This window comes from Sinocyclocheilus grahami, unplaced genomic scaffold, assembly GCF_001515645.1.
Source record: "Sinocyclocheilus grahami isolate Dianchi unplaced genomic scaffold, SAMN03320097.WGS_v1.1 scaffold615.1, whole genome shotgun sequence".
NCBI lineage: Eukaryota > Metazoa > Chordata > Actinopteri > Cypriniformes > Cyprinidae > Sinocyclocheilus > Sinocyclocheilus grahami.
In genome coordinates this window covers 87,072-159,160 of record NW_015505794.1, presented here as the reverse complement: position 1 = coordinate 159,160, position 72,089 = coordinate 87,072, and positions in this window count along the sequence as shown.

The window sequence follows — 72,089 nt, the reverse complement described above, 5'->3', positions numbered from 1 at the left end:
AGAAGGTAAAAGTATTGATCATCAGTAGGTCTTGCTACCTACTGCATAAACTATTGTTAACATATGAACATATTGGTGGTTACATTGATGATTACAAAACATGACACTGAACAAGAAGTAATGACTTGTTGAAGCTTTTATTGAAAATGTTTTTTAAGAATCATATTAAACCAATAATACAAGAGTGCATTTTGCCACGTGTTTTAAACTAGATTTTTAATTTTTTTTTTTTTACATCATGGATATTTTTATTTGTCATTTACCCATGTGCCAGATTTTCATGAAATGCACTCTAAATTTGATGGAATCTGTCAGATGATTGTAATATTATTAGGCATTCAGAATGAAAGGGGGCATCCAAATTGTGCTTCTGGATGTGAATGATCCCGCACTGGGCCTGTGGCCCGTGTCAGGGACTGATGGTCCTGCTGGAAAGAGTGAGTTTGTGTTGTGGGAGCCCAGAGTGACACAATCACTGGGGACAGAACTCACTGATCCAGAGCTGGAATTCAGCCTCATTTAGCCAAGAGTATGCCAACAGTATAAACACTTAATCCAGCGTGAGATTTCCAGGCCCCGATGGGTCAACAGTTTAGCTCTTTATTCCCCCCCACCAACTTGTTATAAACAAAGTCGGCTTTCAGTTACTCCTGTGAAATTGTTTTATAGGGTGCATGCATGATTGAATATTCATTATGTTAAACTAGGCACTTTCTTTGTATATAAATCCATATAAGATTTCTCTGGCAGGTTGCCTAAACCACATGAGATGGATTATTTTCGTAAAAAAGCCTGAACTCCTTAGCAGCTCTTTTCTTCACGCTTTATTTGTTTTTGTTCTGATGTAAATGACGACTTGTTGATATTTTCCTGCCCAACCTCTCGGCCTCCCCCTGTTTTCTTCCTCCTCTCTCTCTTTTTCTTGGCCTAGGAACACATGGATCCTTTCAGAGAGGGGAAATGTCAGAATTTGTGGTAGGCATGGGAAAAACAAACAATCGTGTCGGTCCGTTCGGCAGCAGAGGACCCGTGCTTCATGTATGAGGGTGGTGCCAACACATTTTTTTCAACCAGGGGCCAGCTTCCTTCAAAATATTTATACATTATTTTTCCTTGTCGGCAAGCAGAATTTACCTCGGGATCGAGGAGCTCACCTCTAATACCACAGGGAAATTAAACCCCCTCTGCCTGAGGTGCAGTTTATTTGATGAGAAACAGCAGCGTATTCAGGCCTGTTTTCCTTCAAAAGACACATGCAAAAAGCGTGTTAAGAATCATACAGATGCGTCCCAAAACACACAACGATTCCTAAAGAAGGTGGATATCACATCTTACATTCAAAACCACAACAACCTTGTTGTACTGTCAGGTTCAAGTATTCTACACCTGTTTTCTATTCAAACAGGCTGCAAGCACGTTCGGCAGTGTGCCGTTCCAGCACAGCATCCTAACATCTGTGTCTCGGCAGATCTGCAAGGTCAAACCTGCTGTAGTGTGAGGAACACATTGGATTCCTCTCTGGACAGAACGTATCAAAGAAGAAACACATTATGTTGGAAATTTGAGATTGAAAGCAGTTCAGTACCCCTGCAGGACTCATTTCAGTGCTTTTGTGGTTTAATTGTGTTCTGCACAATAGTTATCAGACACCAAAAAATACATTCTTAAAAAAAACAACTGTAGGTCAGATATGAGTCTATTTCACAAGCTCTGAGTGAGGCTGTACTTCTCAAGCAGGTCCTAGTGAAGCCCCTCTCAGAATCCAGTTATTCACATCACTGGTTTTGAGCTGGCAGTTAAGCAGACCACACACTATGTGGGAGAGAGAGAGATCACATGACTCGTGGACCAACCGCAGTTACCGAAACTAACAAACATGTGGATGTGAGGCAGAGAGAGAAAGAAGAAAGGTAAGGCCAGTCATCAAAAAATATGAAAATCTCTGTGGGTTTCTCTTCTCGTTTTGTATGTAAAGCATCAAATTCATGGTGAATATTTAACTCTTTTTTTACAGAAAACATTAATACTTTAAGTCATTTGGCCACATAAATTAAAACAAAGGAAAAGTGTCATATGTTTTCTTGTTTTAGTATTTTGAAATGCTCTTTTCTGGTGAAAGTGGCCTTACCTGTATTTGTCTTTGAGCCACTTTCCCACACCTTGCACATATAATAGATTGTGTAAGATCGATCTGACAGATTGTCATACAAAAAGAAATTGCAATCAGTCGGTGTGTTAAATATCCGCTGATAAGCCTCTTTTTTCTCTGTGTTTGCGTGAGCTCTAAAACCTATGAAGACTGACTAATATTATGGTCTTATCTATAAGGTCATGGTCTTAGACGTGACCTTTAATATACTTTTAAGTTACAGGTTTTCTGACTTTCTCACTACAGAGAAGTGTAAGGAAGCACATTCACCCCTCATATCATATATAACTTAAAATGTCAGTTTAAATAGATACTGTGACACATGACATGACTCATGACTGGAAAATTACTGATGTTTGGATATTTCTCTTAAACATCCTGAAAGTTTGAGCACGAATTTGATCCTTCTATCCCTCGTTTTTAACCATTGGCACATTTTCATTGGCCCAAGTAATAACGTCCATTGTTTCATAATTGGATGTTTATCAAAAAAGTCACCAAATGAAACACTTTCAAGCCCTCTTTGTCTCTCTTGTGCTTTTGTCTGTTTTCTTGCTAACTAGATGAATGTCTTTAATTGCATTTATTCCTCGTGATCTTCATTTGATGTGTCCCTGCATGCTGAAGTGTGCATGTGACTGCAGGTAAAATTCATTTGGCTCATTAAGTTCTCAAATCACTGCGCACAAATCTGTAGAACAAGGTCACACGACTGTAGGTTACATACATTTATTTTGCTTCATGAATACAGCATTTTTAAATGTTGTTAAACACACAATCAACCTCCTGATGTAGCTGGTAATCTCAGTCAATCAATGTTTTAATTTTGACATTTCAAAAAGTAATAGATATTTGATCCAGCAGTCCATTATGGAAATATGTATTGCAAACATTTTGTTTTGTCAGAATAAGCAGTTACTTTTGAATGGTCTTCAATTGAAAAATACACTTTTTGCTTGCATAGTAGTATAGTTATAGCAGTAGGGTCTATGCTAACCAGTCTGACCCCTGGGGTGTGACACAATTTAGGTCCCTTAAATCGGACAAATGCAGACATTTTGACAGTTTGAACAGTAAGCAATCATCACATAAGATAATTGCCTTCTGTGCAGCATAATTAGCCTTGGGAGCAAAAGCTATTCAAGCTTATTAAGTGATTAAATGAACTCAGGTAAAGCTCAACTTGTTTCCTCAGAACTAAATACATGAGCACATGTCTTTGAGTAGTAGACCATTTCTGGCAATTATTGGAGTTAAACCACGTTTCATTTGAAGTCATTAAATTATAGTGTGCGCAATACAATTAAACTCGCTGGCAAAACATCACCTTTCTGCTTGAATTCACAATGTTAATTAGCTAGTGCCTGGATTTTTAGAAATGAATTATTGCTCTGCTTTATCTATGATATGGATGAGTGAGTATTATGGGATGGTTCGCACAATATGAGGGGACTGGATTTAGTTCGAGAAAAACTGACACTGGAGTTTCTAATAAAATTGCACGCGATATCCAACCGTTATACATTAAAATAGACTGCAAGTGAAGTGACACAGGTTCAAGAAGTCAACATCCTGCTGTTGTGAACATTTAAAATCCTAACTAAAAGTAAAATTAAAAACAAAATGAAAAATGGCGTTACTTGAAATGAACATTAATTGACAAAATAAAATATAGAAAAAACTGTTAATTTAAATTTTGTAATAACTAATACTGAAATAGAAATGTATTAAAACAATATATATAATATATATATATATATATATATATATATATATATATATACCGTATATATATATATATATGTGTGTGTGTGTGTAACTTATTTCAAAAAGTGAAACTTTAATATATTTTAGATTCATTACATGTAAAGTAAACATTTCAAAAGTTTTTTTTAAATTTAATTTTGATGATTAGAGCTTACAGCTCATGAAAGTCAAAAATCCAGTATCTCAAAATATTAGAATATTTCCTAAGATCAATAAAAAAAAGGATTTGCAAAACAGAAAAGTTCAAGTTCTTTAAAGTATGTTCATTTATGCACTCAATACTTGGCCGGGGCTCATTTAGCACAAACTCCAGCATCAGTGAGGTGTGGCATGGGAGCGATCAGCCTGTGGCTCTGCTGAGGCACTATTGAGCCTTCAGCTCGGATCCACTGTTTCTCATCTTTCACTTGAAAATGTCCCAGATTCCATATGGGGTTCAGGTCAGGCATGTTGGCTGGCCAATCAAGCAGTCATATCATGGTCAGCAAACCACTTGGAAGTGGTTTTGGCATTGTGGGCAGGTGCTAAAGTCCTGCTGGAAAGGAAATCAGCATCTCCATAAAGCTTGTCAGCAGATGGAAGCATAAAGTGCTTCAAAATCTCCTGGTAGATGGCTGCATTCACTTTGGACTTAATAAAACACAATGGACCCACACCAGCAGATGTCACAGCATGCACCCCAAATCATCACTGACTTCGGAAACTTCACACTGGACTTCAAACAGCTTGGATTCTGTGCCTCTCCAGTCTTCTTCCAGACTCCAGACCTTGATTTCCAAATGAAATGCAAAATTAACTTTCATCTGAAAAGAGGACTTTGGACCACTGAGCAACAGTCCAGTTATTTTTCTCCTTAGCCCAGGTAAGATGCTTCTGACGTTGTTTCTGTCTCAGAAGTGGCTAGGTAGCCCTTTTCCTGAAGACGTCTGAGTGTGGTGACTCTTGACTCCAGCTTCAGTCCACTCCTTGTGAAGCTCTCCCAAGTGTTTGAATCGGCTTTGCTTGACAGCATTCTCAAGCTTGCGGTCATCTCTGTTGCTTGTACACCTTATCCTACCCATTTTCTTCGTTCCAGTCAACTTTGCATTTAATATGCTTTGATACAGCATTTTTCTCCTTAGCCCAGGTAAGATGCTTCTGACGTTGTTTCTGTCTCAGAAGTGGCTAGGTAGCCCTTTTCCTGAAGACGTCTGAGTGTGGTGACTCCTGACTCCAGCTTCAGTCCACTCCTTGTGAAGCTCTCCCAAGTGTTTGAATCGGCTTTGCTTGACAGCATTCTCAAGCTTGCGGTCATCTCTGTTGCTTGTACACCTTATCCTACCCATTTTCTTCGTTCCAGTCAACTTTGCATTTAATATGCTTTGATACAGCACTCTGTGAACAGCCACCCCTTTCAGTAATGACCTTCTGTGGCTTACCCTCTTTGTGGAGGGTGTCAATGATTGTCTTCTGGACCATTGCCAAGTCAGCAGTCTTCTCCATTACTGTGGTTTCAAAGAACAAGAGATACCCAGAATTGATACTACAGGGATTGTCATTTAATGAAACTCAAATGTAAATATTCTAATATTCTGAGATACTGGATTTTTGACTTTCATGAGCTGTAAGCTCTAATCATCAAAATTAAAACAAACAAAAAAAACTTTTGAAATGTTTTTCTCTATATGTAATGAATCTGGAATATATGAAAGTTTCACTTTTTGAAATAAGTAAAAAGAAAAAAAATGAACCTTTTCACGATATTCTAATTTTTTTTAGACGCACCTGTATATATGGAAAAAATTAAATATAGAAAAAATTAATTACTTGTTGTCAGACAAAGAGCTGTATTTTTCTGTTAGTGTTGACTGACTTGACATTTTAAATGTCTTATTTTAAACATACAGTATTCATATATGACAAACGTATGGCATTTGTAGAGACCTGTGTGCAGAAGTGTGGCTGTATATCTGAGGTTGAGTGAGAGTGTGTGGGTTTATGTGCATCAGAGAGGTTCGCAGCAGGTCACCCGCTGTCAGGTCTGACCTTTTGAGCGACCAGCTATCATCTATTGGGATCTTAACTTTCACTGTGGAGTAAAACACTCACAGGAGAGCAGTCGCTGATATTTAAACTCAATTAGGGTCCCAAGCACTAAATAATGCAGCAGGAAAGTGCATTACCCACATGCTCAGTGCCCACAGTCTTACATCGCAATATGTCAAAAGCTTTCCCAAAGCCAGTGCATTTGCATATGTGTGAGTGAGTATATGAGCGTTTGTAAAGAAAGGACAGAGGATGTAGGTACTGAGACACCAGTGAGCTCTCTCAATTAGATGATTGTCAAGAGCGAACACTCCCTCTCATCAGTCTACTCAGGAGAAACTAAACAAATCAACACACTCTCAGGCTCATGCTTTTGGCCTTGTAATCTTATATCATGTGCATCATTACATTAACATTAACACAAGTTTTAATCAACATCACCCAGATTAGCCTAAGCATGGGTTTGTATAAACTGTTTGCACACTTTACTTTTGAGGTAACATTTCTTCTTATTTTTGCCGATGTCTTTATTTGAATGTATCTGAAGAGAACCGACTGTCCTCAGAAACGTGTCGTTGACATTTTCATTTCATTTGACCTATAATTCCCGATAAAGCAGCGTTTATGAGCGTGGAGCTGCTTTGTGTATTTCACATAATATTTCAGAGAGAGAATGAATTTGCATTTCCAGTTAGCCTTTCTTGCTGTTTATGGTCAGATCAATGCAAATATCAACTCATGTTTTTACGCAGCAAACACATAGAGTTGTAAATGAGAAAGAAGTTAATGTGCCTTCTAAAAATCTAAACAATTAAGTAATATTTATACATTTTAAATTGACAATAATTTATGTGCTTGATTTATCCCTTTTCATAAAAATGGTCTAAAGGCTGAAATGCTGTTGTATAAGATTTTTGTTTTTGTGAAAACCTGTATCTGAACTGTAAATCATGTAATTTTATGGCTCAGTACTGTATGTTACTACAGACATTGTCCAACCCACTCATTCATTTTACTTGTGCAGCTCTTAAAATGGGTCATAAATTGGCTTAAATAAATTTTTTTAAATTATGTAGATACCCCGTAAATAGTGAAATAAAATTCCTTCCTTCGTATTTGTTGATATTTGTGTATTGAAAATATTTTTGATTGACATTTAAACTCATATCTGATTTTCTATATAAAAAAAAAACAAGTTAGTTAAATTAATTTTCGGGCTACCAATATCTGAAGAGTACCTGCCCGAAGGGCTATCAGGGATTTGGAAATTTTGCGAGCTCTGTAGTGTTATGTTGTATCTTATGATACAACATATGGCATCAAGTGGTCTCTTCACATATGAAAGTACAGTATATAAACATCACAAAAAGAAATACAAGAGTGTTTAAATGGTACTAAGGTGTTTGCATGCATGATTTGACAATGACACTCTGGCTGGTTTAGCAGACATCCACGTTAGTGGTGTTACCTGTCTTTTGCCAGCATTAGATGTTTGGTGTGGTAGTCCTGGGAATCGCATTAACCTGTTTTCAGTGGCAGACTGAGAACAACAATTCACAGCAAATAGATTAGAGCTGCTATCCGTCTTTCGCACAAAGCGCTGCCCATGTACAGCTTCAAAATGTGTTAATCTGTCTTTGTTTGCTAAGCTGTCCCGCCGTGCACCCCACTCTATGCCAAAGAGTGTTCAGCTTACTTTAATACCCACACAGCCATGAAACAAACGATTGTGTTTTTTCTGGCATCAAGCTTTAGCTGATTTCAGTGGATAAACAATCCTATAGTTGAGGGCTTGTAGTTATTCCCTGCACTTCAGACAAATGACGTCAGACTTCCTGACACAAAGAGTGAGGTAACTCCATTGTTGTAATGAATTGTGAAAGATAAAAGACATTTAGGCATTTTTTTTTTGCGAGTTTGTCGAGGATGGCAGAGCTGCCAAAAACAATACAAATGAAGGGTAGTTTTCACTGCATAATGTTGAAAGGATAATCATTACAGTGCACTCTCTTTTTTTCTCTTTCATATTCCCATCATATAACAGTGATTGCCCCCTATTTTTCTTTCCCTTTTTCTCCCCATATCATACACGCAATTAAATCACACACAGTAAAATCCTTTCTGGAATGATAAAAGACAGTTCAGGAAACACATGGTCAAGTTTTCCATGTCCCTTTTCTCATTTAAGCTGTTTTGGATTCTAGTTTAGCACCTAATCGAGCTTTAAGAACTGCTGTGGCCTCTCCTAGCCTATGAGAGGTTATCAAAGAGATAGTTTACCCAAAACTGACAGTTCTGCAGTCTTTTAAAAGTAGTCTTCAATCATTGGTTTTGATTTTCTCTGTACAGACACAAAACGTCTGTTATGTTCCACAGAAGAGCAAGTCACACATGTTTAGAATGAAACGAGGGTACGTAAATGGCAGAATGATCATTTTGGGTGAACTTACCTTTTAACATGAGGGTTTGTTGCAGTTGTGCACTGCTAGGCTTTATTTTGTCAAATCCTGTTATTGGCCCTTCTAGCATTTCACAAATAACTATTATAGTCTAGCAGAAAATTTAGGCAGTGTAACTCAAGCGGTCTTGGAGTATGTGGGGAATGTGTTTGGCTCAAGCACCTGCGGTGGGATCTTACAGAGCAGCCTAGAAATCCCCTGCTGATTGTGTTTGGAGTATGTTTAGACTTTAATAACTGAATAGGTGACTCATTTATCTGTGAAAAGAGCAAATCATCACAATTCCGTAGTTGCTGTGGTATGAAAGGAAGATAAAAAGCTTTTGCAAACAAAGAAACTTAAGTCAGCTTAAAAATGACTCATTTTACAGCTGCTGTGCAACTGGACTGATTGAGTGTGTAAGTGAGATAAGAATGTGTGTGTGTGAGATGGGGAGGAAGAGAGAGAGTGAACATGCACATGACACAGATAGCAGTTCAATCCAAGTGAGCTTTAGTTCCTGCTAAACTTTCCTCGGAATGATAAGTTTAATAGCCGATACAGAGCTTGTACAAGATATGTTTATTGCTCGTCATATAATAAATGTTTATGGCTTATCGTGCGATTAAAAAAACATTCAGAACAAATGTGTAGTTGTGTTCTTCTCATTACATTACTTCATGTATGTATATAGAGGCTTGCAAATAACTGGAGGAAAAACACCCTGTTCAAGACAACATATTGGACCTTCTTGCAACAGTGATGTTTATTCTAAATAATATCACAGATAAACAGCATCCAAACTGGATGAAACCATTTCCTGGTAGTATATTTTTACAAACATTAATGTTTAACCAACAGTATTCAAACCTCATCATAAACCTCAGCTTGTACTTAATATCCTAGCTTTTGCAATTAATGTGTGTGTGCATATGTGTGTGTATTAATGTAATAACTTATACAAGAATGTGTTGTCTTTACTGTCATTTTCGATAAAGTTATTTCTAACATTACAAAAATATGTATAATGGTGCTCTTGGTACCCTTTCAGAAGAGGAACTTCAAGAGCTCATGCTCCGTCATACCGTCAACAACAAAACACTACAGGACAATCTCACGCACTGAAAATGTCAGACACTCTCAAGCGGTCGACTTCACATTGCTTTCATATGCAATTTTTAATTACCACATTCACAATCATTCTGGTAGCACTTGAAGGCAGCATCAGTGAAAACAGACAGAGACGATGGTAGCTTTAGCAACATTAGCCTTACAGAGTGCCAAGAAGCTCTTTCAGAAAGGCAATTTGGAAAACAAAATATGACATGCGATACTTACTTTGACTGAGACGGTCCAAAGCGTTGGTACCCTGCATATATGTCCTTGCGGGACCCATGCTGGCTTTTTGCGGGCACAGTGGGCTAGGGCCAGCCCACACCAAACCTAAACAGGCCTGGTGCGGGCTTGCCCAGGTGAGGCCAGCAGCTTTGGGCTCACCGCAGGCTCCCTGTGAGCAGCCCAGAGGACTGCTTACATTAAAGGGGTCATATAAAGCGAGACTACTTTGTTTGGCCTTCCAAAAGAGGACGATATCTCCTTCGTCGAATCCGCCGGCCGCCACTCACTCAAGGGATGCAACGCGTAAAAAGACAGTATAAGTCATTATAATCCGTAATTATGTACCCACTGGATGCATCAAATGCCTAGTTTATAATGGGTTTTATTATTTTTGTCTCGTCGCGCCGGGACACGACATCACAGTATGGTAAGGGGCGTAATATTTCCATCACACGCTTGAGGTATTCGGCCAATCACAACACACTGGATAGCTGGCCAATCACAGCACACTTCGCTTTTCAGACCGATGAGCTTTGTAAAAATCGACACGTTTCAGAAAGGCGGGGCATAGAGGAGAAACAATAATGTACAGTATGTGGAAAACAATGTGTTTTTTGAACCTTAAACCGCATAAACATTTCATTACACCAAATACACAAAATAATGTTCTTTTTAGCAACATCATATGACCCCTTTATTATTAGTCATTTGCCAATGATTTTGAAACGATTCGTTCCAAGCAAGTTCGGAGCAAACCCCTCCCTTCCATAAGCCTACTCTGCTCTGATTGGTCAGCTGGCCAAGCCTGTTGTGATTGGCACAGAGAGGAGTCCTTGAGCAAGTTAGCAAGCGATACCATTGACAAAGCACCTTTACATAAAACAATAATATAGTGCTCCAATCCATTCTTATAATAATGAAATAAAATACAAAAACCCGTATGCAAGCGAATCGTGCTCACAGCTAAAGTTTAGCTGCTAAACTGTGAACACTTAAAACAATAATGGTGGATACATTAGCCGAGTGCTAACGTGACTAACTGATGAAACAATACAGTTTGTAAACCAAAATATGTCTACTGTAATGTTTGAAGAACGACAGACAAAAGACACTCTGTGTCTTAACTTTGAATCAGAACACAGAACAGCTGTATCACAGGCGCACCAGCCTAACTCGCTCGTCTCTCCTGCATTAACACTATAGCTGGCGGTGCAGCAAAATAAACCGCAATTTCACAATGATTATAAAGTATGTGTGCTACACTACATTCTCTATTATTAAACGAAGTAATTAAAACAACATCGGTCTACATTAATCAACACATTCTTAGAAAATAGTAGGTTCACAGCGAATTATCTGAACTACTTCAGTGAGACAGTAATATCGTGCTTTACCTGGAAACCTAAAGCTGCACTAGGTATACATCACATATTGGCACAAAAACTTGATATTTTGAGCACTCAATTGAAAATGTACACTTAACGTATCAATCGTACTTACAGGTTGTGGTTCCGATAGCTTGTTAGTCCAAATTATTAAGATTAGAAGCCAACGAAGATAAAAGCCCAGATTAGAGAAGCAGTCCTTGGTAAAATGATGAGCACACAACAAAAGGTTGGAATTGTATTTCTGTGGTATCCTTGAACATAGCGTCTTCTCAACATGATGTAAACACACTAACTAGCGGAAGTGTTTGTGGGCAGGTCAGATTCTGTTCGTATTTCGCTGGCAGGCGGGGATTATGCAAATGTGTTACCCAGTGACGTATACCGGTAACGGGCAAAAGATTCGAAAGTATGACGACTCGTTAAGGCGATTCAGAATCGACTCTCTCTTTTGAGAGACAATATCTTTATTTATCATGCACTTCTTTGATTAACAACTTTGCAGATTGTTTTCATTGAAGGATAGCTACGTTATAAACTGCAAAAGAGATATTTTTCAAAAACCCATATGACCTGCTCTTTAAAGGGGTCCTATTATGCCCTTTTACAAAGTCTTGATTTTGTTTTGGGGGTGTACTAGAACAGGCTCTCATACTAGGTTGTTCTAAAAACACATTATTTTTTCACATATTTTACATTATTACAACACCTCTCTCCCCAGTTTGGCACAAATGACTCGAATAGTTCCTGTATCAAATGAAGGCCCACCTTCTGAAATACGAAATGTGCTGTGATTGGTTAGCTGGGCCAGTGTGTGTTGTGATTGGCAGCACTCTGCGCCTGGTCGGGAAATGTCAAGCCCCTTACCATAGCCACCTGCGAGCTTCAATGTAAATACTGCGTCAAAATCAAATAAGTTTGAGCAATAGCAAGCAGCAGTAGCCAGCATGGCTCACCTGCTGAACACATTGTGCTGTGTCCTGGTTGGGAAATGTGTCATTTCAAGCCCAGTCTAAACAAGTTTTTTCTTTTTCTATTTGAAAGTGTACATTGCTGATGATTTTTGCAGAGATGGTACATGTATGTATGGTCTATGTTTGGATTGATGCTAAGAGTTTAAGACAGTGTATTTGTATGCATTTTAGAAGGACTCTTTATTGGTGAGGACACCACATCATGGTCCAGTTTGAATATGGATTTAAAGTTATTTTTGATGTGAGACCATAGTCTGGACTATTTTTGATTGTTCCTGGTTAGGAAGAGTTTGGTGTTTGTGAGCTGTGGTGTGTTTTCATTACAAGAGTTTGGATTATTAATTTGCTTTCAGCCAACTTCAGCTACGGACAGTGTTTGGACATTGTTGTACTACAGATAAGACTTTCACACGACGAAATCCTACAATCTTACATTGCTTTGTTTGCTTTTTTTTGTACTTTTGTGTATTTACATTTTTGGCTATATGTAGCTGTATTAATCTGAATTAAATGTTTTCTATTTTGTATTTAATAAATCCATTGATTTGAAATCCCTTTGACTACTGTACATTTTTGACAATATAGACATTAGGTATGTTTTGACTGCATCCATTTCAGATGTATAATAACTGTTTTCCCCAAAGACAAGCTATAGTAGCTGAAAAGTATTTAAAGTGAAACAGATGTATTGTTATAGATCAGGGGTGCATCCTGTTCCTGGAGATCTACCTTCCTACAGAGTTCAGTTCCAACCCTGATTAAACAAACCTGTCTGTAATTATCAAGTGCTCCTTCAGATCCTAATTAGTTGGTTCAGTTGTGTTGACCAGGACCAGGTTGGGCACCCCTGTTGTAGATTAATAGTGTGGGCTAAGTGAGGGCTGCCCGTGCAGGGCCAGCACTAAGGGGTTAACGTTTTGCCAATGAGCAAAATCTCAGAGGCCCTGCACTGGCAGCCCACTAGGGGCCCTTAGGCTAGCCCTAAGCAGGGTACTGATCCCTCTTTCAGAATTAAACTTTAATCCAATGAAAATCCAGCGTTGAACTGACCCTGCTTTATGAGGCAGTCCGACGTAAAATGATTGGCACAAACATATAGGAGACTTTATCAATTGTTTCCATGACATTTCCTTCAAAAATAAAACGTAACCGCTGTGTCCTCAGCAGGCTCAGACGGAGGGAGTCTATAGAGACTCCTATGTTCATTGGTGCATCCCAAAACACAACACTTGTAATACCTCTTTGGTACTGACATTGTATGTCTACAGCAGCTACAGCATAAAACAGTAATGGCGGACTGCTGCTTCTCACTCAGGGCTGTGTTTATGCTAATAGGGCAGAGAGCGTCACAAATGGGCGGTGATTTCTCTCTACGATGACATCAAGGTAGGGAGAAATCTGGTAACCCTTGTTCTGAGAGACTGTTTATGATTTATTGCCATTATAAAAAAATGAGAGGGTGGATTTTTATCATTATAGGCTGGTTGTTTTCACCCACTGCGGGCCACACAACTGTGTTCAAACACCATACAAAAGTGATTTTTGCATAATAGGTCCCCTTTAAAATGATTTCTGAAGGATCGTGTGACACTAACAACTGGAGTAATGATGCTAAAAATTCAGCTTTGCCGTCAAAGGAATAAATTACATTTTAGAATATATTAAAATAGAAAACAGTTTTTAAAATTAATATTTCATAATATTTTTACCATACTGTACTGTACTGTTCAGTGAGAATAACTGACTACTTTAAAAACCTAGCAACTACAAGCTTTTCAAAATTTCTTCAATTAACTATTCAAATTCTTGTTAGAATTATTTGTTTCTATGCCAGCACTTATAACAGAAAATATATTTTTTTTATTATACTGAAGTCATCTCTTTTTTTTCTGGTTTTTATGTTTATTGATAGGACAGTACTCAAGACAGGAAGCGAAGTGGGCGAGAGAGAGAGGAGTGGGATTGGGAAAGGTCCACAGGTTGGGACTCGAACTCGGGATGCCCGAAGCGCTACAGCACTATATGTAACACATTCAATTTTCAGAAAAAATGTGGCTACAGAACTGCCTTCAACAGTTTGGGCTTTTATAAAATTCTCAGCTTTCCAACACGCTACTATGAGTTTAGAAAAACTTTACCAGCAACATGCCCTACATAGTGCTAAACAGATGAGCGGTGTGTGTGTGTGTGTGTGTTTGAGGATGGGGTGCATTTGGCAGAGGAAGCTCAGGGTCTGTTTGATCACCAGCCGTACAGCCAGCTGCTGTTTCCAGTGGAGAAGGGAAGACCCTCAGAGTCTCTCTCTCCTGTTCTCCCATATTCTACTACCTGCCTCACCTCAATCAATACCTACATCAAAGGGCCAGGAGGAGGTGGCCACATTCTTTGAAGTTGTTTGCACAGCACTGGGTTTGCAGAGCTAACGGCGGGCTGAGAAGACTCCTCCAATAATTCTGTTTGCACAGAGCTCCTCATGTTTGCCAAAACACCTAGTGGATTCTAATGGAAAGCAGACTTCACTTTTAGTTCTCTGTTTTCCTCTCCATCATTCCTTTCCTTTCCCCCCAAGAATCCATAAACCAATCAATGAGGCCTCTTATTGTGCCAACCTGATGTGTTCTGTGTATGCTGCATCCTGCCAACTCTAATATTTATCCAACATTTTATTGGCAAAAGCTTGTTGGAAACACTGAAAAGACATGCTGAGTTTTTCAATAAGGACACAACGAAGACTGTCCATTTGTTCCTGCCGTGCCAACTGCGGACGAATTGGATAATTACTGTAGTGGACTTGGAGAAAAGTGCTGGTGCATAATGGTTTACTGCATATATTATTCTTTCAGTTTTTCATATACTCTTGTAGGGATGGCAAGAGAAGACTTTGACCTGGATGACTGACCGGTTGTATCTCACAATTGGTTCATTCAGAAAATAAATGTGCTTCTGTGAACGATTCTGAAATAACAAGGTGAAAGGAAAGAATCATGATTTTTGTTATACAATCAATTAAGATTAAGGCCATTAAATTCACTCTCACCAGGAGATGGCAGTACTGTCTATCAGAGATGAGTCTCTCTCTCTCTCACACACACACACACACACACCATCTACTGGTCTCAATCCCAGTATTCATCCTGACTAGATAAAGCAGTTATATCTTTATTAACACTAAGAAGCATCTCAGCTAGTGCACACTATCCTGGCCAGTAGCTGACAAGAGACTGATTACAGTGTTTGTGCAAATTTATGGCAGTTTCAATAAAGAACGATACCGGGCTGTACAGTTCCTCTTGTTAAGCATTAAGGCCATAAACTGTTATCAAGTCTGTAGAAAATCATATCCAAACACTCACAAGGTTATTCCCCATCCCCCTTCAAGGCATTCACAATATAGTGACAACCTAAGATTTTCTAGGTCATTTACACTAACATATCAGTTCCGATAGCAGCCATAAATATATATATAACTCAAAGTGTCACAAAATCAGTTTCGGAATCAGTTAAGATTCAAATGCTAGCGTCATACAGCAACACCTGTCCACTGTGACATCACTTCCTGTTCTGTTCAGCCCCAGGCAGGGCTGTTATTCCACTGTAGCTCTAATGCTCATCAAATAGTATTTTAAATGGCCAAACTCAATAGTGGCAGTGTTTGGAAGCAGAGTAAATATTGGCTGAGCATACAGACAGAGAGTTGCTATGTGTGTTACTGTGTGTTAAGTGTACTCTCCTCACAAACCCAGCAACAACAACAAAGACGGGCATAAAAAAAGGGAAGGAGCTCAAATATTCTGCTTGCTTGCTTCATGATGTTATTCCTTGTTTGACAAAGAACAAAGAAAGACATTCCCTCTTTTCCACAACTATCATTTGTGTGCATTGGATATTGTTAGCTTTACATTCCTGCCATTATCTTTGTTGTGTCAACATGTCCCAGCTCATGTTCAGGCAAACTTCAATAGAGATTCCTGGCTTTTTGGGTCTTTGGCTTTGTGCAGTAAGTGTGTTTTATTTATACACAAACATATTTGGAGAAGACAATGCACAACTAAGGACATGTCATTGTGCGTCCGTCCGTACATTAACCTAAAATTCTAAGTATTGTCTTTTCTTTGTAACTGTTTGATTAGAAAGACAACAAGAGCCATGGAGAAACTGAAAAAAAATATATATATATACATATATATATATATATATATATATATTTGGACTAAACTAGACTTTGGTCCAGTCTGAGTAATAAAAAGAACGAACGTAAGAAAAGATAGCAGTTGTGAAATGTTTGTGGAGATGTTAATCTCCTCTTGTCTAAGGCGTAAAAAACAAAGAGAAGACAGAGAGTGTGTTTAACCCTTTGGTTAACTGACTCTTCAGTGACAGTGTTTATCTAAGCCTCAGCTGCAGCTGTTGTGAATTTGTTCAGACTTTTAGAAAAAGATGGAGTGTGAGAGAGAGAAGGAGAGAGGGAGGGAATCGATGTATTTCAATAATAATGTGAAGGATGTTTGTGCTTAGCAAGAAGAGTCATGGCCGAGAGTTTTTACCTTGCTGTGAATTGACAGCACATAAATAAACACACCACAACAGACACATTGTGTTCTCACTGCTGTGTGGTACACTGTAGCCTCGAAAAGGATTCATACAACCTTAAATCAATGACATAGATACTATATTAGCAATTGAAAAAAATGTATAACAAAAGATGTTTATTAAACATGTTGGAATTTGAAAGCTAAGCCTGAACTACAGGCCTACAGAATTAAATTGTAATCCAGCTAACCCATTAGCCCTTTTGCTAATTGTGGAACACAAAAGATGTTTTATGAACAATATTTTCAATATGATAAAAGTGAATGAGGACAAAATGCATCATAAAGTTATCATAAAAGTGGTCCATATGACACTACTATATTCTCAGTATTCTTCTGAAGCAATATAGTAGTGTTTTGTGTGGTACTGGACATATTTTAAGCCCTTATTCACTGAAATTCAACATGAGAAGTACTGACGTCCCATTCATAAATTAATCTTTGTTTTGAGTCAGATCAGTTGATTTGGTTCAAAAGAACAAAAAATGATTTGAGTTCAATTCACTGACTCAATCATTTGGTCACAGTGGTTTAAAAAGAATGTTCAGTCTATTTTGTCATACAAAGCAATTATATGACTTCAAAAGACAGCACAGGAGCTATATGGATCACTTTTATGATCATTCAATAGGGTTTTCGATCGTTTTTATTTTTTACATTTGATAGCCCCAGTCCCCAGATATCAGTAGAAACATGAGGTTTTGTATGTGAGTGGCACCTTTCAGACCAACGAGCACAGTTCTAAAAGAAGCCACTGTTTTTGTTGGCCTCATTCAGGATCGCTCTGCATTTATACACCAGCTATCCACATTTCCTCCTCCAGTGAGCAGAGGAAGTCATGAAAATGTCAGTGGTTTTGCTTGATTAATGAAGACCCAACCAGATTTTTGAGATGCCGTTGACAGCATCAGCAGCCTAGCGAAGATCTCTTCATCGGACCATATAATGATACTCTAGCTTCCATTGGCCTGTTCGTTTAATTCCCTTCTGGAACATTTGGACCAGTTCTGGCATTTTTCATGCCACCAAGCTCTAATAGTAATGCTTAAAGTCAGGTGCGAGGGAACATGCCTGTCAGCTTGGTAAGAGTTGGCTAGCACTGATCAGTTCTGATGATGAAGCATAGGGGAATTGATATAATTTGAGGGGGAAATTGAAGCTCTGAGCGTGAAATTACCCCTCATTAATCATGGACGGGTTTTTAAGGAAGAAAATTGTAAATTAATTCCCATTCCCCCTAATAACTCTCAGTCCACAGACACAAACTGCCAAAGGAAACTGCTCTGTAAATTTTCCATGTTCTTGCTGGTCGTTTTAAAGTCTCTGGTTGTTTGAAAATACAGTTATCATTTATTGCCCCTCATTTTGTTCAAAACCTGTATGACTTACTTTCTTCTGCAGAACACAAAAAGAGATATTTTGAAGAATGTTGGTAACCAAAGAGTTTTGGTGACCATGCATTGACCCCCACTGAATGGGAGAAAAAACAGAGATATATTTCTCAAAATAACTTTTGACAGGTTTGGAATGACATAAGGGTGGGGAAATGGTTGCAGAATTTCTTGTTTTTGGCTCAACTATCTATCCAGTGTGTCTTTTGGGAATAACAGCAGCAGTTTTGCCCTGAGAGGTCATTTGGGTACACGCCAAAATGTTTGCAAATACACAATATTTGCATGAATAGTCACCTAGTTTATTGTTGAAAATAATTGCATGAAACATTTCCCTGTTCATATAATTATCAGGGGAAGAACAAAAAACATATTCGGTATAGGAACTTATATAAGGGGAATTTGTTACTTCCTGCTACATGCATGGGTAATAAAACCTGGTTCAGGTTTCTGTTTTATGTGTGCATTTGATGACACATATATACACTACTGTTCAAATGTTTGGGGTCTGTAATGTAATTTATATATTATTTATAATATATATTTTTGTTTTGAAAGAAATTACTTTTATTAAAAAAAACACATGTAATTGATAAAAAGTGACAATAAAGTCTTTTTACATTATTACAAACAGAAATCTATTTCAAATAAGTGCTGTTTTATAAAACTTTCTATTTATCAAAAAATCTTGAAAAAAAAGTATCATGGTTTGATAAGCACCAAATCAGCATACTAGAATCATTAATGAAGTATAATGAGACCGAGCATAGGCATAAATGACAAAACAGTTATTGTAAATATATATACACTTAAAAATAAAAGTTCCAAAAGGGGTTTTCACAGCGATGCCATAGAAGAACCAGTTTTGGTTCCCCAAAGAATCTTTCAGTGAACAGTTCTTAAAAGAACCATTTTTTCTTAGTGTGAAGAACATTTCAATCACCTAAAGTACCTTTTTCCACTGTAAAGAAACTTTAGTGAAATCAAAAGGTTCCATGGATGGTAAATGTATATATAAAAATTAACCCCAAATGGACACTGTGACCATTAATTATGTAACACTGACATGCAATGAAAGTACTGTGCAAAGTAGTGCACTGGCAGCCTGACAACACACACAGGATGAGAGAGTGTGTGTGTTTAGTTAAAGCACGCTGCTGGACCAGACCATGCATTAGTGATGAGACCGTAGGCCTCACAGACCTCACATCCCCTCAGCCAAACTGTCAATCAAAGCTACCTGACAGCCTGCAGGAATTACAGGAGCTACATATTCCAGAACTATCTACTGCATCTGCAAAGCTATTACGAATATATATTGACCTTATTATGACAGCATACTAGTGTGTGTGTGTGTACATACAGTTTATATATATATACAGTATGTGTGTGTGTGTGTGTGAGTGTGAGAGAGAGAGAAAGCCTGAGGCAGTGAAGCATACTTTCTACAAATTAATGAGCAACTCTCAGCATATAATTTATGGAATGTTGCACAAGCAGAAAGGACAAAAAGGTGTGAGGCTGAAGAGAGAGAGAGAAAAGTAGTTCGATGAAACATTAATAACATTCGTGTGTGTTTTCAAATGATGGTGTGGGAGTGTGGATGATTGGCATATTTCATCTATTCAATAGGTTTAAATCTGTCACACTCATTTCATTCATATTCATTCATCCACTCATACAAGACAATTACCCCAACCTATATATATAATGTATATATATAATATACACACATATAAAACTAATTTTCTTTGGGACACCCAAGGACATCTCAAAGTGGTCAAACTTCTCAGTGGTTTTCTGAGATGTAGCAAATTTCTGTAGACAATTTTGTCCCTGAACTATAGCTAAGCAAACCCACACACACACAGATCACATCTTGCTCTCCAGATCGACACCTCAGCGGTTGTATTCTTTGTTAAGTTTCAAGGTAAACCTGAGACAGCAATGTGGTGATCATGTGTTCCAGAGCAAACGATAAGAGCACACAAACACTGGAGTGGAGGTGTGTGTGTGTGTGTGTGTGTGTCTGAGGATATGTCTGTCAAGACAACTGAGCCGACACAACCTCAGGAGGTGGATGGTTTCACAGGGTAAGGGTGACAGTTTCTTGTTTCAGCCAAGTTAGACTGGTGTCACACTAAATTAAGTCTGGCAAAGTCCACATGCCACTAAATCAGTACGTAGAATTCCTGAGTTGCCAAATGTCTTTCCAACACCTCTTGAATGACATAATGTGATAGGTGGCTCCTATATCTGCTCCTATGAATTTAGCTGGTGGGAGAATAAATAGCAAAACATACACGTAATTTGACACAGTGATAGTTTAAGGGTATCGAGTTTTATCCTTTGTCGATCTTGTAAACAGCAACTAACACAGTCACGCTGCTCTTAAACTATAGCATTATTAAATCAAGATGATTGTTCTCACTTTTCCAGTTTGTTGTTCCTCTTCCTTTAGGACACACAGCTTTGTTTGTTTTGTGTGGAGGTATGCCTCATCCCACACCTGTTCTTCTCTCTCGACCCCCAAATGACCTTTGCGCTTTCAACCGACTTCCTCTCGGCCAGCGAGAGGCTCAAAAGCTCCTTCTAGCTCTTTAGCAGGTCTGCAGCTGCTCCAAAAACAAACAGCAGTAGGGAAGCAGGAGCAGGTGCTGAAGGTTATGAGGGCTAAAACTCTGAGATGAGTGAGAGGAAGCCCAGCGTCAACAGAAAACGCACCCACACAATGGGAATAAACGGCAGGTTAACAGTCACACAGAAAGGTTCACAGGTCAATGACTACACGGTTCGCAGCATGTGTGTGTGTGTTTTCTCAGAAGTCCTGTGTAAATCACACGTAAAATCTGTCAGAAAGCAGCTCTGTAGTAACTGACAGGAGTTTTGATTTGAAGTGAACCTTTTCAAGACTGTGTACATAGGGGTGTGAGACTGACTGACCTTTATCATGAAAGACGAGATAACCATCTCCAACCCTTTCCTTCCCTTCAGAGTGTTTTGATTACGGTAGTTAAATTAGAGTGTCTTTTGTGTGGGTCGGACACGGCCGCTAAAACACTACAGCTTTATCTGAGCGCCAATCAGAAAGCAGTATGGGCTGGCGAGGGGGTATGTCCCGTACAACAAACATACCACGTTACAGGAGGCGCTTACTAGGAAGTGAGTAATTTTCAGAGAACTGTGTTGACTCGGAATGTTAAGATTACACAGATGCATTGAGGAGTACAAACATGATGTGAATGATGGAGAAATGTGAGAGTGGATTGCTCAAGTTTGTTGGCAACGTTTGTGCTGTTCGCTCAGATCTAATCTTCTCTGATCAGAGAAACACTAGGGACGCTCTGTAAGCACAAAAATGTCTTGACTGCCAGTCTCATTTACCTCCTATTGACAAAGACTGTACGGGCAGCCCGCACCAACCCTCACATTCCACAGACTGTGAGCGTGATTGTTTCTTTTAATCCATGAGCTCTCTTAACCTTGCTCAGATAATGCACCTGCAGTGATGTTGCAAATGCTTGAGTTGAGACAGATATGTTTGTCCTCTGAGAAAGTGAAGAATCTGTTTGGATTCCAGGCAAAAGCAGAGAGCGAGAACAAGAAGCAGACTGATGAAATCAACTGTCAAACTATCGTTCTTTAAAAAAGACTGAAGGTCTAGCCTTTGATATGATGGCTTTCTCCATTTTTACATGATATGCATTCACTCTGTTAGTCTATTACAGAGAGTTATTTAAAAAAATAAAAACAAAGATGAATTGGAATCTGTAGGGAAACTCATTTTGTTTTATAATGACCCAATTAAAGTTCACAATTAAAAACAGGATCACATTGTGAGTGATATGATAACTATGGGAACTATTCAAAATTAGATTGCAGAAAAACAGGAATGATACATGCAGAGTAATACTAATAACACTAAAATAATTTTGGTTACACTTTACAATAAGGTTCATTAGTTAACATTAGTTAACTACATTTGTTAACATCAACTAATAATGAACAATACTTCTACAGCATTTATTATTCTTAGTTAATGTTAATTTCAGCATTTAGTAATGCATTATTAAAATCACAAGTTGTTTTTGTTAACATTAGTTAATGCACTGTGAACTAACATGAACGAATAATGAAAAACTGTATTTTCATTAACTAACATTAACAAAGATTAATAAATAGTGTAATAAATTCATTGTTCGTTCATGTTAGTTACTACATTAACTCGTGTTAACAATTGACACCTTATTGTAAAGTGTTTATATATTTTATTACATAATTACAAACATTATTACATAATTTTTAATAGTAACAAAATACAAACAATACAAATTTATAAAATTAATATAATTAAATGCAAATTCAATTCAATATTATAAATAAAAACCCTATATTTAATACAAATCAGTTTAATATAAAAATTAAAAAGTAAAGGAGTTATAAAATTCTCATGAATAACATACATAAAGCCAATAATATGAATCAAGCTAAAAAATTTATAAAAAATAAACTATAGTATATTTTTAATACTTTTATAAATAATAATAAAAATTTTTAATTCTAAATAAATTATAATAAATTGAAAGAGTAAACAAGCTGTTCTGTGTTCTGACCATAGGGAATGTTTGAAGCTTTATCTTTCAGTCGTTTATCATTACAATCATTCAGAGTATTGTCTCCCCTGACAGACAGAGATGTAAAGCATTTGCCTCATTTTTCATTTCCCATCGGAAACTGGAAACCAAAAGTTCATAAACCCGTTTCCTCCAGCCCCAGAGCAATATGTGTGTGTGAGTAAAATCTGCAGTGTAGTGTACCGCTCTGTAGTGTAAGTGTGAATGTTTTTGAGTGTGTGAGTATTAAACGGCCTGTGTGTTTCTCATTAATATCTGTGTGGGTAGTGCTGACACTTGCTGATTGGAATGGAGAGTCTGTTATTTACAGCAAGCTGCCAAACTACCGTAATAAGAGTAGTAGATATACTGAGACACACAGAGACTTGTTTACATGCAGTACACGTGTTCTGTTTTTCATTAAACATATTACTGTAAAATTCAATGTTAAACCAACCAACCTTCCACTTTCTGGCCCTTAGCTTTAACCACAACGCCAAACACACACACACACACACACACACACACACACACACACACACACACACACACACACACACACACAAATATCACTACAGTATAATTTCTTCTGCTCATCACAGCTTTGTACACTTTGATGAAATTGTCATTGTAGTTTATCACAAACATCCTCTCTCTGTGATCACATATCTGAATCTTGAATAGTTAAAGGGCAGGCTGTGTTATTTAGCGGCTAATGCATTAGAGAAAGAACTGACAGAGAAGAGGATGAAATGCCTGTCAGTGTGGATGACTTAACAACACACTGCTGTATAAAGCAGTGACCATCGACTGTCAAATCCCCAGCAAAAACAATGTAAGCACTTTCATCCTGCAGTCTTTTAGCTCTCCAGACACCTCTTCTGTGTTTGAATTGCTAATGTGCTCTCACTCTTTTGAGCCAAGTCTCCCTCAGTATTACCTATTCCGTTGGAAGGGCTGCCAAGCTACATGCAAGCTTCCTTCCATCAAGACACGTGGGCTAGTTCTTTAATACAGTCTGAAAAACCTGTACGATACACACAAGATATACTCCAAAATTCCCAGAGAAAAGATGAGGACTGTGATGGACATCACTATTGCACCATTATGGTGAAAGCTCTTTAAAACTGCTGTATCAGAATGTGTCACCTCACTATGGTAAAAATAAGCCCATAAATGCCATTATGGTAGCAATATTTAGTACAGAGTACACATGATGTGACAAAGGGCTCTTCAACCTCAATAAATTGATGGTGTTTAAATTCAACCGCCTGTCTAAGCTAATATAGCAGCGCTGACACTTCATCAATGTGAAGTTCTCAATACAACAGCTGTTTATAACAAAGGACAAAATAAGTGCACAACCTTTTGTCTTTGATTGGCTATACTTGAGTTTTTTTAATATATAGTAGATACATACCATTCAAAGGTTTGCGGTCATAAGATTTTTTAATGTTTTTGAAAGGATCTCATCTGCTCGATAAGGCTGATCAAACATAGTAAAAACAATAATATTGTGAAATTATAACAATTCTAACAGTTTCTCAGAGAAGTAATTTGTGCACAACCTATCAAATGCAATGAACTCATCTGACACACACAGTACATGTACAGTACACAAAATGTACTGTTTTTTGAAGCACAAGAAGAACAAACTTAAGCAAAGACAAACAAACATGCAGCAACAAACTCGAACCCACGCTTCTCTATCATTACCGCTTGTCCTGTCTTCAAATCACTTCCACGGTCTGCTTGTCATCCATCGCAACAATGCTCACTAATGACACACCAGGCCGCTGACATGTCTTATCAGCTTTACCGGCATATGTTACAGGCCTCTGCGTGTAATCAGGGACGTTTCTCTCTCTCCTTCATCAGACAGAGCGAGAGGCATGGCTGTCAACAAGACTGGGGAGCAAGAAAAGACACGGACCCTCATCACTGCTAAACTAGCATGAAACTGCCTTCCGTCACGGATTAGCCAGCCAACACTTTTCATTACCTGCCATTCAAAGAACGGTATTCATGGTGGCAGGGGGTGCATGTGTGTAGGCAGTGTGGATGATGAATACATTACTGTATTTAGCTTGTTGCTTTCAGAAATCAAGCACACCTGTTTTACAGCCAGAATTAGGACAGTGACAAAATACATTTAAAAACATCAACAAGGATACATAACAGAGAGCTCTTATCAGAATTATTGTCAGGTTGAGACCAAAAAGACTATTGTCTAGTTTATTATCTAGTCTATTGATGTGATTTACATGTCTAGCAGATGCTAACACAGGACAGATTACTCAGAACAACAGGAGAAAATGTAACCCCCCAAAAATACTTTTCACTCAATAAACCATCAATTCTGACCATTCCTTCTAATAATTCTATTACTGACAACACTGCAAATATATTGATGTTGTGTTTTGTCCAGTAATTTTGATTTTATAGGTCAATGACATGACAATTTTTTGTCCATACACTCTTAAAAATAAAGGTGCTTCAAACTGTTCTTCAAGCGATGCCATAGAAGAACCATTTTTGGTTCCACAAAGAACCATTCAGTCAAAGGTTCTTTAAAGAACCATCTCTTTCTTACCTTTTTGTAATCTGAAGAACCTTATTTCGCCACAAAGAACCTTTTGTGAAACAGAAAGGTTCTTCAGATGTTAAAGGTTCTTTATGGAACCATTTAGACAAAAAGGTTCTTCTATGGCATCGTGAAGCACCTTTATTTTTAAGAGTGTAACTAACCATTTAAAAGACAACCTTACTAACTTTTGGCATATTTTATTATTATTAGGAAACAAATACAAGCAGTTTTGATAAAATACTAATAATATTTGAAAAGCTTTTGTCTACCAAAAGTAAAAAAACAAAACAAAAAACAAAACATGATATCCCCAAATTGTGTATTGAACGGCTATAGCTGGTCACTGTATACTTTTGTAGCAGAAGGAACAAGTCTAAGAACACAAACGTTTGTGTTCACACTGTAAGTAACACACACTACACATACATATTGATACATTCCATTAAATAGAAATGTAGGCATAAAATGAGCAATGAAAGTTATTTTTATGTTTTGTGTCAACCACTCACAGAATATGCACATAATGAAGCCTCCATCTTTCCATTTTTCATTTCCACGTATTCCACATTGCCCTTACATACATCCAGTATTTGTCTATGTACTGATGAGTATTCTGTTCTTTCTATTTGTTCTTTTCTTTCTCAGTTTGTTTTCTACAGTGGCCCAGTAGTGCTCAACACAACAAAATCTCCACAACACAACGGAATTAGCAAAACACAACGGAAACAAGCCACAACATAACAAAATTAGCAAAACACAATGGAAACAAGTCGCAACACAACGGAAACAAGCCACAACATAGTGAAATTAGCACAACACAACAATTTAGTCCTATGCGTTGTTTTGTGGCAATTTCGTTGTGTTGTGGAGATTTTGTTGTGTTGTGCACTACTGGGCCACCGTAATTTTCAACTGTCTCTCACTCTGATTACAAATATATAGACATGTTTCTCAACAGAAAGCGATGTGCACAATGTAGAAATAGGCTGACCAGACCGAGAGGAGAGGGCAGGAAATGTTTGGGCATGAATGGGAAATGAAGTGATGTTCACAGCAGTTGTCTTTCATATTCCACAGCAGCAGCTGCCTAGGTTTCTTAATGGTATTTTCATGCTCTCGGACACTGAGTGTCTCTTTGTAGGCCACTAGCTGGGGTCCGGGTACAATATCACTCCTCTGTCTACTTCATACTGGCACCAGGCACACTAGCTGAGTTGGTGGCACTCATAAAGCTGAAGCCCAATGGTGCATGCTTGAATGCAGAGCTGCTTAAATCATTGGTGACTGTTGTCACGTTTCTGAGGAGCGGGGAACGAGGACACATAGAATAAACTTAAACAAACAGACAACAATAAACAAACCAACGGGCGTACAAGGCAGGCAGGATAACAACAAGAAGACATATAACACCGGACGCTTGATACAGGAAACACTGGGCTTAAGTAACAATGAACTAAACGAGGGAACACAGCTGGAATCAAATGAACATAATGGGAACAGGAACAGGAAAGACCAAATAAGGGCATAATCAAATATGGGGGAAAACTAGGACATGGAGCACTTGGGGGAGGAAAACAAACACAAAACCGTCCATGGACGTGACAACCGTTCTATGCTGGAACAAAAAATTATTATAGTATTTATTAATGTTTTGAGTCATTATTTATTTAATATTTTCAATTTAAGTTTTTATGCAAGTTTTAGTAATTTTGCTTTTCTTTTGTAAGTTTTATTAGCTTTTTATACATTTCTATTTAGCTTTAATTTATTAACTCATTTTTTAAACAGCATTTTTTTCTTTTAGCTTTACTATATTTTTTATATTTTTAGTTTGTTAACAGTAACAGTCTCAGCTAGTTATCTAATTTTCACTTAACTCTCACTACTGGAGTATTAAACTATCTAAATAATTTCTGTCAAGGAGAGATACAATGCTGTGTTTCTTAGTGCTCTGAAGCAGAGAGCTATCATTGCACACACACACATACACACACACACACTCAGTTGGCCCATCTGCCAGGTGACGCTTCGTCTCCTCGGCAATCATACCTCACCGTGGCCTGCCCAATCTGTCCCACCACAAGCAGAGTGGCAGCAAGCCATATACCACTAGCTTATTAACAAACTCAGCTAGCAGTAAGTCGCCACAGCTCTCAACCAAATGTTAACATCCAACACTTCCAGCCAGTTTATATAAAAACTTCACAATGATTACGTTGTCTTATATTAACACAATGTATACAAACAAAGATTAAATCTGCTTGCATAACACAATAATAAAATGTGTGGTGATTAATCACTGCAGTGCATTTTGCTTGATCTATTTTCTCATTGGCTGTGACCGCTTACCTGTACAAACAGGTGTGGCCATTTCAATGGAAGTTGAGCTAAATCTGGCGACTCGGCAGGCATTAAAGGGTGCCAAGATATGCAAGATATCCAAGATATGCCTTGGCTGTAGCATTGACACCCATTGTAAAATAGTCAGAAGAGTGGTCTGTGCTTTTTTAGCAAATCAGAAAATGGGTAGCAGCAGTCAAAAAGAGTAAACCCTAAACCTCCAGCTGTGTTTAGATGAGGTGAAATTAAGGAGTTTATTTATTAGAAGAATGTTAAAATACAATAAACAGTTTTTAATTTCAAAATGTAAACATCTATTTTAAATTGTAATAATGTGAATCTGCAGTATTATCTTATCAGTATTATTGACCAACCCCAAACCTTTGAAGGGTAGTGTAACTGGTTCATCCATACAGAGATTTTTATTGTGTTTATTACATTTTATTCAGACAGAAACAGGTTTTCAAGAATGAGTTACTTATTTGCTTAAAAAAAACTTAATGTCTACAGTAAGTGTTTAAACGGGGAAATTTCCATTTCCAAGAATCTCTCCACACTACATGCCTGTGGACACTATTTGCATTTTCATGACAATACAATAAACAAGTAAAACATCAACCCAGAGATGAGCAGTGTGTGGTAACCGCAACGTTTAGAGTATTACTGCAAATGCTGCTGGGGGCTTCCTGAAGCTGCAGAAATGCCCTCACTAAGCAAAGTTTGGATCCATTATCTAAAACCAAACAACAACACACCCTGGGATATAGACAGGAGAACATAAATATAGAGCTTTCCTCTTTCCTGACGTTAAGACTGGGATTTTTTTTTTGTTATTCAGCTGGATTTTTTTTTTCTGACAGCTCCTGGCAGGAATCCCCAAACCTCAGCACCTAACCGCATTTTAACATTCTCAGTCTCTCTCAAGTCTCTTTTTCTTTTACTCTCTCACTTCACTGAATTGTTATGCATACTCTGAGCCAACTCATAGTCTGAGCCAAAAGAGCTTTATTCTGCAGAGTAAATCTGACACATAATAGTGTATATATTATACACAATAATAAAATGTGTGGTGATTAATCACTGCAGTGCATTTTGCTTGATCTATTTTCTCATTGGCTGTGACCGCTTACCTGTACAAACAGGTGTGGCCATTTCAATGGAAGTTGAGCTAAATCTGGCGACTCGGCAGGCATTAAAGGGTGCCAAGATATGCAAGATATCCAAGATATGCCTTGGCTGTAGCATTGACACCCATTGTAAAATAGTCAGAAGAGTGGTCTGTGCTTTTTTAGCAAATCAGAAAATGGGTAGCAGCAGTCAAAAAGAGTAAACCCTAAACCTCCAGCTGTGTTTAGATGAGGTGAAATTAAGGAGTTTATTTATTAGAAGAATGTTAAAATACAATAAACAGTTTTTAATTTCAAAATGTAAACATCTATTTTAAATTGTAATAATGTGAATCTGCAGTATTATCTTATCAGTATTATTGACCAACCCCAAACCTTTGAAGGGTAGTGTAACTGGTTCATCCATACAGAGATTTTTATTGTGTTTATTACATTTTATTCAGACAGAAACAGGTTTTCAAGAATGAGTTACTTATTTGCTTAAAAAAAACTTAATGTCTACAGTAAGTGTTTAAACGGGGAAATTTCCATTTCCAAGAATCTCTCCACACTACATGCCTGTGGACACTATTTGCATTTTCATGACAATACAATAAACAAGTAAAACATCAACCCAGAGATGAGCAGTGTGTGGTAACCGCAACGTTTAGAGTATTACTGCAAATGCTGCTGGGGGCTTCCTGAAGCTGCAGAAATGCCCTCACTAAGCAAAGTTTGGATCCATTATCTAAAACCAAACAACAACAACACACCCTGGGATATAGACAGGAGAACATAAATATAGAGCTTTCCTCTTTCCTGACGTTAAGACTGGGATTTTTTTTTTGTTATTCCGCTGGATGTTTTTTTTTCTGACAGCTCCTGGCAGGAATCCCCAAACCTCAGCACCTAACCGCATTTTAACATTCTCAGTCTCTCTCAAGTCTCTTTTTCTTTTACTCTCTCACTTCACTGAATTGTTATGCATACTCTGAGCCAACTCATAGTCTGAGCCAAAAGAGCTTTATTCTGCAGAGTAAATCTGACACATAATAGTGTATATATTATAATAATTGCTGTTACACACATAAACACACACACACACACACACACAGTCCACCGCCTGTCCTATTAGTGGGTGATTACTGAAAATCAAAGTGTTCAATCAGCACAATTATTAAAACAACCACCTGTTAAAAAAAAACATTCTGACCCTACTTTTTTTCTGAAAATACCAATATACATGAAAAACAAACTAAAGCACAGGGATAAAGTAAGCTACATATCTGTGGTGCATGCTCGCTTTGAAAACCAAAGAACAGCCACACTTGCATGACATCTCATAATTCACTGAGTGAGGAAAAACTGGTTTGTAATTACCATCATTTTGCTTTAAGAATAGTGTAAACATTTCACCACATCTAATTATGGGAGAAAACAGATGACTGTGGTAAAAAGCTGCTTGTCCGGATCAGGTACGAGGTGAGTGCACTTTGCATCCCTCCTCCAGCCTGCTTCAGTTCATCACTTCACATGGAATAATGGGCAATGCAATTTTAAACTAGATAGCAATTTTGACAACAGCTCATGAAACCTCATGAACACAAAACACTCTTATAATCATAAGAGGCTTGTGTCCATTGTCAAGGGACCATGCTAACAGAAAAAAAGAGTTAATTACAGGATTAGCCCACCTGGAGCAGTCTGAGGTTAAGAACACTTAACATTATGTACACAAATAGAAAATTTTCCTAGATTAGCATCCCTTTTTGTTTCTGGAATAACATTCCCATCAGCCAATCATTTTAAGGTTAGAGTTAGGAGGGCTATGTTTGGATGCTTCCAGGAACAACTAAGGTTGTTGATCCACAAACATATTCTACTTGTGTGCATTAAAAACCTTCTTAAAGAGATAGTACTTTTTAGTTCAAAAAGTAAAAAAAAAAAATAATTGAAATACTTTAGATTATTATAAAATGTATATTTAAATATAAAATTTAGATAAAAATCCCAAAAGTAAAAGAATTGTCATAAAGCTATGATACTTTATAATATTTGATCATTTATAATATTTGAATATTATAAAATATTTACAATAATTATAATACCTCTATAACTATAAAGTTTTAATAATTGTTCTACTGTAATTCTGTGAGAAAAGTGAACGCTACTGTAACGATACCGAAACAGGAGGAATTATATCGTTGGAATCATAAAAAAGTTGACAGCCAAACAGAATCAGAAATTTTAAGTGAAAGACAACCAAACTGCAACATATACTTAAGATTAATGTAACGTTATTGTCCACTAGTGTGGACACAGGTATATTTATTGTTATAGTTATTTTTTTTTTCTTAGTGTGAACGGCCCTTAAATGATTAAATGACAAACAAATGAAAACACTCCAGTGCCAGAGATCAAACCTGGAACCTTTTACACAACCACCTTTAACCATTACACTAAAAATCATCTGTTACTAAATTCTACATAGACATGATGGGAAATGAACATTATTGAATAACATCAGCTAAGATGGCCTCCTGTAGAGTTCATCTCCTCAATGAAAGAAGCGCATTAATGCATAAGTACCTAAGAGAGCAGCCAAAAGCAGCTCACTCAGCTCTTCCCCTTCTTTCATTAAACAGACAGGTGCTCGGGGCGACCGTAACACTAGCCCTGCAACCCAATCAGCTGCTAAGCTATTACCATGCCAGTGACTGTGACAAAGACACATCTGTTAATACCCTCTGAGTGTCATCAGAATGTCAGCTGACGTCACAGCTCGGCAGGTGTCAGAATGCCCTTCTCTCCCAGAAAGCATTAAAGAGGAGTTGGTCAAATGTGCTGCTCACACCTTGCAGTGAGATCAGGCACTGCGGGTTTCCAATAACCATTTACTACATGCTAACGGACCTCGTTCTAGTTTAAGAGTCACAAGCTTAAAAGTGCATGGGACGCCAGGTCAGAATGACACGTACTTCAAGTGTTTGTGACTATTTTGTGATTAAAATATAATAGTGTAGAGATAGGGCTGGGAAATCTCTCAAAGAAATTTCTATTGGCCTCAAAGTTTTTCTACATCTAGTATTTTCCTATATTTAAAACATTGATCGATTGGTTGAACTGATTAATTCCAGTTCCTTACTGGTTGCATTAATTATTCTTTTCTTTTGAAGAATTCTTGCAAAAGCATAAATGAAATCTAAAAATGGTCTTTAATATTAAAGTGCAGTGATGTACATCCAAGTGAAATGGATTAGACATCGTTGTTGATTGAATGGAGGTGTATTGGCTAAATGTGTGCTTGCTGCCAATTGTAAGAAAGGGGCAGGGCATAAGCAGACTAAACATTTGGAGAAATGCATCATGCATGACCAGAGATACAAATGCATACAACAAAATTTCTAAATTTAACATTTAAATGAAAAACAAAAAATAAAGCTAAAACAATTCAAAATATTAAAGAACAAAAGGTATAAGAGTATAATAATGATTCTAACATAACACTAAACCAAACACCAAAACATTGTTTTTATTAAATTAAATTAAATTAATTAAATGTTACCATGTAAAAAAATAAGTAATTCAAGATAAATTAATGCTCTAAAGTATTGTTCACTGTTTCATTTCATGATACCATGTGCAACAGCTAATGTTAACCACTGAACCTTACTGCAAAAAGTTACCAAAGCATTTCAACGTTGCACATTCACTGCAAGACTACATGTGTGCGGCCCTGCAGTAGCACTGTATCATAGCGGGGGGCTGCCGATTCTGGCAGTCTGTGTTCCTTTCCTCACAGCTGTAGCGGTGTAATTAAGACCTCTCTGGATGTGACAGCATGAACTGGAGACATAAAACTCTCTCTTGCTCACTCTCTCTCTGAGCTCAGCTGTTTCCTCCCTGTGCTGTCACAAGCTGCTCTGTGTATGTGCGTGCATGAGAGGGAGAGTAAAGGAGGGTGGAGTGCAGGGAGGGCTGACAGGTGTATTTATAGCATGCCAACGCATTCAATTGATAGATGTCACCTTGCTGCTGTAGTCCTGAGGGCACTGCACCAACCCTCCTGCGCACTAACAAGCCGCAAAGTGCTTTCAGGGAACACCAAGCGAGAGAGTGAGAGAAAAAAGGAGAGATGGTAAGATAGATAAAGAGACAGAGGAGGGAGGAAAAAACAAGCGCTGCCGGCAGTTAAATGAACAAACAGAGAGAAGAGGAGAAAACGAGCACAGTTCTCAATTTCACCTGCCTGACTGCTTGTGCTGCTCACTAATTAAAACAAAACCGCAGCTCCCAGAGCTCCTCAGTTTCCAGGAATAACATCACTCTAACGATCAGGCAATTAGCAGCGAGCTACTGAATGATGTGTCCTGTCTGGACCACTGGACTGAAGTGTTTGTAACATTTTGCTGTTCCTGATACAATAAAAAAGCTGTGTACCACAAAATAATTGCAAGAAAACATCCTTTCCCTCTAGAGATGTTCTTGCAGGCCGCACACAATACATACAGCATAAGTAGTACACCACGATTCACAAACAAATGTCCCCTTTGAACTAGTTCAAAAACATCAGCATACAAGTCCAATTAATGAACAAATGACTTCCAATAAAACATACATAACATACTACATACAGTATTACAATATTGTATAGTAATAAGAAGAAATGCTTTTTGAGCATCAAATCAGCAGAAGACTGGAGTAATGGCTGCTGATTCAAAATCAGCAATAAAATACATTTTAAAAATATATTACAATCGGGTATAATTATTTTAATTTATAATCGAATTTCATTATATTATTAGAATATTACTGTTTTTACTGTATTTCTAATCAAATAAATGCAACCTCTGTGAGCATAAGAGACTTCTTTCAAAAACATTTTTAAAAATCTTACCCCAAACTTTTGTGTATTAGTGTGTATATTAAATACATATTTTCATAATACAATTAAATAATTGTATATTTAATTTTATTAAATTATATAAAATATACTTAATTTAAATACATAATAACTTTTCATTTACAGCATTAGCGGTGGTGTTCTTGCAGGCCGCACACAATACATACAGCATAAGTAGTACACCACGATTCACAAACAAATGTCCCCTTTGAACTAGTTCAAAAACATCAGCATACAAGTCCAATTAATGAACAAATGACTTCCAATAAAACATACATAACATACTACATACAGTATTACAATATTGTATAGTAATAAGAAGAAATGCTTTTTGAGCATCAAATCAGCAGAAGACTGGAGTAATGGCTGCTGATTCAAAATCAGCAATAAAATACATTTTAAAAATATATTACAATCGAAAATTATTATTTTAATTTATAATCGAATTTCATTATATTATTAGAATATTACTGTTTTTACTGTATTTCTAATCAAATAAATGCAACCTCTGTGAGCATAAGAGACTTCTTTCAAAAACATTTTTAAAAATCTTACCCCAAACTTTTGTGTATTAGTGTGTATATTAAATACATATTTTCATAATACAATTAAATAATTGTATATTTAATTTTATTAAATTATATAAAATATACTTAATTTAAATACATAATAACTTTTCATTTACAGCATTAGCGGTGGAAAACCTAAATTTAAATAACTGAAATAAACACATATTATTTAAAATAAAATTTAATTGAATCAAGTGCTTGTGATTTGGCATTGAATTGAACTAAAAAAATGTGAATTTCTTGCAATATCCAAAAACGTACATTCACTGTAAAAAAGAAAATCAACTTACAAGTCATTTCAAATCACTACAATAAACTGAGTTGAAATGACTTGTACTTTTAAGTTGATTTAACTTAAAACTTTAAGGCAGCAAAAGTGAGACAGGCGAATTTTTTTACAGTGTTCCTACAATTCTCCATGAAATCTCTACCTTATCTAGAACATTGCATGGCATTTGAAATGGCTATTTAATTGTTTTAGTTCAACTGAAATGAAACCTTTAAAGTGCATGTGTGTTTTATAGCTGAGAGAGAATTTAAGAGTGGAGGTCATATCTCTAGTGTTATAACTCTCCACAGCATCACACAACACATTATCCCGTAAACACAGTTTCAGATAAAGTGTGTGTGTGTGTGTGTGTGTGTGTGTTGAGCTGCTGGTGTTGGAGCTGCTGAAATAAAAGACTGTCAGGATGATTGTGTTGACATTGCTTTAAGTCAGCATGTCACCTGACCCCAGTCTCCCGAGGCCGGCTTGGTCCAGTCAGGATATTGGGTGTCAGCGCCAACCAGCTCTCTCAAAATACACTTAGGCTAAATTGGAGAGTTGGGAAGGCACGGCTGTATATGTCAAGACCCTGAACTGTCATTTCCACACTTCTAATGCTCACTTGGCTCAACTATATCTACAGCAGCAAGGAATACTCCGCCTAAATGAAACCCAGTAAGATCAGCACGTATTTAATGTCGCTGGTAAGCTATTAGCTTCAATAACACTCATAATGTCACATTACAGTTGCTTCTGCGGTTGTTGGTGTGTCTTTGCATACTAAACCTATGCTGTTAAAGGCAATCCGAATGTGTCGGAGTGTGTGTTTGTGTGTGAGTATGTCCCTAGATGGCATAGCCCCACTGTGCTTATTATCCACTGGGCGGGAGGTGGAGGAAGGAGAGAGAGGAGGAGAGCGGTGGGGGAAGAGGCAGACAGAGAGGATACACTATCTCTGTGCTGACATGTGTCACCAGCCTCAGCTGCTTCTGCTACTCTGCTGTCAGAGACTGAGGGAAAGAGCGATGGAAACAGAGATAAGCAGACAGAAAGAGAAAGAAACAGTTGAGTGCGGTGAGATATGAGGACATACCACAGCAATACAAATACCACCACCGACCTCTGATCCATCTGTTAGTCCATCTGTCTGTTTGTCCATACGCTAACGTCCACATTCTCTACCCTGTCCTCCACCGCCCTTTCCTCTGCTCCATGCTACCCAGAATGCCATGCCATTCCTGCTGGTTCCACTAGCTCACACAGACATGAGCCATCTAATGTGTGTGCCATGCCCAAACAATGTGCCACATTAACTGCTGCACTCCCATCCAAGTAACAGTTATAGAAGGGCAAAGTAGCATGCTGGGACTCCGCCAGCGGCAATCATAGTTTCCAGAAATGTGCTTACGTTGTAGCCCCTCACGAAAAAGCATCTGGCACACACACACACACTCTCTCACACTGAGGGTCATGTTTGTCTCGGGTGTGAAAATAAGATCCCTTGCTTCGGTAAATGCCTTTTAGCAGCAGGGCAGTTTAAAGCTTTCCAGCTATGCCAGGACCTCTCAGCCTAAACCCCCTCATTAGCAACAGGGGACCTCATATTTGCAGCCCAGTTTAACACCAGCTAGATTTACACTTAGTAGGCTACCACCTCGCCAAATCCTAGCTGGGTCACCTCTTCAGACCACTTTGTTTGCTTCTTGTGTGTATTAAATGTAGACTAAACTGTCTGCACGTGACTTTTTTATTTCAGTATACGTGCCTCAAGGCTATTATAGTTAACTAAAACCGATACTAAAATTAAAACTATAAAAACATTACTTGAACTTTACTGCATTACTTGAAGAAAAGCAATTAACTGAAATAAAATACAATATAAAAAAATCAGCTAGTTGCCAAAGCAACATTTCTCACTTCAGTTTAGATTAACTTAATAAAAACTAACTGCATGCATATTATTATTATTGTTTTAGAATGTCACTGCTTTCTATATTGTATGTATGATCTATAATGCATCTCAATAATGATATTGTATGTATTAATCAGTACTTTGAAATTCAGAAAGAGAGATAAGGAGTTGTGTGAGATGTGTAAATGTATAGTGTTGTGTTGCATGAATGTGCTTAAGTGTGTCTGGATCAAAGTGTGTGTGTATGTAAGAGGAATAGAGATCTCAGTCTAAGTCACACGACTGATGAGAGAGTGTCAGACAAAGCTTTGATAGTCTGATCCGCTTAAAGCTACTCATTCAGTTTCATTCACTCAACCACTCATCAGCTCAGCAACCTAAACCCCCCCCACACACACACACACAATCTGCACTGAAATACACATGACATGCAGATACATATACATTTCAGTTATATAACACCTCTCCATCTAATGCATGTCCTCCCTTACATCACTGTATGAGGATCATATTTTAACTTAAGTTCTAAGCTGACACTCATTGTCCTCTATTATTTCGCAACCTATGCTTGTGGTCCACTTTGCTAAATCGGACATGATTATATGCTGACATATAATTTATAAATCTATAGAGTAAGACACTCATTCCTGTTGTTGGTTCATACATACACTGCCATTCAAAATATTTTTTTTAAAGAAGTCTCTTCTGCTCACTAAGGCTGCATTTATTTGATCAAAAATACAGAAAAAAACAGTAATATTGTGAAATATTATTACAATTTAAAGGAACTGTTTTCTATTTTAATATATATTCAAATAGAATTTATTCCTGTGATGCAAAGTTGAATTTTCAGTCTTTAGTGTCACATGACAGAAATCATTGTAATATGCTGATTTATGATCAATGTTAGAAACAGTTGAGCTGTTTAATAGTTTTTTGAACCTTTGATACTTTTTTTAGGATCCTTTTTGAATAAAAAGTTAAAAAGAACAGCATTTATTCAAAATAGAAATCTTTACTATAAGTCTTTACTATCACTTTTTTATCAATTTAACGCATCCTTCCTGAATAAAAATATTAATTTCTTTTAAAAAAAATTACCAACCCCAAACCTTTGAACTGTATAGTGTATAATTTGTTATGATGACTAAACGACTGGAGACTGGAATAATGATGCTGAAAATTCAGCTTTGCATTATAGGAATAAATTACATTTTACAATGCATTCACATAGAAAACAGCTATTCAAAATTATTTTTTCTGTAGTTTTGATCAAATAAATGCAGCCTTGATGAGCATAAGAAACTTCTCTAAAAACATAAAAAATCTTACTTATCCCAAACTTTTGAATAGCAGTGTATATACAAATTCTACTTTTTGTTTTCAAAAAGACATCTGAAAGTTAACCAATTAACAGTTTTAAGAAAATTTGTGAAGCAATCCTGTGAAAAACAGGAAAGATAAAAACACACTTATAAACTGAAGTGTTTCTTCTACACAGGATCTTATTGGAGATGCAAAAAGGTGTAAAGAAAGATAAGAGGAAGCTATTCGCACACACATACACTAGGGTTTGGCAAGGGAGTCAGCCTTTTGTGATTGTCCTTCCTCCTGCATCTCTTTATCCGTATGGCAGGATGCTTTCAGACACAAAGGGTGTGTGTTAGGGTTAAGGAGGAGGTCTGTTGACAGCACAGATACACACTGATGTACAAACGCATGCACACACAAACCCACAATAATCCTCTGTCAGAGCAAAACAATGCCCTAGTGAGTGTCTTGGCCCGGGCACCCTGGCATCCTCTCTCCCGCATCCTCAGTTCCTGGCCTGATTGGTGCCAGCTCCCCTGATTCTTTCTGCCAAACACATAAAGAAAGAGAGAGAAGAGGGGCCCTGTGGAAGAGATTGAGAGCGTCTTCAGATATCCCAGTAAACAGAGAAAACAATTCTCCCAGAGCAGAAAACCAGGGGAGGCCACAAGAACATTCCAGAGGAGAGATATTTCACTCTGCCAGTTGGACCTGCTGCATAATTTTTCATAAAAAAGATGATGGAGACACTAAAGTATCATTATTACATGCAGAGGGCTCAGAAATATTTCAAGAGGGTCTGATTGTCTGACAAATTCTAAAACACTCAAACGTGTCTTAGCAAAGTTCATATGCTAACACCAGCTCAATGACGTGAATTGAGATGAAAATCAGAATACTATAAAAGCCTCAGAGGTTTAATAGTTCTACCCTTTATCTCTCTCACACTTTCTCTTCTCCTCTTGCTTCACTACTCCGGGCCCAAAGTGCTCATTTGTGATTAAATAAGTCATTGTCTAGCAATCATTTATTGTTAATGAATTCCAGTCTCTCTCCAGATCACTCCGTCCTCTCACACTTTGCTCTGCCCTGTTCTTTTGTCCCAATACAAGGGAGCGAGAGATATAAAAGAATGAAAGGGAGATGAACAAATAGTATACATGCAGTGAAGCCACAGCAGAAATACAACACTAAGACTTTTTTTCCTTTTTGACTTTTCACATGAACAAAAGCGGTACTGGGAAAATGTATGCATTATAAATGAAGAGAAGAGAGAAATGCATAACTATATAGACTGGAAGAGAGAGAAAACAACTGTTACAACTGCTGTTTGTTGTAAAATGCCTGTATCTTGTGTATTGTCTTGTCTGTTTTCAATGACTGCCTGATGACCTCTCAGAAATCACCACAAAGCCAGTACAGATCCCTTTCATTCTTCATTGCTGTTTCTTCTTAAACTTCCTTGGCTGCATTTCTGGTTCACTTCTGCCAGCAAATCATTGAAAAAGAAAGAAAAAAAACACTGATTGCAAGTCTGCATATATTTTATTTCTGTAAACATTTGCTCAGGGCTACAATAAATAATCAGTATTTTTCATGCAATCATTGCAGGATAGTATGATCAGTATAATCAGACATCACATTGGTAATTATTGTCATAACATCTATCAGTATCTGTGAGCACGGGGCACATGGTATGTGGGTCCAAAATAATACTTTTCATATTGATTTTCTTTTTGTTTGTTCGTTTAAAATTTTGACCACTGACCAGTTTAAACGGGGTTTTAAACCCCTGTCAAGTTACCAGCAGGGGGTCTCAAGGGGGTACTCCTCAGAAAATTTTAACGAAAAAAATAGTAAATGATCGATTCTCACTATTAACTACCTATTTACTGTAACTTTTGACCTAAACCCCTAATTTTCTGCTTATTAATAGCTAGTAAGGTAGTTGTTAAGTTTAGGTATGGAATTGGATTAAGGGATCTAAAATATGGTCATGCAGAATAAGGCTTTAATATGTGTTAATAAACAGCCAATATGCAAGTAATATACATGCTAATAGTTAATAGTGAGAAATAGTCGCTAAAAAAACTTACATTTTTATTGTTTCTTAAAGGGGTCATATGATGTTGCTAAAAAGAACATTATTTTGTGTATTTGGTGTAATGAAATGTGTTTATGCGGTTTAAGGTAAAAAAAAAACATTATTTTCTACATACTGTACATTATTGTTTCTCCTCTATGCCCCGCCTTTCTGAAACGTGTCGATTTTTACAAAGCTCATTGGTCTGAAAAGCGAGTTGTGCTCTGATTGGCCAGCTATCCAGTGTGTTGTGATTGGCCGAATACCTCAAGCATGTGACGGAAATGTTACGCCCCTACCATACTGTGATGCCGTGTTCCGGCCGGAGCGACGAGACAAAAACATTAAAACCCATTATAAACAAGGCATTTATTGCATCCAGTGGGGACATAATTACGGATTATAATGACTTATACTGTCTTTTTACGTGTTGCATCGTACCGCGTAAACATAAAACAATGTCTGCATTTGTGATCAGAGAAATGACAAACAACAAGCGCTACTCTACACTGCTCAAAACTCACGTTTGAATTATCAGTGGCAAATTCTTTAAATATAAAAAACTTACTTACAGTCTGTGAGTCAGAACAGCCGGCATTGTAGTCTACTCTCCCAGGATCAGGAAACAGTCCTCCATAAAATGTGCTGCACACATCTGAATATTTGGGTTGAAGTGTTCTGGAACAGTGTTGTAAATACAACTTAACCACTGATTTCTAGTCGTGTCCTCTTTTGGAAGACCAAACAAAGTAGTTTTGTTTTCACAACGAAACACACAGCGTCACACACGGCAGCCTTGAGTGAGCGGCGGCCGACGGATTCGACGAAGGAGCGTCCGGCGGGCTTGCGGCAACCGCATGTGACGACCTCGGGCTGGACTCCGCTCCACAGTGTGAAGCTGATGAATTTCCTGAGCAACCAGCACAGATCAGCTCTAGGCATGACGAAGCGGATATCGTCCTCTTTTGGAAGGCCAAACAAAGTAGTTTCGCTTTCACAACAAAACACACAGCGTCTTCAAATCTTCCCACATCGTGACGTAGACATCTGGGGGAGTGTTAGAACGAGCTGTTTCAGGTAGGCCTGGTTGACTCTTAACTTTTATAAAGAATATCTCTTTGAATTTGAGACTTTAGTCTTTGCAACTTTACAGATCTTCTTTATGCACCAAGAGCTTGTAACACTTCAAAGGGAAAGGAAAAATTGAAATCGCATCATATGACCCCTTTAATGGTGGGAAGAAAAGAAAAAAATATCTTAGAATAAGGATCCCTCACAAGGGGATAGTTTCTGGAAGTTTCTGGAGCATCAAAAAGTGAAATTCTATCTGTTTGTCAGCATATGTTTATTAGCTACAATGTGGATGCCCTTTATTTTGGGATTTGGAATGGAATGGAGAGCGTATGAATGTGAAACAGAGAAATGACGCTCATGTCTAAGGGTAATATTTAATGTAACTTTTTTTTAATGACTGGTAAGGTAGAATTTAGAAGGAAATAACCTCAAATAGCAAACTGCAGTTGCTGCTTTCAGCAAATGTAAAGAGAGATCACAATTACAGTCTTCTGAAGGGTGCACATTACAGATTTTATTTGGGCTGAGGGGGGTGTTGAGATGAAAGACAGGGACAGAGGCCCCCCTAAATATGGTCTAGTAACATGTATGGGTTGACAGCTGCTCTAGTAAAGCAGCACTGCCTGTTCCTTAGAAACATTTGTCAATTTCACTTACTGTAAGCACACTCCACTTCACTTTAAAAAAACAAATGTCTGCCTGGATACGTGACACATTCTTTACATGTCACACGTTGGAAACAGACACATTAATGCTGAAACATGTTTTCACACACACACACACACACACACAATGCACATGTACATGCAGGCTCACATGCACACCGGAGTAAGTCGATCCACAAATAATCACATTTCTGACCTGCTGCCCACTCTTCACCCCAGAACATGCCCTTACTGAGCAGATCTTCTGCTGGCTATAATCAGCAGGCAGCACGAACGACCCTGCCGCCCTGCATTAGTGCCCATTAGTTATGCTCACTGCATCATTAGCACTCAACAACCACTCATTACGCAGGTGTGACACATCAATTATTGCTGATGACAAAGAGAGGATGAGAGAGAATCTTTGTCCCAGGAAAGAGAAAGACGAGATCCCACATAACTCCACTCGAGGCTGCAGTAAATGTCAGCCAGTGTCGGGGTGTGTTTGTCTTCCCCTCTGCTGATCAAGATGCCCTAGAGTTGCTATCTGTCACGACTGTCCTTTCTATATTTGTGTGTGTCTGAGCATTTATTTGCTCACACACACACATACACACACATGCTGGGAACATTAAGAGTGGTGGAGAAGTCAGGCAAGGGTTGTGTGTCTCTTCAGGAAAGGTGACAGAAAGTTGTATATATGACTCCTCCTGACACTGTAGTCAAATGTCCCTGAGACACACTCTCATTCATACTTAAAAAGGTATGATGAGGATTGAGGAAACATAGCTGTCAGATGGTTATAGAGCAGAAAATATATGGGCCTAGGTTTAGGTCAACTCAAAAACACTAAAGGAAGTGACTAATATTCATGAGATTTAATACTCAACCTTTATGACTCCAAAAGACATCACAGTCAATTCACAATATTCAAAGGCCCATAGACCTAGTTTTGTCTATGGGCAAATTACGGTTTCTGTAAATTAAAATAAGTCCCTAAATTATACTTACACAACTAATTAGAATAAAAATTAACATAATTTCAAGATTCCAGAAGTCCTAAGAGCTAGATATTCTTCAAAGATCCTGAATTTACATTACTTTTCCAGTCATTTCTGATAGGGATTAAAGGAAAAGGATTTTTTTTTACTCAGTTTGTATCCAATAACTAGAGCAATGTATATTCTTTATAAAAAATGCACACAGTGTTATTTTTTTAATTATTATATATTTTTTATTATTAATACATTGGTCTATAAATCATACTTTTAAAATAAGGCTACCTCATATATCTGTGTTTTCCGAGACTCTGGGATGCCAGGTTTGTTTGATAATTTTATTGCTCAAGATTAAACAAATTAGTGAATATATAAGAGAATATATTAATATTAGTTCATGCCAAAATTAGTATTCAGTTAGTTAAGACCTGTATGTCTTTTGTCCATCTGTGAAAGAGAACCTAAGGAAGCTTTAAAAAAAAGTATTTGTCACTCTTTTTCAAGCAATTACAATGAATGAGGGTTGAAGCTTACAAGGGACCATAAATGCATCTTAAAAGTATCCAACAGTAATCCACTTGCACACTTTATCATACAATAACTTTGTTTGATGATCAGACCAAAATTGAATTTAAGCTCTTATGAACTGATAACCTTTCCCTTCACTGAGCTTCTTTTTAGGGGTGAACTATTCCTGCAATCCTCAATCTAGCCACTTTGTTAGAAAAATATTCTGGAGTACCCAGCAGAGGGCACTCACTCTTACACACAAACCTTGTTTCTTTCTTTCCAGAACAGTCTCTTGGGGACAGCAGACTGATTTGACCTCTTATGCCCTTACGTCTGTTATTTCGGCAGTGATGACTTCACAGATGTCACTCAGTCTGCCGCTCGGGCCAACCTGCCGACAGGAGGTCACAACCAGCACTGACCCCGTCACTATCACTTTGTGCACAAAGAGGACATGCACAGAGACTCTCACACGTAGGTCTCAAGTCTTTTGTCACAATGTGGTGTGTATAGTTGCGGTGTGTGTGACAGTGTGTACCCAATGCTCTCTGCTGTTGGTGTGCGAGAGTGTGTTTACATGAGCAAGCATCAGTGAACAGCCTATTTTATACATTTCTACATGCAGAGCTGCTTTGATTGCCATCTCACTGCCATGTGTGAAAACTGCTAATGAGAGAGAGAGAGAGAGCGAGAGAAAGAAAAGGTGGCAGAACATAAACTGTTTACTGTTGCCAGCCACCCACACATCACCCGTCTTCTCTCTCTTTACCTTTCTCACTATCTTTGTTTGTCTCTGACTTTTTTTACACATGCATTTAGCAATTATTTGTTAGTGAGGAGACACACAAGATAGTCTTAAAATATCCCAAAACAATGAATTTAAAAATCTTCAAACAAAAAGTTAGCAAGCGTGTCTCTATAATGACATACTGTTGAACTCATTCATTAATTAAGGGATAGATGGAATTGCTCTGGGTACATTCAGTAATGTATTATGTATATAAATAGAGCAATTATAAGAAGTCATTCTAATCATAGACAAACATTAGGAAACAGCAATAACACACCATGCATCTGTGTCCAATTACGTCTGGCTGCAACTGTCCTCCATTTTCAATGCTTGGGCAGCCATGCTAGCCAGACCATAATCAAAGATAAACATGCATTAAAAATAGGAAATACATGCACACATAAAGAGAAACAAACACATACAGCCATAAATTAAACGACTGAATGATTTATGAATGTATACATAACACAGTGAATGAATGAACAAGCGAGCAAACAAATGATTGAAGGAATGAGTACATAAGTTAACAGCTGATCAATGAATGAAGAAAGCAAACTGTTGAATGAATGCGTAAAATAAGTTAATAATCAATGAATGAACAAGCAAATAATTGAAAGTTTGAATGAGTAAATAAGGCTATAACCAATCAATGAACGAATGAACAAAACAAAAAATATTGAATGAACGAATAAATAAGTTTATAACCAATCAAAAAAAGATTGAATGAATATTTTATTATAAGTAAATGAGGCAATGAATGAACGAATGAATGAAAAATTAATGATTGAATAAGTAAGTTTACACAATGGAACACTGAATGAATGAATGAATGAATGAATGAAAAATTAACGACTGAATAAATATGTTTACACAGTTGAAGAATGAATGCATGAGTGTGACTGAATGAATGAATGATTGAATGAACATGTGAATAAATGAACATGAATGAATGAACACATGAATTAATGAATAAACAATTGAATAAAAAAAATTATTATTAAGAATTAATGAGTACATAAGTCACAATGAATGAACAGGTAAATAAACATGAACATACGAATGAACCCAGGTCCATATTTGAATAAGTAAAAAAGAACGGATGAACAAAATGAATGAATGAATTCATATGTAAACACAATGAAAGAAAGACAAACATATGAAATAACATGCAAGCAAACAATATATTTGCACGCATTACATTTTTGTAGGTAGCTCAGTGAAGCTTGTTCCAACTGCCTTTGTCATCACAGCTGAACCTGACTGATCCTGAAACAACTATATTCTCCACAGTTCTCTCTGCACTCTCTCTCTCTCGCTCAGTCCAGCTCTGTTTTAACCCTATGGGTCACATCTTTACAGAGCAGCCTGTAATGGTGTTTAATATTAGGCTATTTGCTCCCCCTCCATCAGCCCTCTATGATTTCTCTGATCCATTAGCCTTGGTTTTCAGGGCTCCTGCAGCTAAACACATTTTCTCCTTTCTCGCCCTGGATCCCACATGAGGATTCATCCCTTTGCCCTGGAGCTAATGTATTTAATTCAATCACAGCAATCCATACCAGGGCCTTGTTACTTTCAGTTTCTCTGGAGGGGGAAGAAAGAGATGAAGGGAGAGACGGAAAGAGAGAGAGAGATAGGTGAACGGGCAAATAAACAACCTGACCCCCCCACCCCTACACGCACACACTCCCCACTGATCTTCAGGGGCAGGCCTGTCGAGTCTCGATAAGAATAACCATGCAAACACCCACTCGCCAGAGCAACACACACACTTTCAATCACAGACTCTCAGACAGCCAGTAGTGACAAGTGTACGAAGCCTAATCTGCGAACCAATGAAATGTCAGGCAGACAGTGAGAGAAAGCAAAGGGAAAAAGGAGCGAGTATAACTAGACGGAGCGAAAGAGAGAGAAAAAACAAGAGCAGCAGCAGTCATTTTGGCTGTCCTTCCTCTGTCAGCCAGAGGGAAACTGCAGTAGCAGCTATAAAAGTTTCACAACACATCTGTGTCTGTGCCCGCTTCTTTTTTCATGCCTCTTTTTTGTCAAGGCCAGTTTGCCAGCGATGTCGAGAGGGGGAGGTGGGAACGATCCGCCGTGTGCCGCGCTCCCCCATCACCCTCCGCCCTCGACTCCTGTTTTTGCTGCTCTAGTGCTCATCAGACTCAGTCACTTGTGCAATGTGTTTTTATGAATTAATAAACGGTACTTTAGAGGCCCGGGGCGGGGGGAGCGCGGGGAGGCTGTGGAGGGGAGCAGGCAGTCGTTGGCAGCTTAATGAGCACCATGGGGACGTCTCTCTCTCTCTCTCTCTCTCCCTCGCACGCTCACTAACACACACACACACACACACACACACACACAATGCTCTACATCACTGTCACCGGCATGCAGAGCTGGACCGCAGAGCGCCAGATGACTATCATTACCCAGATAAATACATCTGCCCACAGCTATGCCCCCTCTCACTAACACAGCCCTCTCCATCCATCTCGCTTTCCCCATTCTCCCCCAACATTCCTATCTGTCCCCCTCTCGATCACTCCCGTCCCAGCATAGCTCTCTCTCGGTGTCGCTCCATCCGTCTCTCTACGGCTTTGGCTCGGGCGTCCCTGAGGGCCGTCTCTTTCAAACAGGTTCATTGATTAACAGCCTGCCATGATCATTGATTGAGGCTGTTCAGGTCTCAGCTGTGCACGCAGTCATTCCGGCTCTCTGTGTAGCTAATGACGCTTGTGATGTATGAAACATCGTCAGCCTCCACGACGACACCTCTGTGACGGAAAAAGTCGTATTAACAATTTTCATACATATCGGCTTCTATTACGTGCTACTGTTGCCAGTATCAGCCTGTTATTACTAATAAGGTTCACTCCGGCTCATCATTGCAGTAGAAGTCTGCACAGCGTTATGACAGGCCGGCTGAAAAAATACATTTAATTTGCCAAATTAGGCCTGAAACAGCCCTCCGTCTCAACTGAGAGGGGATGGTAAATGGTCTCATTAGAGTAGTATGGGCTTCCTCCAGACCATAATCACTGCCATGACAACCGTTTCCTTAGAAACTGGACTGGTCGCCAGGCAGCAGCGCAGATTCCTTCTGTGGTGTCGACCTGGGTAAAAAGGCCTAGAGCCAGAGGGAGTGAGAGAGAAATGACACTGTGACATTGTGCAACAGGCATGAAATGATTAGAAACATCCGTGTACTAGATGACATTTTTGTTTGTTTTTATTTTTACTCCGATATGTTTAATTATTTTTTTAATCACATATTAATATTAAATATTTTTAAATTACATGTGTGTTTACACCAGTATTACTATTAAAGATCTGGTCAATAAATATTGTCATGCTATCTGTCACAGATAAATGGTTATTAATTTTATTACATGTAATGTATTTTATTACATTCTATAAAAATACATACAAGAGTATTGCTATTAAAATAAATTGTAAATAAATTCAAAATAAAACAATAAAATAATTTTAAATGCATTTTAAGCGGATTTAGGCATCACAACATTATACAATACAAAACATGCACAGTCGTTTTAATATTTACTAAAGATTACATTTAACAGTGTTATTAAATTTTAAGTGTTTTTAAAGATTAACTTAAACTGAGCATTAGATAATAATAAGTTTACAAAAAGGGGAAATGAGCATGCACAATTAAATATCCAATATCTACCAATATATCCAATATTGATCAAAACCGATAATAAAATAAAATAAATAATAATAATAACAACAACAACAAATCCTCTCATACATTAACTATTTTATTTAAATCTAAATTACTTTGTCAGTCCTATCTTTGTCTCCTTTTCATTGTATGCCCTTTTTTCCTTTCACTCTGCCGCTCTACCTCGGTCCTCTCAGACAATATGCAATTTCCAATTCTATATCTCACTCACTTGCAGTGCTTTTGAAAGACTACATCTCACTAGTCCTCTCTGTAGACACTCAAACTGAAGGATTACAATTTAGTGGTGTAATAAAGGACTGCCTTGATAGATGCCGGTATTCTAGACCCAATAAAGAACAAGGGCGAGAGCGAAAAAAAAGTAGCATAAAATCAAAAATACGATCCTTCAGAATGATGCATGTCTGAAAATCAAGCAATGTTCTACTAGATAATGCAATTCACTTTCATTACACACCACCTAATATAGCAACCACAATAGAAAAACACATTGCCCACCATTTCATAAAGTGGCGCAGGGAGGATGTGAATGAGGAGTTTATTTCGACTAGTGTGCGTTGAGAGTTGACCTAACTGGCTCTGTAATGAGGGATGTGGGATTAAAATGTGCTAGCGTCTGCCTGAAGAGCTCCTGTGCTTATTCTAATGGAAGCTGTTGGCTGACAGCAGCACCACTTGACTGCTGCAATAGTCATTCTGTCATAATAAAACACTTAACATCAGACCTTGCCTACTCACTCCCTCGAGTGCCACCACTCCGTATCTCTCCGTCTCTCTTAGTGTCACTCTCATTCACTACTCCATTCTGATTCTCTCTCTCGCTCATTAGTGTTCTCATCATTCTTTACATATCGCTTTCTATGCTTGCCTCTTTTTGGCCATTCACACTGCTGCTGTTCACAACCAAAACTAGATGAGCTGAATTAGTGATATGAATGAAATGTTATGAACTTAAATGTCTAACTCTTTATCGTATTTTCAATGTAACTGTAGTTGATTTCTAAACCATGCATACTATATCTAAAGATTTAAAGAAAGTAATCTTTTTATTTAGCAAGGACATACTAAATTGATCAAAAGTGACATTAAAACTTTTCTAATGTTATAAAAGATGCTGTTCTATTTTTACATTCTATTCATCATAGAATTCTGAAAAAAAACATGCGTCTTGCTTTCCACAAACAGACAGCACAGCTGTTTTCAGGAGTAATGGCTGCTGAAAATTCAGATTTGCCATCACAGGAATAAATTACATTTATTCACAACATACATACATTAAGAGCATATTACAATAGAAAAATATTGTAAATTGCAATAATTTCACAATCTTACTTTTTGCTGTATTTTTGATCAAATAAACATTTAAAAAAAAATCTTAATGACCCCCAAACTTTTGAATGTACTATAGTCTATAAGCTGTAAAACTCCAGTTATGCACTCTTTCTGGATTTAAAAAAGCCAGTTTCCCCCAAAAATTAAATTGAATAAATTTTTTTTAAATTAATGCAACAGCATCACTGTTTTTTCTAGATACATCAAAAAGAAGAATTAATGCATACTCATTGTCAGCATTTATAGCGCCCACTTCCTCACAGAACTTCTTAATTAGAGAATCTTGTCACTGTGGGATGTGATAATTGTTTGTCATCTTGTCAGTCACCCACTACGAGAAAACAGACTGCAGTGGTCTGCTATTCTGTCTTGTCAAATCAAACCTGTAGCTCAATGAGCACGTTGTGCATTCTTATATCATAATGCCATTCATAATTCTCAGCTGTCTGTATCCAATAAGAGCACACAGATCACAGAACCTCTGATGGATGTGGCATCTGGCCCAGTGGGGTCAGGCCAGGGGCACTTGGCCCATGTCATAAGCTCTTTAGAGGGATAACCACACTGATCAGGATTGGTTTGGTGTAAATAGTATACCATTCAGCTACAGATTAACAGCAGATAATGGTGATTACAGGTTAAGATGCAGTTAAATTATTCTGATAATGCCCAAAGCTTTTTTTTTAATGCCCTAATGTCAGAGAAAGAAGAATATATATTCTTTCTGGATTGCTTAACATTCTGAAGTGTTCTATTCTGATTCAAAAGTACTTCTTTATGTACACAATACCATTCAAAAGTTTTGGGGTCAAAAAAAATGTAAAAAAAAATTTATTCAGCAAGGATGCATTAAACTGATCAAAGGTGACAGTACAGACTTTCACACTGTTACAAAAATGCCATCATTTGAACCTACATTTCCTTGAAAATAAAATTCCCTGTTCCTCAAAAAATTTAATAACACAACTGTTTTCAACATTGATGATAATAAAATGATCATATTTTTCTTATAATAATGTTGATAATAATGTGTTTCTTGAGCTCCAAATCAGCATATTAAAATGATTTTTGAAGGATCATGTGACACTCAAGACTAACTGTAATAACTTCAGCTATTTCACTTTAATGGCAATGAAAAGAACCTGTTCATTGCCATTAACGTGAAATTACTGAACCTAAACATAGTAGCCTGAGAAAAATGCTCATTTTAGAAGAAAATTTCAGATGGCACTTAGAGGCTCTTCAAATTTTAATATAGAAAATGTATTTTAAATTACAGTAATATTTTAAAATATTACTATTTTTACTGTATTTTTGATCAAATATGCAGTCTTGGTAAGCATAAGAGACTTCATTCAAAAACATTTACAAAGCTCTTACAACCCCAAACTTTTGGACAGTATAGTGTACATGTATTTTTATGCTTCATCTATTTGCTGGTATATATCTGATGAACTCGCTCACTGATTGTGGGCTTTGTTCAATTCGTCTGTGATTATATTCAAATTTGATAATGGGACAGGCACTGTCCAGCTTTCTGTAGCTCAATGAGCACGTTGTGCATTCTTATATCATAATGCCATTCATAATTCTCAGCTGTCTGTATCCAATAAGAGCACACAGATCACAGAACCTCTGATGGATGTGGCATCTGGCCCAGTGGGGTCAGGCCAGGGGCACTTGGCCCATGTCATAAGCTCTTTAGAGGGATAACCACACTGATCAGGATTGGTTTGGTGTAAATAGTATACCATTCAGCTACAGATTAACAGCAGATAATGGTGATTACAGGTTAAGATGCAGTTAAATTATTCTGATAATGCCCAAAGCTTTTTTTTTAATGCCCTAATGTCAGAGAAAGAAGAATATATATTCTTTCTGGATTGCTTAACATTCTGAAGTGTTCTATTCTGATTCAAAAGTACTTCTTTATGTACACAATACCATTCAAAAGTTTTGGGGTCAAAAAAAATGTAAAAAAAAATTTATTCAGCAAGGATGCATTAAACTGATCAAAGGTGACAGTACAGACTTTCACACTGTTACAAAAATGCCATCATTTGAACCTACATTTCCTTGAAAATAAAATTCCCTGTTCCTCAAAAAATTTAATAACACAACTGTTTTCAACATTGATGATAATAAAATGATCATATTTTTCTTATAATAATGTTGATAATAATGTGTTTCTTGAGCTCCAAATCAGCATATTAAAATGATTTTTGAAGGATCATGTGACACTCAAGACTAACTGTAATAACTTCAGCTATTTCACTTTAATGGCAATGAAAAGAACCTGTTCATTGCCATTAACGTGAAATTACTGAACCTAAACATAGTAGCCTGAGAAAAATGCTCATTTTAGAAGAAAATTTCAGATGGCACTTAGAGGCTCTTCAAATTTTAATATAGAAAATGTATTTTAAATTACAGTAATATTTTAATAATTTGCTGGTATATATCTGATGAACTCGCTCACTGATTGTGGGCTTTGTTCAATTCGTCTGTGATTATATTCAAATTTGATAATGGGACAGGCACTGTCCAGCTTTCTATTCACGCCTCTCTGGCCTATTCTGTTGCCTACTCTGCTTTTATTGTGCTCGCCATTGTAGTAAGGTGGTCGTCATTGGAGTCTAATCGTTTGGCCATCCCAGCGGTGCATTTAAAAATCCCCATACCTGGTGTATGCGTGTGTTTAGTGCAGTGACTCTAAATGTGGCTGTCTGACGGCAGCTGCTCCTGATTTAATAGCCTTGGCTGAGGAGGTAGGCCTGGGATTCAGAGACCCATAGTAATCAGTGTCTCTGAAACTCGAGCGGTTATTTAAAAATCAATGGCTCGTCATTAGACCTCAGCCCCCTCATTCCCCGCCTGCACATAAATCGATCTGCTCGTACGCTTACTGGTTATCGATCAGACCGGTAATTTGCAGATAAGTGTACATGATGCATGGAAGGAGGGCCACTCAGGTAATAGCGCAGCACTATTAATATTGGAGGCCTTAGCCGCTATGGTCAAAAATGGCTAAAGGGGGACATGCTAAATGGCTAAAGGTTTCGGGTGATGTACTATAATGATTTTGCCATTAACAAAAAATCAGGAATTGGAAGTCGTGGTTTGGTGTTTAACAAACAATAAGGCAGGATACCAACTGAACTAAATTCGGTCCTTCTGTTTATGAGATGACAAAAGCAAGGGAATTCAGATAATTAGTCTCCTACTCCTAGTAGATGAAATCAGGAAAAAATAGGACTATGTGTTATTACAGCATTTATTATTATAGTATCCATTATGAGATCTTTCTTGCTGCTTTGCATTGTCATCTCTTTTCTAAAATAGTAAATGGCACTAATATAACATTTTTGATAATATAATTTCAGGTAATTTTAGTAGAACAGTTTTATGTGAGAGTAGTTAATATTGATATGCAACTTTACATGAATTACACAAAACCTAAAGAACATATAGGCCAAATAATAACAACAGTAATGAAGATGATTTCAAAAGTCTTCATTTTAAATAACAGATTACCCTACTTGGTCAAACAAGTTCAGACATGATCCATCACTCTCGTGATGATCAATAGAAAATGCTGGGGGGAAAGGGAGCAGGTGGTAAAGAGAATGAACATCGGCCTATAATGTATCCATTTCACACAGGAGCACGATGGGAGTCTGAGTGTCAGACGCAAACACTCACAACTCTCAACAATACACTCTGCACTCGCAGAAATTTCCATTGTTAGCGTTTGAACAATTAAAGCTTAAACTGCCTCTCCCTCCCCTGTTCCGCTGGAGGGTTTGTGTTTGAAGAGTGCCTCCTTTGTCCTCCGCTCAAGCGGAGAAGGTTAAGTGCAGTATGCCACATCACTAGAAAAACAAGGGAAGAGGGCATTCACTACCACAGCCATTCACTCTGAACTACTGCCCCAGTTATGGAGAATAAACTCTGTGGTGGGAGGGATGGATGGTAAGAAGTGAGCAGAGAGACGGATAGAGAGCTCTACATAAAGAGCTTTTAGATATAATTGTTCCGTTTTTGGTGTCTGTAAAAGCTTATCAACATAAGAACACTTGTTATGCTAATAAACCATTTTAAATATAAGGCAAGGGGTAAAAAGGGAGACAAAATCAGACAAAAGAGGAATGCTGCATGCTGTTATAACCAAACACTCTCTTGCTTTCCAAGCCATGCTTCAGTCCCAAAGAAACACAATCAACACAGGTTCACATCAACGTCTCAGTTAGCCTCTCTGAAAACACTACGGCCAGCATTAGCATAACTTAAGTTTGTGTACAGATGCTCTGCGGCATTGATGGATCAGCCGCGTCTAATGTCCGAGTTTGCACGCACACCTTGAAACAACCACACCAAAATAGCCACTTCCGGGTGGTTTAAATGTCGTGTGTGCACAGGTAGGCCAAGCTCCATTTAAAATGCAAATAAAGATGGATCATGTATCTGACTATTGCTCAAAGAAATGCTTAATATCTGTACAGCTGTGAGGTGGTTAAAAGGTTCCAAATTCATGCGGAGATAAAGATCCTGTCCAGGTTTTTCCCGTAACACTACGGCCTGCCCCCTCCTACCCCCTGCCTCCTCTTCTGCTTTGCACTGATTCAGTACCCATCCCATCATACCCCCCTTAATGACAGGGACCCTGCTGGGCTTTTGTGGCTCGATCCACAGACTTCGCTCCAAACTGCCACCCCAGCTACTCAGACCCCCACAGGCAGCCCACCTAAACCCTCCGCCCTGACGCCAAGCCTCCCGGGACCCATTCAGCTGAGGGAGGAGTCCCACAGTGACCCTTTCTTAGGGGCCATTATCGGGACTCGTAATGGCTGCTGGGCACTGCTACACGCTGCCTCAGAAATGCTCTAGCTTTTTCACTGCGCTGCTGGCTGGCCGTGGCGTTTTGAATGCGGTGGGTAATGATGGGGAGAGAATGAGAGAGGAGGGAGGGATGTGTGTGCAGCGAGAGTCTGTTTACACGCATAGTTACAGACACGAGTACAGGCGAGACCAAAAGGAAGAGAGACTAATGCCCTTCGGAGAGGACACATGCTTTTATTAACAAATGAGGGTGGGTTTTCAGGCCTAACTGCCTAACCGATGGTCAGATTAGGCATCGGGAAACCTCGCTCACCGATTGGTCGGCTTTCAACCGACGGAATTGACTTCTGCTTTTCCACAATGACCATAAATCATCACTCATGGATATTACGGCAAACCCACATGCATTACTACTCAAACACAGGTAAATGTGGGCAGGCAAATCAGTGCGCCAGCCCGGGATTTGCATTAGCATGTAGTGCGGCGAAAGAGAGTTACACTCTAACACGCCGCACACGGCCATAATGTGCAAATGAGGCGGCCCTGGCACCTGCTGCAGATTTGCATGGATTCAGGGAAAGCACAGGCTGCAAATAGGGAACCAGATAAGAGAATGATGTTGACTTTATTATTTCAATATGTTCAGACAATAAGGCTTTATTGGACGTGAGGGCGGGGCTGTTATGAGGAACTATGGGAATTTCTCTTCCCATAGAAATGTACGCATAACAATTTAAAAAAAACACCTTCCACTACATTTTATCTGTTCTATTTAGATAGTGCGCTGATGTAATCTAGCCTCATGCAAAATACTACCCAGCACAATCAAACTAAAGTATTTTGCATATGTAAAATCAAATGCAAATACTTAAACATTGCAGCAGCAGGAAAAAAGCTCTATCAGCGATGTTTGAAAAGAACACGTTTGAAAATAATATCAAATGCATCAGAGACATTTAAGATAAGATCTGTCAGTGGAAAAATAATGGCGCTGATATAAAAAGGTTGTCTGTGTGGCTCATTTTTATGTACTGAGTGAAACGCTCAAAGGATTAAAAAAAGCAGGAAAGATGATATGAAGGTATTTCACTGAGATCAATGAGCTAACGCATCTTCATAATTCAGCTGCTTTGATCATTTGTTCTAATCACAAAGTTTCAGAAACGCATATATGTTAGTACAAGACCATGTCTACAGCATTTCCCTTAGTGGAAAGACTTCTGTTGCTGTATAGTATTTTATTCTCAGTGTTTAGGGAGAGTTTATAACTGTAAGTCAGAAAAATGGAAGCCTGTTTCTATCAGAGTAAAATAATAATAACACTAATACTAAAATAAAGTTAATTGTGGGAAAGTGTTTTTTTTTTTTTTAGAAATAAAGTTGCAAAATGAAGTCGCAGTGCAAAATATATATTTACAATTGAGAGACAAAGTCACAATTAATTTGATCTTTTCTCAGAAACAATCTTCCATACTAAAGTGAGTTGGAATTTGTTCTGCTGAATTCAAAGCTAGTTCATATGATGCCACATCACATACACACCATGCACCGGCAGAGAAAGAGAAAGAAAGAGAAGCCCACACACACATACACACTCTCTCACACACATATTACACACACCATTGAAATTTGCAAAACACAACTCGGCAAAGCTAATACACAGAATGGGCTTGGGGGATAAGCAATTTCTGCTTTGCCCCGCAATGAGTTTGCATAATAAGTCATTAGTTAGAATAATACAGTGCATTCACAGAATAACACATTCTTTGTGTTGGGAGCTCTAAGAGAGTGCTAAAATATTTAAATAAGGGGAAAATGAATCTGTGAATATCTAGCCTCTAAAGCTGTGGGTGTTGAATGTTAATCTCTCGCTCTCTCTCCTGCAAGCAACAACGAGTTTAACCCACACCGATGTTTATTTCTCATAAAACTAGGCCACATTTTCCATGCAGGGGAATTTACATATTTACATTTGCTGTAACCTGTCTCACTCTCCTGATTCTCTCATGCTGTCTAACAGACCGTGAGAGGTCGTTTTCATGCATTGTGTAGTATGGTATAATACAACTTGGCACTGCATGTGGATTGTGCAATAGATTTCCTCTGCATGCATGTGTAGGAGTATACAGGAGCAGACAAGGTTAAAAAAGACAATTGTGTATATATATTTCTTTTCATTATTTATGATTTCACTTGCCTGCTGTTGGTGTAAACATAACACTGTTCTCCTATACAGTGGGGCTAGTCAGCATGGTTTGGACTGAGCCGTGAGTCACAAATACCCAACATACACAAATATCTCTCTCTATATCAGTGTATGTGTGTTTCTCTTGTCCTGCACACCATCAATCTTGGTTGGCTCATTTATGGATTAGGGCTACATATCAGAGAGAAGGAATTTGTTTGTTTGTGCTGGAGGCTGGGAGAGGGTTTGAGATGAATAACTCTACAGGACTGCCATGCGCTGATATGAGCCCAACACATCATTGCTGTAAAACCAAACACTGCACCTTCCAGAAAACTCTAAAAAAAAAAAAAAAAAAAAAAAAAAAAAAAAAAAAAAAACATCCATATCGCCATGTCCATGCAGAACTAGAGAAGAAATTGGACTGAAGTAATATACTACATTGTCTAAAAAAAAAAAAATTTAAAAATTAAACAGAAATAAAATAAATAGCTTTAAACGCTACTGAATTAAGACATCAAAACATTATAGTGTGCAGTAAGAAAATTTATATTAATTTGAGATTTAAATAGTGTTATTAAATTGTTAATGTTTTCTGGGTTTGTCCATATTTTACCCAGCACTGGGTTGTATTTAACCCAGCATTTTTTAGAGTGTAACTTTAAATTCTAAGTTCTAATTATATGAATGCTTAATCTATTTTTTAAAACTGAATATAGAGTACTGGCCAAAATTAGAGGAAAAAAAGAGAAACCTTTAATATCAATTGGAAACCATTATAGTACTGACACAATGTGTATGGCTATAAATATTCATAAAATTGTGCTATATATACATATACAAAATATTACCAAAAGAACTACACCAACATAGTACTGCTAAATGGAGCTGCCCACCCCAGAACTCAAATTCAGCATCACTCTGCTTCCATTTTCCACGTAATCACATTCCATAGTAAATGACAAGCCAAAAAAAACCAACAACAACACAGCTTCACTTCTATTCTGATAGGCTTGATGCATTAAAACCAAGATACACCTGCCATTTAGCCATGACATCAACAGGAAAACAGACACACAGAATACTGCCAATGCAGGAAGAGCCCGTTCTGGGCCCTGGACTGAGCCAGTGCTGGCTCCAGCATTTGGCTGAAGGTCCAATGCATGTGTCCTGTAGTCAGAGCTGTTCTGGCCCCCAGATTCATGCTCACATGCACAAATGTGATATTATCAACATGGATATAATTAGTTCCAAGGATATTTAGACATATCTATGTCTCCTGGTAATGGCTAGATGGATTATATTATTTGCAGTCAATGCATTTTTTTAAATTTAGAACAGGCACCTGTAATACCAATTAAGAGGATAGATTAAACATTTGTATATTCATGCCTAAACTGCTAATTGCTGAGAGTTTTGCATCAACACTCTTTATTCCTTTTTTCCCCTTCCCTCTTTCGTTCTCACTCTCTGGCAAATGATTTATTTCTGCCCATCCTTTCCCATTTAAACCCAACATTTAACAGTGAATGATTTAATACCAGGTATCAAACACATCATCATCGTAAAAACACTGCTTTAATTAAGCTTAATTAGAGCAATCTAATGGATGCGTAATCACTCTGTGGATACGAGCCGGAAGAAAGGAGATGAAGCATTCAGCTCGCACCCACACGCACTAACAATCACTTGCTCTACGAGTGCACTCACTGCATCAATCACAGTGCTTCCCAAAGCCATGCCAATCCTTCATTAAGCTGAGGAAGAGCCTCATAATTAAGATAATGCAATAATCTAATAGAGCCGTTGCCTCTGTCTCTCTCAGTTTAGCGCACCTGGGAGACACCACTCAATCTCCATAAAATGCAGACGATGGACAAATCAGTTTCTCCTAGCTGATGTAATGCTTTTTGAATATTCATAGTGTTTTCAGAATTTTAATCAAAGTCAGTGATGGACTGGAATATGAGCTGGGCTGAACAGACACACGCAGGAAGCAAATGCATAATTCATATTAGCTCACGGTAGTTTGGCCACAGCTGGCTAAAGGAAATGTGGGAGTGTGAAATGTGTGTGTCCTGGCTTGAGGGCTTTGGCTTTGCCTGCTGGACACATGGCAGGTCCAGATGTTCTGGTTTCGTATGTGCATAGCTCATCAAAAACTCCATGCCTGAGCCACCCTTGGGCCCCTGCCAACCCAGACACCAAGCAGGACTCACTCTGCCATCTGCCATGAGCGTGTCCCAATGCATTATGGGCTTGCTGCGTGTGTTTTGTGATGTCACAATAAGCTGATCCACAGGGTGACGAGCTGGTTACTTTCCAACATGGCGAAGACCTTTTGGCCTACACTACTGTACGCAACCATCCAACATATTTCATGCAGGTGTGTTTTGTTGTTGCTATTGCTCTCATTTTTATAAAAAAAAATAACAAATAAAAATGAACAGATGTGCTACTGCTCCCCCAGATTTTGTTTCAGCCCTGTCCAGTGCTCAGTCTGAAAAACCCTACAGGCTATATCCAGACAGCTTACACACTAGATTTGAGTCACTGAACTGTGTGGCTGTCAATACCGTACTTACCAATATGCACATATGCACACACCCTTGAGGCGCTAGGTGTCCAAACTGAAGGGACCAAACAGAAGCAAGTCTGGCACAGAGTGATGATGTATCCCCAGTGACTGCCCGCCATTTTGTTTTGCTTCACTAAGCATGTCCCAAGTCTTCAGTCAGTCTCACTACCCAGCACTGGTCTATGGCAGCCTGTCAGAGATGCTAATACTCTCCCTCCATCTCTCAGACTCTCTCTCGCTCGCTCTTAAGTTCAGTTTTTAATTCAGCTCAGTTCACTTGAAGTAGATATAAAACTAAATATGATAAATCAAATGGTCACATGGTACACTTTGTTGCCTCTTGATGTTTTCCACAGCATTAGAGGCTGAATATATATTAAATTAATTACAGTAATGCAATGTACTATCTTTGATTAAAAGAGCAGATTTTAATTTCCAAAATACACAGTAGGTTGTTGTGTCCTACATTTTGCATGCATCAATGTTACAACACAATGCCCCCTGGATCTTGTGTTCTGCAGTGAGGGGCTATTGGGGGGGGACTACATACTACAGACATTCATACTAATTATCGCTAAGTAACAATATAGTATGTGAAAAACTTTATGTGGGGATGTCCACATTACATTCATACTATATAGAGCACACTTTTTTAATGGTCGCTAAGCACCTACTCAGTGGTGTATAAAGTACCTGAAAGCCATACTCAAGTAAAAGTACAGATATCTTACCAGAAAATTACTTTGGTAGAAGTTGAAGTCACCGTTTAGAATAGAGTAAAAGTCTTGAAGTATGTGATATTTATTGTACTTAAGTATGAAAAGTATTTTTTAAATCTTAAACGTACTTAAGTATTGAAAGTAAAATTACAAGTAAATGAAAAATGGAAAAGAAGCAAAAAATTTTATAAATAAATAAATTATATATATATATATATAAATGCACAGCTTGAGTAGCAAGATTGTGTTCAGTTTTAACTCTTTCTTCCATTTTGTATTTTTGGGTAAGAACAAGAAGCACTTCATCTGGTACTTAAAGTCTTTCATTCCAACATAAGAAAACATTTCTGGAATCTGCATCTGAAAAAGCATTTAGATGTATTTACACAGTTTAATGTATCTCAGAGGGGACATGGATGCATTTAAACTGCAGTTACAGATGCATAAATAATGTTTTGTTTTTAACATAAAACGTTGAACACTGATATTTCAAATGATTTAAAACATGGGGAAAAAAAGTCGAAATGTGAAATTAAAACCGCCAGTAGGTGGCAGCAAGTGACCGTTAATGAGTGAGTCATTGAGATTCAACCGATTCATTCAAATGGCTGATTCATTCAGGAACAAAGCATTTGACTGTGTTAATAAGTGAATCACTGAATCATTTTTATCAACTAATTCGTTCAAATAGCTGATTCATTCAATAAGTAAACATGGTCCATTGCTCAGAGATGCAAAACAGTGCTGTGATCTTTGTTTGGAACAATTTTCGTTGGCAAAATTGAGCAAAAACAAGCAATATTATGTCAAAAATGTAAGTCACATTGCTTTACTGAACTTGTATTAAAATATTATTAAATGTGTTCATGCTGATATCTGCAGAAAAACGGCACTCTTTTTGTGATATAGATTAAGTTAACTATATTAAATTATATAAATTTAAAAAGCATACAGAAACATCTACAATTTAGAATGCCTGGAATTTCGAGTTTTAATAGATTATAAATCAACGTGCGTGCACACTGTGTGTGAGATCTGGTGATATAGCCTACTTGATAATGTCAGATCGCACATCATTACAACAACACTTACCATATTATCGCAGATATACTGTAGGCTATATCGCACACCCCAGACTTGACTTTAGTGGAAAATTAAATCATCCGCGGTTGTGTGCGCACTTGTTTGCACGTGAGCAAAGGTGTTTTTTAGGAGTCTAACTTGCAAACGCCAGACCACTGATTCGTCAAACCTGCTTTCCTGCAGTCCGTGCTCTTCTGACTATTTTGTAGTAAGTAACGAATATGCTTTGGGGAAATGAATCGGAGTAAAAGTATACATTTTAATTAGGAAATGTATTGGAGTAAAAGTAAAAGTTGGCTGAAATATAAAAACTCAAGTAAAGTACAGATACTCCAAAAAAATACTTAAGCACTGTAACGAAGTATTATTACTTCGTTACATTACACCACTGCACTTACTCAAGTATGTGATTTCTTCAGGATTCATTGAAAATTACAGGCAGATGTCTCATGGATTGTCCATCCTTGATTTAGACCCTTTCTACAGAGGCATGTCAAACCAGTGTTGTTATTAACTAAGACTTTAAAAAAAAATCAATTTCAATAACTGAAAAAGATTAAAATAAAATAGAAATATTAGATAAAAAAAAAACTTAAACTTGAAAATAACTGGAAACAAAAATAAAAGCGAATTCAAACATTAAAATACATACTATAATAGTATATAAATACAAAAATAACAATGCAACAAACAAATTAATTTCTTTATCTCTCTCATTAAAGTGCCCCTATTATGGGTAATGAAAGTTTTATATTTTGGTTTTGGGAGTCCCCAACAACAGGTTGACATGCATGCAAGGTCAAAAAACACTTTCATTGTCTTATAATATGCATTTATTTTTACCTTACTTGCTCAACGACTCCCAAACGAATCGCTCAACGATTCATTTTTCCAAACCCCTCCTTTGCATGAAGCTAATCTGCGGTGATTGGTCCAATTGGTCTCATTTTCATTTCATCATGCCTGCTTTGTGTACAGCGTTACCGGGGAAACCGCTATTTTTACCGCTCCAAAAGTGGCACCTAGTGGCAAAGAATGAATTTGTATTTTCATTCAGACCAATGCGAAAAGACCAACAAGTGGGCGAGCAATATGCTAATGTTTCATGTTGACGTCAATATGAAACGGCTTGGGATTCGTTTTAAAAACGACTCGTTTCAATGATTCAGAGTCGACTCTTTCGTTTGAGAGACAATAACTTTATATACGGTGCACTTTCAGATTTAAAACTTTGCAGGATGTTTTCATTCACTTAGAGCTGTTACACACTGCATGAAAGGTAATTTTTAAAAATCCATAATAGGGGCACTTTAAGTGGAAAAAGGCATATCGCACTGTCTGTCTCAGTCTTTGTAATGCTGCTGTCAGCCTTTGGCTGCCTGCTGGATGCTGACAGTTAGACTGAGTGTCATCAAACACCATCCCTCTCTTCCTCTCTCCATCTCCCTCTTCCTCCAGCAGAGAGAGAGAGAGAGAGAGAGAGAGAGAGAGAGAGAGAGAGAGGTGAGAAATGAAAGTACAAAGACAATGGGAAGTATGACATGCAGTATTCCTACTGCCAAGTTTTTTTAGTCTTTTTTTGCTGTGCCTGAAGCATTGAGGTGTGTGTGAGTGGAATACAGGTACACCCGACTGAATGGTCAAAGTCTAACACACCCACTGTCTGCCTCCTCCTGAAGAGATCTGAACATCTGGACTGCAGATGAGTTCTTCTCATGCTCCACATCTTCTTTCCCAGGGAAACAAATGCCTAATGAAATTATCCATTAGTGAAAGTGATATTGAGAACTCTGCCTCATCAGGTGTTATTTCAACAAGCGCACACACACACACATCTTGTATCAAAGCCACCCACAGCAAAGAGATTATTTACTGCTGGCGTACGCAAGCAAAGTTCCAGTTCCACATATGAATGATTAATATGCCTATAAAATATAATCCCTCTGTAATCAGAACTCTCCGACTCTCTCTCACACACTTAATACATCTATGTGATACACACAAACACACACACACACACACACTACATCTGAGTAACAGAGAGACAGACAAACACTATTAATTATTTATGCACTCATGAGTAGCATTAAAATTTGCCTACCAGTCTAATATAAAAGAAACCGTTTACGTTTTTTTTTTTCCATTCTCAGTCAGCTGCACAAAAACCCGGGTAACCTAAGTCTCACCTGCGCATGTGTTGCCTCAAAGTGTGGAGTTTTGTTTATTTATTTATTCACTCACTCACTCACATTTCATTTTGATTGGCTGGCTTAATCATCAATGCTGTGGCCCCATTAGAGCAACACAAAAAGGCTGTCATACTAAAATAGCTAGCAGGTAGTGTGTTACCTGAAGCTCAAAGTACACTTTGCTTTTTACACATATGCTAAGGTGTGCATATATGTGTGTATATGTGAAACAACATTTATCAGACAGATCATGTCAGAATTTTTTCTGATCTATTTAAAATATATGTGATTTAAATATGAGTGTGGTACACAATTTCTGATATTTCCCTACTCAAGCAGATAGTACTTTGTTTTGGATGCCTAAAATAGCTGTCTGGATACATGAGATATGAAAGCTGAATGAACTGACTTTTCTTAAATAGGACTTTGACAGAGGAAATTTTCTAGTGTGCATGTGTTGAGTACCTGTGCCCGTACAAAGTAGCATACACTTCTTTAATTGTTATGCATATGCATCCTCGATCATTCCGATCAAAACTGTCGTATAATTTGGCCTTAACTATCAGCTAGCTAACTAAAACGTTAGCTAATAGCTAACTAAAAACCCTATTTGTGTCACTACATTACATACACTAACAGCACTGAATGAGCAAGCACATAATGCAAACAGACACACGACCAAAACACAGCAGTGGACAGGATATTCTCTGGATTATATGAAACATAACCTGCATAACTGTGGTGTAAAATTAGACCTAACACATTCCCCCTAACAACCTGCCCCAAACAACCCATAACACAGTGAATGCCAAATCCACTGCTTTTCCATCTCATTTAACAATGCCCTGTCAAATTCACACACACACACACACACACACAATGTTAAAACGCAAGACAAAACATCCCTGGATAGAAAAAGAAAAGAATCTTAGTGCAGTAGAGAGTAAAGTACATGCTGTTTTTAATGTGCTGTGAAATATTGATGTGGAATGTGTGTGTGTATTTTTTGGGAAATACCAGCCAATTCAACATGAGGTTTGCAAGCTACTATTTCTCGCTGATCTGAAACCAGTGGCTCCATCTAAATTTGAGTCTTAATTGCAACATGGAAAACCACCGAGATGATCTCAGCTCAGGGTGAAAGGGGTTGTGGGTAAACAGAAGGACCAAAGGGCAGCTAATTTGTACATAAAAAAAAGCCAGAGAGTAGATGTCTTCTTACAGTGATGTGGGCTAACAATAACAGTCAGATATTTTATTCATGCTCCTTTTGCATGTCTCACATATTCACTTATACAAGGCTGTTGCTCCCTACCGAACCAGAGTTTGTGTGTTTGACTGGACCGTGCAGACACCTGATAGTAGCTCTGAATATCTATCAGCACGATCGGAAGCTCTTACCACTTTATCTTACTCATCCAAGAGCGGTTCTCAAACTGCAACTGATAAGAGGTCAAAGTTGACGCTGATCACCGAAGGAGGCATTAGAATGAAACTGGATATGGCCTGAGCTCTTTGTGATCATAATCATGCAACAGGAGATGCTTTCCTGAACTTAAAAGCTTTGAATGCAATTTGTGCTTCATAAGAAGTGCAATACATCTAATTTATCTTCATTATCCATGTGCATGGATTACAACGAAATCTATCATTGTGCACACAGGTTTTTAGAGGCAGCCTGAGGCCGAGGGCACAGGATCCACACTCATACGTGCACACAGATAAGCCCCGCCATTGACTACTATTAATCCTGGCTGATTTGCATTGTTAGAGCGCCTGTGTTTGAACAATGCTGTTGTTTCCTTGTTTGCTAATTTAGGAACAAACATTTGCCTGTGCAGCAAACAAGCTTTCCCAGGAAGTGTTATTAATAGGCTAATTAAGCCAGCGGTAATGAGCAGGATTACAGCTAATTATGACAAGATTTGTTTTGGCGTTCCGTCTGGGAAGAAGCAGTGGAGTGTGTACATCTACCTGGGAGTTCATTACTGCCATCACAATGCACCTGAGTGCACAGAGTACACCGCTGGGGGAGGAGGGGGAGCGCTGTGTGGATTTATGTAAAGGAGGACAAAGGGAAAGATGAAAGCATGAAGGTGTGAACAGTTAGGGTGGCGGTGTCCTGGGCTATGACATACAATACATTACAAACAATACAGTTGTGTTTTTCGGTATTCAATTACTCAGCTGGTGAGCATTTCAGTCATCTTGCTGAGAGACGCGACTCTTCGCTGAACTCTGCCCCTTGGTTACTGTTACGAAGGCAGACGAGTCTTAACGAACAGAAATTTGTGCACTTCACGCTTAGCACTGCACATGCACTTGGGCCTTAAAAGTAAGAAACAAAATGTATGAGACAGCTGTTGTTAGATTTCATTGATGATTTAAAATTGAATTGTAAGCTTGGTGAACAGCTTTGGAGAAATGTTCTGTTAGGAGACTCCAAAGGGGGTGGGGCCTCCAGAAGGTGAACAAGTGTTCGTTAGGTCACACCCTTTCTTCGACCCTTGATTTTCAGTAAAATGTGTGTATAAAGTCATGAAATTTGATTGGATATTAATCATACATGAGCTGGTATTAATTTTGACATTAAAGGAATACATTTCAGAATTCTTAAAGAAAATCGTAAAGTCACCATGAAAACAAAATTGACAAATAAATCTGTGATTATTATAAATAATTTATCTGTGCACACATTTGTCAGGTCTAAACTGTCTATTAGATCCCAGAAGGAAACAATAAACAGTGGCAATATACACTTACAGTGTGCTGTATTACTAGGCCTACCGAAAAATCATTGTCAAAATCATTGTCCAAAAATCATTCTCCGTACTGAAATCTCAGATGGCCTGTGATTAATTCTTTCTGAATCTTAAAATATTAGTATCCAGGACACCGTGATCCAGAGACTGTACACTGAGCTTTTAAAAGCTTAGATTAATTGTGTGCTATAAATAAACAGTTATCATAAACAGCTGTTGAGGGTATTCTCCAAGGGTAGGATTATTCAGTAATATTTTTAAGAGCGATTTTTAGGCTTAGCAAATGATCAATAAATTGCTGTATCAATAAATTTAAACTTTAGTAAATGCAAACACCAATGCTACCATTTCTGTTCAGTTGCTTTTTGGCAACAATGCAATAATCTGAGAAACCAAATCCACATATTTTGTGTTTCAAATATATTTAAAAGCTTATAATCCTAATTTTTGTAATACCCTATGAAAATGTGCCAGCTAATGTTACGGGACTTTAAACGGACAGAGAGACATCTCAGGGTTTGAATTAAATGCTTACAAACATACACATACATTTCTGTAGCTCAGGGTAAGAAAACTGAGATTGGGATTTACAGCTAAGCTTCATATTTTCACCCTCGTCTTTCTACGAACAGCCAACACCAACACAAATCCCTGCATCTCAAATGCACAGAGAGAGAGTGAGAAGGGAAAATTAGAAATAAATATACTTCTTGAAAAAGCTCCTTTGGAACAGGTGGATTTATTTGCCTGGATCAAAGATTAGGTCATATGCAGAACCTCAGCTCTAAAAATGATTGCTCACATTGTTCCCAGCACTCAGAAAATATAAATCACACATGCACACACACATTTAACAAGCTTTCTAAATGGAGACTTTCCATTAACCTCTATTGTTCTTAAATCAAGCTAATTATAAATTACTATAGGCCAGTCTTAACCCAAACACGAACCACAAAAATATTCTAAAAATGATTTGATTTATGAGGGTCCCTTTATGAACCTATTATTTTCTTCTGAGGATGTCCAGACTTGTTTTTCTTGTGGGGACATGTTTCAGAAATTATGTCTCTAAAAATATAGGTAGGCCATAAATAGACCTGCATGTCCACAAATGTCTCATTCGTTTTCCATTTTATAAAAAAAAAATAGAAAGGATATTTACTGCTAAACTTGAACAACAGTTTCCCCAAATAAAACTGTTTTTTTTCTTTACAACATGTGTTCACGAAGATTAGACCACTGTAATCTTGCAGGGTTTAATAATACACACACACACACACACACACACACACACAGAGAGAGAAAGTTAAAACAGAGAAATGAAACAAGGCTACACTGCTTCAACAGATGACTTTAATCCTGTTTATTAAATTATAAAGAATCCATGAGGATCAGGAATAGCGAGTCAAGGATTTAAGCGATTTGTGGATTTTTTTGCAGAGTTATTTGATGAAATGGGATTGTAGTGAAGTAGGGGAGCTTTGTGAGCGTGTGACAGCAGACGTGAACTGGGATAAATCGCTTGAGAAACAGAGCACAACCGACAGGATCAGACGCAGACATTTATTTGTTCCAAATGCATGAAGTATTAAAGGGAATAATTCACTCATTCTCACAGAGGGAGGCAGATCCTAGAACAGCATGTGATTGATGGAGTACTGACAGCCAATAAAACAAACGGAACAAAAAATATCAATAATCAAATCAGAAATCTGCAGGCTGTATCCAAAATCGCACATAACAAACAGCAAATCTTAGACTGATTAATGAAAGTCTATGTAAATAAACTCGGCTTTCAAAGTGAAAGCACAGGGATGTGCTGAATTACGAAAACTAATTTAAATGGCTAATTTTCTTGCCGCTGATTACAGAAGCTTTATATCTCATTGACACGCATTTAGGAACAATGGCAGAGGCAATTTGTGACCCCAGAATAATCTTCAGAGCGCTCTTTGTGATTTCTTTTAAGAGATACTTGGAGGTTGCGATTTGGGAAGATTAGAGCGAATGAGAATTAGCTGGCTGGTTTTGGCTGGGTGGATTCGCCAGCTCTTGGGGACCTCTATGTCACTGATAACTTCCACTGAGCTGTTTGCTAAGAGGATAGAATGTGCTAATCCAAGTCAAAAGACATACCATGTGAATTACATCCCCAAACAGATTATTCCACACAGATTAGGATGAAAGCATGTCATTCTTGATACTGGTAAACACAGAAATCAGACCTAGCAGATGATGTTGAAATAAGTTAACATGTATTAAAGTCAACACTAAGCAAAGAGCCATAAGAAAATAATCACAGGTGTGAAAATATGATTAGTAATCTGAAGTGCAGTGTAATGCTAGAGCAGCCATTTTCTTTAGTTTCTCTCGAACACTTAAATATAATTTTAAGGAAGGGTCAGCATTTATTTAGCTAGATTTTCTGTGCAGATTTTGTCTAGTCCACAATGTTTTTGTATTTATATCATACTTCGAGTGTGTTTGTGTTCTAGCGGCCTACAGAAAGAGCTGTAAGAGAAAATGGTGTGTTACAAATTAGTGTCAAGCTGCATCGCCCTTCTGTCATTATTTACTCACCCTCATGTTGTAGCAAACCTGTATAAACTGTCTTTCTTCTGTTGAACTTAAAATAATATTTTAATACAGAGACGCTGAAACTCATTGGGATCCAAAACAGTGTTGGACCCCACTGTCACTCACTGAAAAAAAAAAATGAAAAAAAAAAGTCCCTTTTTTTTCCTGATTGTCGTCTTTTGTGTTTGTATAAGAAATAAAGTCATACAGGGTTGGAAGGACATGGTGCTGAGCAAATAACAATTTTCTCTTTTTACCTTTAATATCTAGAGACGTTCTCTTTTGTGTTGTAAACCAGCAGTATTGTAACCTTGGTTCAGAAAGACCAAGACATGCCATGAGAGCCGGTCATGTGTGGCATATTTTTTTATGGAGAGCAGTAGCATCATCAACAGAAATTTCGAGTCTAAATTGGGACTGTAATTATCTGTCGTCTCACACCTCCACTCCCCTTGCACCAAGAGGGTGTGTTCAAATAAAGTGAGAAAGAAGCAAAAGGCAGACAGGTGTGTGGTATTGTCTGTCTTGAGTGTTTGAAACAGTCGCACCCAGGGAGTTGCCGGTGCACACATTGGCACAGATGCACACAACACATAACTACAATGCATCTGGTCGCCTAACACCCCACCCAAAAAATAGCTTCACTATTAGATAAACACTCTTTTTTTCCACCTGTGAATGTGGAGGAAGACAAAAGGGCACGAACAAAGAGAAGAGTAAGAGGAGGTGTCAGAAAGGCATGCTATAGGTCATCGAGATTCTCAAAGGCATTACATCTGACTCACACCTGGGTCACACTCACTGGCATTCTGGGACTGCGGGGAGCAGGTGTGTGCGTATGTGTGTTTGTGCAACCACATTGAGCAGATGGTGAGAGCAATAACTGACAAACCCTGAGAGGGAACTGAAAGCACCTAATAATTATCCCTGTGTTTTCTGCCACAAACACGCCAATTAGAATCCCAGCAACACCTTGCCAACACACACGTTAGTATGTCTGACACTGAGACCATGTGTACAAGGATATACTAAAACAACACGCTATTCTGAACAAAGGGCCATTGTTTACGCTGCGAATGACTCATAATAACATGTTCTTTCTTTCCTTTCTCCTCGCTGTGTTTCGGTCTCGCAGACTTGCGGGTCTCCAGGGGGTAAAAGCAGAGATGTAGCTGTGGATCCCAACAGATGGAACGTTTGTTAGAAGAAGTGCACTTACAGGACCCACGGGCTCCCTAGAGGACCTGCTTCTCAGACTCAAGATACATTCAGATTTAGCTAACAGCAAAGTTCACATTGCTTTGTCAAATTTTAAGCTGTCAGTATGTTTACATGCACACTTGAAATCTGTGCAGTCGAGCTACAGTCTTCATCTGTCTGTCCATGTATACATGACACAATCCATAAATTGAATATTTGTATTCAATTCAGAGTCGTATCAAGAGTCATATCAAAGCCAATTGTTGTCTGATTAACATTTAGTACGATTTCAGTCGTACTAACTGTTTAGTCCACAAGCATCAAACTTTTAAAGTGCATTTAAAGAGAAATTACACTCAAAAATAAAATTCTGTCATCGCTACTCATTACTATCCCTTTAAATGTTGGATTTGTTTCATGCATTTAAATGTGAACGCTCTAAAATGGACACATTTGATGGCGTAAGTATTTTTGGCTATTTTTTCAGACTCATTTCCCTTGAAATCGGAATGTTCCCCTCTTTGTGTCAGCATTTTTGATTTATGGCATTTAAAGTACAAAAATTCCTGGCAATTACCACATGAGTCAGATCCCTTGACTTCATCCACTTAAGATTTGCATTCCAACAAGGCAAAAAGGCACTTCATACCTCTCAGCAACATCAACATGATAATATCAGAGAATGAAGCACTCTGGTAATCCAGGATTACAGGAAGAGCTTGGTTATGAATACAGACAGCAACTGTAAACAGTAAAAAAATAAATAATAATAATAAATCTTCCTTCAGACTGATCTAGCATCAGTTTGAAAATAAAGCAAGAGGTAAGCAATGCAATGCAATGCAGATCAAGGATCAAAACAAGCAGACAGCACTTACTGACCTGGGATCAGTGTAGAGGCTGAGGCGGCTAGGATCAATCGGATACCCCCTAAAGTTCATCCTTTAATAAAACCAGAGACACAATAAATAATATCAGTTCCACTCTGGTCTGGAAAGTGTTGTTCTGTGTGGAATTTGCTAAATTTACTCATCACATTTGCTCTAACTTGTGTTTGTTAGACCTGAGCGATGGCTTAGACCACTTCAGACCATTCTGTGGTTACCAACTGATCTGAAAAGCACCTCCTCATATTTAAATGTATGCCTTTATATTCATGTTTCAAACAGTATAGCGACCACAGCATAGAGAGTGACCGGCTAGCATGTGCTATTCTGTATGCTTTCCTTTACTCAGCTATAGAAGAAACCTATGCATTGTACATTTTTACATAAGCCATCATATGCTCTCTTTTTTGTCTCCACCCACTCTTCTTACTCACAGAACTGAAAATGAATCCCCTGAAACTGTCTTAAGGTAAACAGTGAGTGTGAAATCAGGAGAGAGAGCTGCAGGCCTTTTGAGGATCCAGCGGAGCTGATGAAAAGTATTCTAGACTTTTTCAGTGATAAATCACACATTCAAATTTAAAAACCTTGTGATAATGTACTACTCTCTTGAGGTAATTTTATAACAGACGTTTTCAATTATGTAGCAAGTGCCTGATCAATATTCTGTCAATTGAGACATATGTCAGGAAAAAGGCTTGGATAACAAGACCGGGAACACAGCATTATGAAAAAAAAAAGAAACCTGAATTATCTAATATTGTGGTCACAGTGGTTAAAGATCTGGATTGGTGACCTGAAGAATGAAACAATGTGTGATACATGATGAAAAATGCCTAAAACAATTCCACTTGTGTTGGCCAAGGAAAAATACGTTTAGGAATAATAAAATAAGGCAGAAAATAAAATAAAATAAAATAGATCGATTATATAATACACTGTTGCTAAGGTCTAAATTGAACTCTTTATGTTATGGAGTCACACACAGTCCCTCCCACTCCACAGGTTTCTTACGTCAACCTCCTAATTCCCCCTAAATAATTACAACTGCTCGCAGACATTCAGACACCCACTTAACCAGACACAATCAGATTAAACAACCTTTCAATATATTTGGTTGACTCCTCGTCAAACTGAGGCAGTTTTATTGTATAAAGGCACAATGAAGTAAAAAAAAAAATGACATCTAAAAAATACAGAAATTGTGGGAAATAGTTCTCCAATTAAAAAAAGACCACTTAAAACAAAAAAGAAAATCATCTGTCCCCTAAAACCCTCCATTCTCAGTGGATTTCACATGTACATGTCTTCTGAGAAGGATTGTTAGCGATTTAAGCTAGCATTAGACAAAATACTACTTGAGTCCGATCTGTAAGAATAGCTTCCCAACACCTAATCAACCCGAGGCCTGTGCTGTCTGTCCGCCTGGGTGCCTTGCCTTTGTTGCACCCTGAATAGACGCTAAATATCCTCCCAATCTCCTTCCTGGCTCTGGCTGAGCTCTCAGGACCCAGTCTATTCACATGCTAATGCAGACAGGCTTGATTCCTTAATCACAATCCTGCTGAAATCCAGTAACAAGGAGATGTAATAGGGAGCCATTTCCTCATTGTTATTTCATTTTTTTTCCTCTCCGTAATTCTCTTACCTTCTCAGTTTTGCCATGAATTGCAAAGCAGGCCGATGAGAGCGGAAAAAGTTGGAGTCTAAGATGAGCCGTTCTTTATTGTAGCACTGGATGGTTAGTGGCAGTGACTCTCCGCATCAATTCAGTGGAGGATTTGATTTGTTTCTGTTGACGAGCTCTGTTAATTTCCTCTCCCGCCTCATTAAGCTCTAACTGCCAATTAATGTCTTTTGTTCTCGGTAATGGCTGCCTACCAAACAGAGCTACACGCACACACATACACAGGCTTACACAACAATAGGGGAAAAGTATCAGTAGTACACCCCTATAGATGGGAAGAGAGAGCGAGAGAGGGAGTCGTTGATTAATTAGGAGCTCAGTGGAACAGCAGGCAGACAGGATCTCTCATTAGCTCCTCTCCAAACTCCACCAGCACTCAGACACCACTCGTAGCCCCTCAGGACATGAGGTCACGATCTCCCATGGCAACAGTTGGATGGACTAACAACGCCCTAATTGCGAAACCTAAACAATGACACCATATCTTCACAAGTTTGCACACATAGCCGCAGACACACATACAAAAGCTTCGAAAACGTCACTATTCCTTGACGTAGTTCAAAGAAGACATCAAACAGGCA